The sequence below is a fragment of the Strongylocentrotus purpuratus genome, unplaced genomic scaffold, assembly GCF_000002235.5.
Source record: "Strongylocentrotus purpuratus isolate Spur 01 unplaced genomic scaffold, Spur_5.0 spur5_contig_861, whole genome shotgun sequence".
Lineage (NCBI taxonomy): Eukaryota > Metazoa > Echinodermata > Echinoidea > Camarodonta > Strongylocentrotidae > Strongylocentrotus > Strongylocentrotus purpuratus.
The window spans coordinates 2,424,039-2,496,127 of NW_022145570.1; the positions used below are offsets into that span (position 1 = coordinate 2,424,039).

At 37.7% G+C, this 72,089-nt stretch overlaps 1 protein-coding gene across 1 annotated transcript; it reads right to left on the bottom strand.

Annotated features, from left to right (window-relative positions):
• Positions 1-2,852: 2,852 nt before the first annotated feature.
• On the bottom strand, positions 2,853-55,145 carry LOC579672 (receptor-type tyrosine-protein phosphatase beta). Its single transcript, XM_030999187.1, has 40 exons — positions 54,830-55,145; positions 51,887-52,147; positions 47,787-48,077; positions 45,315-45,608; positions 43,952-44,212; positions 43,389-43,679; positions 40,905-41,198; positions 39,542-39,802; positions 38,972-39,262; positions 37,664-37,957; positions 36,291-36,551; positions 35,726-36,016; positions 34,618-34,911; positions 33,177-33,425; positions 32,663-32,953; positions 31,399-31,692; positions 29,825-30,073; positions 29,318-29,608; positions 28,077-28,367; positions 26,892-27,176; positions 25,413-25,553; positions 24,597-24,746; positions 23,216-23,500; positions 22,687-22,832; positions 22,122-22,251; positions 21,081-21,229; positions 20,453-20,618; positions 19,857-20,003; positions 15,382-15,604; positions 14,256-14,326; positions 13,699-13,792; positions 12,381-12,626; positions 11,644-11,725; positions 10,291-10,381; positions 9,414-9,481; positions 8,555-8,689; positions 7,767-7,889; positions 7,324-7,481; positions 5,647-5,791; positions 2,853-4,942 (listed from the first exon to the last, which is right to left on the bottom strand). The coding sequence occupies exons 1-40, from the start codon at positions 55,107-55,109 to the stop codon at positions 4,892-4,894; spliced, it is 8,415 nt and encodes a 2,804-aa protein (XP_030855047.1). The 5' UTR covers positions 55,110-55,145; the 3' UTR covers positions 2,853-4,891.
• Positions 55,146-72,089: the final 16,944 nt, after the last annotated feature.

Below are 72,089 nucleotides of genomic sequence, written 5' to 3' on the forward strand. Positions count from 1 at the left end.
ACCCTCATCTCACATTTTTAGTAGCGGTCCTTATGCTTTTATCAAAAGAGACCCCGTTTCCGTTGTATGAATAGCGGTCTTTACACTAGCGAGGTTACACCTTGAATCTGCCTGTGTTAATTAGCATTGCATTGCAGCAAAAAGAATATCCCATAAATATGAATCTAAAAAGATTATGAAAAAAGATGAGTATAAATGACATTCAAATTATACATTAACTACGTCTAATATCAATATGCAACGTGGTCCCGAGAATATATTTTGAAAGAAGTAGTAAGTTATAATGCACTGTAAGAGCAACGAAGTGATATACTGGTATCACACATATATTTGGTGTTATCGAAGCATCAAACCTATCTAAAGTTCCCTTTTACACGTATTGAAAAGAGGAGGAGCGTCAGAAATGTATGTGAAAGCATTATAAGACCTTACCAACAAAAAACATACAGATATACTTCATTAAAACTAAGGCATTAAGTACTTCTAATATCAATATGCAATGTGATCCAGAGTATATATTTTGAAAGAAGTAGTAAACGAAGTGATAAACTGGTATCACACATGTATTTGATGTTATCGAAGCATCAAACCCATCTAAAGTTCCATTTTACACATATTGAAAAGGCGAAAAGCGTCATCAGAAATGTATGTGAAAGCATTACAAGACATTACCAAAAACTAAACTTACTGATACACTTTGTTAAAACTAAAGCATTGGTTGGTCATCACAATATAAGTAAATAAATGAGTTGAAATTCATCATGTATATTATCCAAAAAGGATACAAAAAGATAGTTTATACCAAAACATGTCATTCTATTTGATAAGATATATTTTATCATTTACAGAAAAACTAAACATACATGTACGTATAATGTGACAAAACATTTTTGCTACAACTGAATGACATTGGAACTTAACACATACATGAAGCTAAAGATATTTCCTTCAATATTGAAAACTTGAAAATCGCACTACCCCTTGAATCTGCCCTGTTACTTATCATTGCATTACAGCAAAATCAACATCCTATAAATATGAATATACAAATATTGTGAAAAAAGAATCAGTATAAATGACGTTCAAATTATACATTAAGTACTTCTAATATCAATATGCAATGTGATCCCGAGTATATATTTTGAAAGAAGTAGTAAACGAAGTGATAAACTGGTATCACACATGTATTTGATGTTATCGAAGCATCAAACCCATCTAAAGTTCCATTTTACACATATTGAAAAGGCGAAAAGTGTCATCAGAAATGTATGTGAAAGCATTATAATGCATTACCAACTAGATGGAACTTCAACTGCGCGCAGTCGAAATGATGCCTCCGTCATAGAGCAATTTTACAAACAAAAACAGAAGAAATTTTTCAAATTCAAGTTCAATTGTAATCCATTAACAGTTTCTCAGAATATCGTGATTACAAGCAATTTCTCATATACATATATGACCCTTTGATCTTTGACCTCATGACCCTAACATCTACTCAGTTCATTGGCTCTACAAGATGTCCCGAGTTAAATAGTAATCCATTTGTCAGTTCTAATGAGAATGCGTTCACGAGCTATTTTTGCATACATAATGAGCCGCATGACCTTTGACCTTGACCTTATGACCCCAAAATCTAATCAGTTCATCGGCTCTGCAAGTAACATACATGACCTAATTTTGGCAGGAATCCATCAATCGGTTCTTCAGATAACGCGATCACGAGCTGTTTTTGCATACATAATGAGCCCTGTGACCTTTGACCTTTGAACTCGTGACCCCAAAATCTAATCAGTTCATCGGCTCTGCAAGATACATACATGACCAAAGTTTGGCAGGAATCCATCAATCGGTTCTTCAGATAACGCGATCACGAGAACGGGACGTACGGACGGACGGACGGACAACCCGAAAACATAATGCCTCCGGCTACTTCGTAACGGAGGCATAAAAACTAATCATACATATCAACTTCATAAAAACTAAAGCATTAGTTGGTCATCACAATATAAGTAAATAAATGAGTTGAAATTCATCATGTATACTATACAAAAAGGATATAAAAAGATAGTTTATAGGAAAAACATGTCATTCTATTTGATAAGATGTATTTAATCATTTACAGAAAGACTAACCATACATGTACGTATATGCAATAGAACATTGTTGCTACAAATGAATGACATTGGGATTTAACACATACATGTAGCTTAACATATTTGCTTCAATATTGAAAAATAAAAAATAGTACTACCCCTTAAATATGCCCCTGTAACTTATCATTGCATTACAGCACAAAAAGAATCTCCCGTGACTATGTATATAAAAAGATTATGAAAATAGACGAGTATAAATGACATTCAAATTATACATTTAAGTACTTATAATTCCAATATGCAATGTTGTCCCGAGAATATATTTTGAAAGAAGTAGCAAGTTATAAGGCACTTTAAGAGCATAATATATCTCCCAACGAACTGATATACTGGTTTAAACACATCTATTTGGTGTTATTAAAGCGTCAAGCCTATCTCAAGTTCCCCTTTTATTTACACATATTGAAAAAGCGAAAAGTGTCATCAGAAATGTATGTGAAAGCATTATAAGGCATTACCAAAAACTAAACATACATATCAACTTCATTAAAACTAAAGCATTGGTCGGTCATCACAATATAAGAACAGAAATAAGCTAAAATTCATCATGTATTTAATACAAAAGGATATAAAAAAGATAGTTTATAGGAAAAACATGTCATTCTATTTGATAACATGTATTTAATCATTTACAGAAAGACTAACCATACATGAACGTATATGTAATAGAAAATGCTTGCTACAAATTAATGACAATGGGACTTAACACTTACATGTAACTTGACATATTTGCTTCAATGTGGAAAAATAAAAAATAGTACTACCCCTTAAATCTGCCCCTGTAACTTATCATTGCATTACAGCAAAAAAGAATCTCTCGTAAAAAGATTATGAAAATAGCCGAGTATAAATGACATTCAAATATTATTTTAAGTACTTCTAATATCAATATGCAATGTGGTCCCGAGAATATAGTAAGTTATAATGCACTTTAAGAGCATAATATATCTCCCAACGAAGTGATATACTGATATTACACATCTATTTTTTTAATTTTTTTTTTTCTTCAAATGATTTTATTTATTATGCAAAAAATAGTACAAGAATAATTATATCACAACAAATGTGCAATGAAACGAAAAATATGATAGAAAAAGCACAAGAAAAGAGGAACTAACATGAAGCAGAGCTTGTTGAAGTGTTTGTTCCTCAGATACTCAATACGAGTAAAAGGGAACTTGAGATAGGTTTGATGTTTTGATAACACCAAATATATGTGTAATTAAAGCGTCAAGCCTATCTCAAGTTCCCTTTTTATTTACACATATTACAATTCGAAAAGTGTCATTAGAAATGTATGTGAAAACATAAAAGACATTACCAAAAACTAAACATACAGATATAATTCATTACAACTTAGGCATTGGTTGGTCATCACAATATAAGAAAAGAAATAAGCTAAAATTTATCATGTATATTATACAAAAAGATATTTTATACAAAAAACATGTTATTCTCTTTGATATGATATGTTATATAACCCATAACCTTATAACTTTTTATCACTACAGAAAATCATATATAATAATAATAATAATCCGTTTTTTTATATAGCGCTCAATACACCGATCCAACGATGTGCCTAAGCGCTTTACAGATATATGATACAGGTATCACCCTTCACCAGTTGATATTACATGTGACATATTACACGTGATACTTAAAATAGAGACTTATAACATACATAATATGAACAATTACAAGTGGATAAATGATGATGATAAGTTCAAAAAAATAATAACTTTCATTGCATTTTGTAGGTGTACAAAATAAGAAATCATTAAGGACTTGGAAAAATATAGTACTATGTACTAGTAACAAAGGAAAATGATGCAAGTATGCAACGTCTCCTCAATGAATACATTAGAACTGATAAACACATTATTCTTAACGTAATCTCTGATATATAGAAGCCCTTGAATATAAAGGTTTTATGTTTTAGCAAGTACAATAAACATTAATAAGAACACTTATCAATATATGGATAAACAATGATTAATGTATAAATGTACATGCAAAATCAAGATTTTTTGTTTGCATATTCAAACTGGAAGACTAATTATTTATGAAAGACATGAACCAATTTCTAATAGCAAATGAATCAATGAGATATACATGTTTAACTCATATGCGATATGTAGCTTGCTGAGTATATTTGCTATTTTTTTTGCTTTTTTTTAAAATCATATAAAATATATTGATTCAGTCTCGCGAGTAAAATATTCTCCATTCAATAAAAATCTTACACGATTCCCTGAACAGTGATAAATGTTATGTTACAAGTTTTCTTGTTCGCACGTCACATAATAAGCTAGGAGGTTTGCCTGAGAGACCTAAACAGTTTCATACAAGGCCTCGTCCTAAGAAGAGTTGCGATTGATCCAAATTAATCGCAAGTCCTCCAATCAATCGTAGGCCTTTGCAGCCCTGTATCTCTTATGTGCATATTTTTTCTTCTCTCAAATCTAATACATATTGTACAAATCTTTCATACTAAGCAAAATTAACACATTTTTTTTTTTTAAACTAAAGCCCTATTCAGATATGCACTGTGGTACCGTCTCCTTAAAAAAAAAAAATTAAGTTACATGTAAGTAAATATAGAGGACCTTTGTTGCGTGCAGTTGACATTGGTTTATAAGTAAGGAAACCGCAGCAGTTTATACGAGGTGGTATACCGCGTCATATGTGGATCTTATCTGTGTGTAGAAGAAACCCATTCTGGAATATGATCCTTATCACTCCTCGATCAAGGAAAGCATGATACGATGAAGATAAATGTATTGGTACTGCAACGAGAATATAAAAACAGGAAAATAGTTACGTCATGTATCAGCGAGAGGCTAAGAAAGAGAGAGAGAGAGAGAGAGATGGGAAGAGAGAGAGAGGGGAAGAGTAAGAGAAAGAAAATCATAGAGAGAGAGAGAGAGGGAGATAGAGAGAGAAAATTTACACATAAGGGCCACGGTATTGCTTTAATGTGTGGATTGAGAATCATGTATAAGTATTTACATGTGTATGGTTCATACTAATAATAATAACAGTGTCAACTTATAGAGCGCACACACCGTCCAGGGATGATCATGGCGTCATAGATCAATAGATGTTCATTGTATATATGGACAGAAGAAGATTCTTTTCTCCAAGATGAAATAACGTTAAAAATGTAGTGATTTACTCCAAATAAAATATCTAATTATTTTCTGTGAAAAAACGCATCATTCGGAAAAATAGGAGAAACATCATTTTTCGTCACATGACCATATGTGGCGAACCTAGATTAAAGTCTGACTAAAGGAATGTATGCACTTTAGGTGCCGGACAGGGGCTCGAACCTACCACCTTAGCATATCAAGCTAAGTGATTAAATCTCTCAACTACGAGAAATCTATTATATTCTTCAATTTCATCATGTACTTCTCCATGTCTAAAAGTGGAATTTCGTTTTGATACCAAATTAAGACAGGAGAGAACAAAATTACTTGTCCCTTACCAGTGTTTGAACTAGGCTGGTTCTCTGCTCTCTGAGCTTCGCTACAGTACCAGCGATGTCGATGTAGTCTGTAGCAGTGGATCGTTGTATGGCATTCATTAACATATCAGCAGCGATGAATGTTCCTGTCCTTCCGATACCAGCACTGCAAAAAAAAATATATAAGACGTGTAGTCGAAAAGTCTCCTGATGACGGATAGTCAACCTGTTCGAAACGTCGAGCCTCTCATCCTCTCCAAGCGCTATAGTTCTCCTTAGAACTATAAGCTAAAAAAGATAACAAACAGTCCTTTTCAGGACTACACACCCCCAAGAAAGATTACCGAGTCAGAGTCCTTTTCAAGACTCCTCAATCCTCTCTCTCTCTCTCACATGGTGCACCCGCAAGCCTACTGTAAAAGTCAACCTGTTTTGAAAGTCGAGCTTTGCTTGCTCTCTCATAACCTTATTCAATACCTGGTTCACCAGTCCTTTTCACAACAAGCTCTGCTTTTCTATCGGCTCTGCCACTTTATCTCTCAAAGGAATAGTTGAGTTCTTGTTCAGACAGCAAATGCCTTCTAAGTGCATTGTTATTGCTCGTATTCTTATTTATGACATTTCTAGTGCTCTGATAGGACCTAAAAATGCTATGAAGGTAATTTTAGACCCTCAAAAGTGTGAAATGTAGATCATACAATTCAGCTCCACCTTAACAAAATATGGTGACCGTTAGTTCAATAACAATACATGGGACGGCTGTATTATAGCCAACACGAAAAAGCCAACACAAAGTCAACATCGACATTGGCTGTAATAAAATATGAGGCGCTATCTTGTTCTTTCAACGGCTGGTTCAAATTATCGAATATTTGTGGGGCCGCAGATACTATAAAACGTTATATTTATGTATTATTCAGCCGTCTCTGAACCGATTTTGATCAAACAAAGATTATTTTGTCATTTTAATTCTATGTACTTTCAAATTTGACACTCGGTTTTGTATTATCTCACAACAAATTAGTTCGTGTAGCGCCCTCTGCAACATAACTCAACTATCCATTTTAATTGATATGAAGGTCAATTTTAGGAATAGTGTGTACCGTTATTGTATTGTATGTACATGTATATTATAATCATTTTTCAATATGCTGTTACACTCTTTGTAAAATGAGATATTGTAAAAACCAATAACAAATATAAACAATCCTTTCGAGACTCCAGTCATGAAAGACCTCTTACCGAATAATATCATGAACTATGAACTACAAGAGACTGCGGGAGACTACTCTTGGTAAATGAATGTAAATATATTAATGTAGACCCACCGCACACGATCTGCTTTCGATAGGGAACACATATACCCTCAAGATAAACTGCTCACTGGTTGAGTTCTAACATGTACCAAATTCCCAACTTCTATTTGTTATCGGTTGCACAGCATCTGGTCCTGCATCAACTGGTCTGCAATGGTATTCCTCTACTTACAGACCTCAACCAAGGACCAAACACAATACGTATCTGTAATCCTAACCCTCAAAGATCACATTAATCCCAAAATGCAACATCGCGCGACCCTAGTCCAGAGCAAATCGTCTGTAGGGCATTAACTCATAAGTACATGTACTTGAACACAGAATAAATATCATTTTGCCTTCAAACAGACTAAATGTTGGATCAACATTTGTTGTTACCTACCTGCAGTGAACGATGATTGGACCGGTCAGTGCCCCATCTTCCTGGCTAGTCATCTTGACCTGATAGAGTAGCGCGACGAGAGGGGCAGTGGACGCGGGCACGCCATGGTCGGTCCAGGCGAGGTATTGGTAGTGGGTCACGGTGAGTTCTGTACCCTTCTGTTTGGGATGGGAAAGGAATCCATTTTTAGTGTATCTCATTAACAGTCAAGCTTTATGATGATTGTGATGTTTGGGCATAGGAAAAAACATTGCAGACTGACAACTTTCTCGGGGGCTATTTTCCCTAATTTCCCCCCGATTTAAGTGACTTTCCTAAAAAAAAAAAAAAAATTAAATTCTTAACTGGAAAGAAAATGGGTACTTGTTTTGGGGGGGTTTTCACTTATTTCGAGGATATTTTGGAACCCTGTAAATGTGACGCTTATACAAGGCCTTATATACCTTTCCTATGAGTAGAGTGCGCTGAATGAAGTGCTCGGTCTGCTTACTACCAACAAGGGTGACCGTCACGTTGCCATGCAGATGGGGCTTTTGTCCAGTTGGCCAGTAGTGCTCGCATTTGGTCTGCAAGAGGGAAAGCATTTCATTTGGAATTAATGTCTAGCTTTGATAGTTTGCAGATTCATCTTATATATTGTGTTGATATCAATATCGTCATAAATGAAATCAATATAATAGTGATGGTGCTAATTTATGAATTGCCAACATCGTCATCATCCTCATTTCCGTTATGTTCACCACCACTATCATAATCACCATCATCCTCATAATAATCATCTCCACCATCACTAAATCACCGTCATCACCACACCACCAATACCACCACCACCATCATCATCATCACCATCACCTTTAACATCACTATCAACATATGACCACCGGAATTATCATTATCATCATCATCATCATCATCATCATCATCATCACTATCCTAACTTTTTCTTGTATAACTAAAACAAATAATATCATCATCATCATCCTCATCCTACCTACCATTAGTATCACTACCATCACCATCACCATAAACATCATAATATCATCACCCCATACTCCCTCTACAAACTAAAGCAACATCATCATCAATATGATCACTGTAATAACAATAATTGAGAAATGTATAATGCGTACTATATCCACGCTGATGGTACTCACAGCGCTTACAATCAAATAATCAACCTCATCCTCATCATCATCAACCCCCTCATTACCAACATCATCTTCCCCCTTACCTTTCCTCCTTCCACCAATGCAGTCATCATCACAATGGTACTGGCCTTGGTCTCCCAAACCATCTCCCAGAAGTGGTCAATGGTGTTTGGCAAGGGTCCTTGGGTCGCAATGTACTTCCTGTTTCCTTGATCATCCTAACATTAAAAAGAGACAAGGTCAGATATAAATATATGGGGAGAGTCGATAGCTCAGTCGGTAGAGCAGTGGTCTCATAATCCGGTGACCCGGGTTCGAAACCAAGGCGATGCACCAGTGCCCTTGGTAAGGCATTAATCCTCATTACCAGGTCCCTCGGAGAGGACCTAAAGCCGTCGGCCATCTGGTTGCTTACTTACAAGCATTTATGCTTTCTTAGCAGTCAGGTAAAATAACCACACCACCACATCCTCTGTCAGATACAATGAACGATTCAGCGAAACGGTCATGACATTTCTTCTAATTTAAGATGATATGCTTTACATTTCTGTATATTATAATCCAGAGCTTTAATAGTGAATAAGCACAGGACCTTTGTTATGTGGAGTTACCATCCATTTACACATTTATATCATCAAATACAGACATACATAGACATCACGGCCCGTTATATTTTGTGCTCTTTCTTTCCTAGCTTCTGTTCATTCTTTGGTCTGATTTCTGCTTTTTGTTCATTATTATGATTTCAATCGTAAATTCACGTTATCTTTTGTGTGCTTTGAACCTTTGTTCCTTTAGCTTCCATTTAAATTGTCTGATTCTGGCTTTCTGTTCATTCTTACGTTTTACTCTGATGAATACAAGACAAAAAGCTACAGTATGCCTGTATCCGTTACTTGTTTTGATAGTGTAAACAATTGTTTGTTATGGCAAGGCATTTACCGCAATGTAACTTGCATTGATGTAATCGTTACCGGCTTCTCCTTTCAGTTGGACTCTGTTGTAGTCATCTGCAGGAAAGAAATACAATCAAAGCTATACATATTGTTGATGTTTTTGATCAGAGTTTTACATTAAGCCTAAAGGCGACAAAATATAACCATAATGTTTTTAATGTGTATAAGAAAAGAAGAGGGGTAAACACTTTTAAAAACTTCATGTATATATGATTACAAGAAAATAGTGGACAAACGTTGACCTATTACACTGCATTAATAACTGCATTTACATATAACAATTAAATCATTGACACCCTTATCATTTTAGTAATTTGTCTAAGTATTTAAAAAATAGATGTTTGTATCGATTAATATTTCTTGAGAATGTGACATATTAAAGGCACACCGTCCTACTTGCAGCTACTTGCTCCCTCTATATAGAAAACTTCCCCAATCGGTGCCTGTTGGTCCCCCATGATTCTCTTTTTCTTATGTTAGTTGAGAGCTGAGTTAATGAGATAGCCACCTGTCAGTGACCTCGCTGTGTGGTCTAATCCCTTCTGGCTCAGTAGTGTTGACGGTCTTTAAAGCTTAAATCTAAGAATACTCAACAAAGCCCTTAATTAAATCAGTCCACCTATCATTCAAAAACCGACAAATTTAGGAGTATGAATAATTAAGTTATTACATGTCATGTAAGGCTTGTATGTCAAAACTATAAAAATGCATGTATCCTCTGGTTTCCTCATAAGTCAAATTTCCCTTTGTTATTGGAACTAAATACATATTTATACTTGCAACATATCTTTAGATAAATATTATTGAAAACTGAAACTTTGAATATAAAGCACCGAAAAGAACAGAAGGTCTGAATTACTTACAAGGCAAGATGTTCCTGAATCTATTCTTATCATCATTTCTGGCATTTCGAGCCACAGTCACCGCTCGAATCTTTTCCATTGCTGGCAAACTCTGAAAGAAAGAAACGAAATATCCACATCCATAAGTCAAACAATCTATTAGAAGGGAAAACGTCTGAATTTATTAATTTGACAATTCTTTTTAATTTATGTGCAGTTTATTCAAACACAAAGAACAGCAGGATTATGACCTTATTCACTTTGCCAAATAGACTCGGTCATGTAAGCCGACTTAAACCAAAAAAGTTTAAAGAGAAGGTTTAGTTATGGGAAGAGATGAACTATCATTTGTAAGCGTTATCATTGTTATTATGCAAGTGTGGAAGAACATCAGATAAAAGATTTTCTTCGGTGTACAGTGCTTGTAACTTTACAAAGACTGAGCCAAATTTCTTATCACGTTGATGATTCCAGAACCTTGCAGTATACACCGATACTTATATGCTATATGATCAACCTTTTCTGATCGATTTCACACCGTTTTTTCACAGTGCAATTGCATGACCAGAATTCAACTTTATTTTTGCTTCATCGGTGGTCTTGTCTCTTAGGTCTGTAGTTGGTCTAGTGTCTGTCTTGTTGGTATAAGTGAGGTATTAGGGATGCAAGAGGGTTCTAGGTTACATGCTGGGTTTTAGTTTACACACGTGGTTTTGTGTTACATGTAAGGTTTTAGGTTACATGTAGGGTTTAGGTTACATGTAGGGTTTTTAATTACGTATAGGATTTGACATTACATGTAGGGTTTTAGATTACAAATACCGTTTTGTGTTACATATAGGGTTTTAGGTTAGATACTGGGTTTTAGGCTACATATAGGTACATTTAGGGTTTGGGGTTACTTACAGGGTTGTGTGTTACATATAGGGTTTTAGGTTACATCTTAGCGTTTAGGTTACATAAAGGGTTTGTGGTACCTAGAGATTAGGTCACATCTAAGGTTTTAGGTTACAGGGTATAATGTTACGGTCAATCAGTATGTTATTTTGAACAGGGAGCAATTGTTGCCAGAGCATATGTCATTTGACCTATGGTAGGTAGACTTCTTTTAAAGGTGAAAATGAATCATCTTGTGTAATTATCAGAATTGAACAATTTAAAATTAAATAAACACAGATGAATGCATGAAAATATTAAAATAAATATATATAAATACTTATGAAAATGAATGAGAAAATAAAAAAACTAAATAAATGACTAAATAACTGAATAAACATAAATGAGTATATGGATAGAGAAACAAATGAATAAACAAATTAATGAATGAATAAATATACAATAAATGAATCAATAAACAAAATTGTAAATACTTACGTTGTATTCATCACTGAAGCCATCATTGTTGCGAGCAGACATCTTTGCAACATGTTGGGCAAACATAATCTTCTTGCTAGGACTGAATTTAAATATAGCATGAAGCAGAAGCAAAATAAAAAAAAAATGACAGTTTTAAATTCAATCCATTTGATTCTAATCTGTAGAAAAATGAAAAATGAAATAACTAATTAACTGAAATCATAACTTGTACGAATCCGACATGATTTATCATGCATATACGCTTTGTCAGTAGAAAGATTATGTCACAAATAGACATTACGCTATTGTGCCTTCTGGTTAATACAGTACAGAAATGACGAGGTAAAATATCCTTAGAAATATGTTGCAAAATGTAATGTGTATATACATGGGAAATGGGAAAAAAAAACATCCACAAACGACGATTGCCTGTTCCCATACACTTTCTCCCTGATCTGTGAAACATGATACAGATATGGGATGAGCCCTGTGCTCATTCAGTTTAATTTCCCCACACCGATATGTTTACAAGGATTATAATGCCGTAGATGTAAATGTATGTTCAAATGGACTTTACCGGAGCCTGATTATGTACAAGCTCTGCTTTTATTTACACTATTCAGAATTTACATTGTTTTGTTATTGTCTCTTGCATCTATAATTATTTACCATGCTTACACTGTACTTGAGTTAAGTGAACTACCTGTACTGTTTTGCTACTACTATGCTTGTATGAAGCTAGCGAGGTAGCTTACCGTGAATGTGTGGTCGCAGGTTGGTGGACTTGGGCTGAGGTCCCCTCGTTAGGTGGTATCGTGGAGTAATCCGGTATGTTCGTGAACGAGTGCTCCATCATTCGCGGCTGCCTGTATGCGTACGTCGTATTTACTCCATCGCTGATCAGCACCCTCTTCATAATGCCGTTGCCATTACTATACATGTAGCCAATGGGATATACATTATTGTCGTCAGAGTGCATACCACCATTTGGTTTTCCGCAGCTGTTATTGAAAGATGCAAAAATGAAATTATTCTTAGAATAGTTCTGAATGAAATAATTGGGCATTAGGACACACCTTTTTCAGACCTATATTCACTAGAAGGTAAAAAAAATGGTCATATCATGGCAATTCGACTATCCATTATAAACTGGACATTAGAACACACAGGCACGTACGCAGGGGGGGTGTTTGGGGGGTTAAACCCCCCTTTGGTATTTTTATGTGTGTAAACCCCCCTAAAAAATCCCTAAAACCCCCCCCCCCCCCCCCTTTGGATTTTTTTTTTTTTTTAATTATTAAAAAAAAAAAAAAAAAAAAAAAAAAATTACCCCCATGGCTGACCTAAGAAAGGAGACCTTACCCCCCCCCCCCCAACGGAGCGAAATGTCAAATTTTCAAATTTCGAGACCAAAAAAAAAGAAAAAAAAGTGTCCTCTTACCCCCCCCCACTGAGCGACTTTTCAGCTGACTGAGTCGTTGCGATTTTTTTTGGACTCCCAAAAAAAAAAAAAAAAAAGTGTCCGCCTACCCCCCCCCCCCCCCCCCCCCCCCCCCCCCCCCCCACGAGCGACTCTTCGGCTGGCTGAGTCGTTGCGATTTTTTTTGGACTCCCAAAAAAAAAAAAAAAAAAAAAAGTGTCTGCTTACCCCCCCCCACTGAGCGACTTTTTGGCAGGCGCGATTTTCAAATTTTCCTGAGTCGTTGCGAAATTTTGGACCCGATTTTAAAACCCCCCCCCTTGAAAAAATCCTGCGTACGCCACTGAGAACACAGACTGTTGTCATCAAAGTATATGACATTCACTGGTTTTCCACATTGTGGTTAATTGAAACAAGAAAGAGAGTTACATGTACATGTATGCGTTTCATGAGTTCGTTTGTCGATGCATTTTTTTTTTTGCTGCTGATCCAAAAATGGATGTGGTAATGCACAGCAATTAGTTTGTGTATGTATATTATTTAGCTTAATTCTTTATGATATTACAAGATTCTTGCATTAACCCACACACACACACCCTCCCACATACCCACACACCTCCCCCCACAGATGTATTCTAACAGTAGTGACTCACCATCCGAATCCCATGGCCATGAAGATGGCGAGGATGGTGAATACGATGATGACTAGGACAGTTGCCGGGATGACAAATATTTCTCTGTCAGGATCTGAAATCAATAGTGGATAGAGATAATTCTTAACAGCAGAAAAAAATTTGAAACAGACATGTCAAAAACAGTCTCATATTATGCCTGATAATATATTGTGCCATTAGTTCTTTCCAACAATATGCATTTCGAATTAAACATCTTACATGAATTCAAAATCGAGGCCATTTATCCACTCTGGCAATGTCTAAGCAAACAGCACAGAAGAAAAAAAAACACACAGGAACGTGCTGGTGTTGCAAAACTGATTGTACCAACAAAGTGTTTACTATTATTAATATCTAAATCATTTTCACCTCCCATTTGTACAATATGACCGACACATAACAAAATCCAAACTAGCGAGGCACGCTTATGTATCGTTTATCTTGTACATGTATATGTATCTTGCTAAGTTATATATATTTTTGCTACACATTTTAGAACAAACATTGTGTACAAAAGATTTAAAGGGTGTACATACCTGTTCTAAATAGCGAGCTAAATTCAGTATCCACATACTTGCCGTCAACACCATACGCTCTAATAGCAAATCTGGTTAAAAAAGAACACAGATAAGAAAATTGTTCGATTTAAAAGTCATGAATATACCATATGACTTTACTTGATTTTGTTGAAATGCTGAGGCTTCAGCCTCGGTTACAAATACCATTACAAGCTGCTACGAACGCCGTACAAACAATTTCAGACCACTTCGTAAGATCTTCTTATGAAGGCCACACGAAACCAGCTTTTCGTAGGCCGTTCTGAGGCCGTTCTGAGACCGTTCGTAATTTCGCAGATTGGTCGATGGTCTAAGCCAAGATTTGTTAAATCCCAGACAAATTACTCCTCTCTTCGTAAGGTGCCCGTAAGAACGTTGTAAAAACAATGTAGGGACCTCGCAAGATATCCATACATTTTGTAGGGTCGGGAGACAATTCTAGAGGCCTCAAATTCTTACGATGTTCGTAAGAACGTCCTAAGTTGTTCATAAAGGGCTCTTTTGGCGTTCCTATGGCGCTCGTAAGGTGAACGTACACAATTTGTGCATGTTATGCAGCGCTTCTTTTGCAACCTGACAACATATACATATAAATCGTAAGATATTTTTACGAATGACTTGAGAATGCCATCAGTTACACGTTCGACCATCTTGCGAGAACAGAAACTTGTAAGATGGCTGTAAGTCTGACGTATGAGCTCAAGGCATTCTTACAGGAAAAAAGGGAAACATCAAGGGCGTTCTAACAAACTCTGTAAGAATGACGTAAGAAACTGTGCCCCATCTAAGATTTCTCTATGAACTTTGGAATTTGTACAAGCAGGGGAATTCGTACGAACCTTTGCCACCGTAGAAAAATTCAAGGGCGTTCTAACGAACTCCGTAAGAATGACGTAAGAAACTGTGCCCCATCTACAAATCTCCATAAACTTTGGAATTCGTACGAGCCTTTGCCACCGTAGCTTTAATGTGATATATATTTTATAAACTATCGTAAAACCAGAGCAGCACACACAAACTTGATGACCAATTAAGTTTGCATGTCACAAAATTTAGGAATTGTGCCCTCCGAGAATCCTGAATATGCCACTAATGTATACTCTACCTGTAATAAGTGGCAGGGTAGAGAGCCCCGTTGCAATAGACAGTGAGGTCGTCAGGATCACAATTCTCCGACCCAACTCTGAAGGTGGCTACAGGTGCTCCATCAGCAAAGGGGTTATAGTCGTTAGGCGTGGGCTGGTAGACGGGAACAGGGCGTGTTCTTCTGGCTTCGGCCCAGGTAAGCTCAAATGTGTTCTGACGTTTGGCTGTGTTGACAATTGTACCTGCAGAAGAAGAAGATGGATGATGAGAATTTGGGGATTTCATATGTTGTATCTGGACCCTTACCACGCAACTAAGTTAACACGTAGTGATCAAATTGTACTTTTATCACTCAACTCTCCCATTTTAGTTAAATCTGAGCAAGTAATATATCTCCTTATAATTTAGGAATAGAAAGTCTAATTATTCCTAGTCCAGGAATTGCTCTCTTTCAACACACTTCCACTGAGCTCTCTTAAGCCATGGCCACCAACTGTAATGAAATGTTGCAAAATCATGGCACATAATTCCAAGACAGTTCTAAAAACATGTGCATATATGTACTATGCCCAAGTAAGCACAGTATAATTTGACTACATGCAGAAGACACTGACGTCACGTCTTTCTCCACATCATGCTTCATAAGGGGGTTAGTAAGGTTTGAAATATGAGATCACTACATCCATGCGCATCTCAAATTGGCAATTTGGCGATTTTGACCACATGTGTCATTGGGCAACTCTCCCGTATATAAAATCATGTATTAAGGATAGCATAACATCATAGATCCTCTAAACAGGAAAGACCCTCCTAAATCATACATTTTGAAGAAAAATAACAATTCATTTGTTTGTGTTGAAACAAATGGGAAAGTAGTCCAGCACTTCGTCACAATGACATTACCGATTCAGCCAATTTGAAGTGACATATACGTATAGTAATTTCAACTTTTAAAAATGTATAACTTTCTTATTTTTTGTCCGGTTTAATTCAAACTTTCACCTTCTGCTTCTCCAATTTTTTGCTAAGCTTGGGTTCCACGTTCAGTCTAGACAAAAAATAAACCATATGTAGTCAACAGGTAGCGGAATTTTGTTGTTTGAGAGCACTATCTTAAGAGCACCATCTGAAGCTAAACAATATACATGTATGTCTTCGATCAGAATTTCTATCACATCGTCAACCAATTTGTGCTTGATTGATCGCACCTTAAAAACATATACAGCTTTCTTATTTTCAATCGGATTTTGCTCAGACTGTCACTGACTTGTTTCTCTCAATGTCCTGCTTCTGTTAAATCCAACTTAATACCAGAGTGGACTTCCCCTTTAACGCATAGCCTACCATGAGGGTGCATGCACACTATCGTTATAGTGCTTTGTACATGCGAGCAAGCTATTGCTACGCTGCCATGTGCGTGCACAATTTCTTAGTAGCAGTTATTGTTCATGCTCAATTGACTGTGCTATGTGTTTTGCACTCGCTATTCATAGAACTATCACGTTAATTAGATTATCTCAATATAAACTTGGCACTCCGTGATTTGGGGCTTGGCACAATGGGGATTAGCCCTGTGGGTAACCCGACACATGCTCCGCCGACGATTGCTCCGCCGACATTTACTCCGCAAAACGCGACAATTGCTCCGCGACATTTGCTCCGCGACATTTGCTCCGACGTCAAATGCTCCGCCGACAGTTGCTCCGCCGACAGTTGCTCCGCCGACAGTTGCTCCGCCGACAATTGCTCCGCCGACAGATGCTCCGCCGACAATTGCTCCGCCGACAATTGCTCCGCCGACAATTGCTCCGCCGTCAATTGCTCCGCAAAACGCGACAATTGCTCCGCCGACATTTGCTCCACCGACATTTGCTCCGCCTGAAGCGACACTTGCTCCGCCGACATTTGCTCCGCCGACAATTGCTCCGCCGACAATTGCTCCGCCGACAATTGCTCCGCCGACAATTGCTCCGTCGACAATTGCTCCGCCGACAATTGCTCCGCCGACAATTGCTCCGCCGACAATTGCTCCGCCGTCAATTGCTCCGCAAAACGCGACAATTGCTCCGCCGACATTTGCTCCACCGACATTTGCTCCGCCTGAAGCGACACTTGCTCCGCCGACATTTGCTCCGCCGACAATTGCTCCGCTGACAATTGCTCCGCCGACAATTGCTCCGCCGACAATTGCTCCGTCGACAATTGCTCCGCCGACAATTGCTCCGCCGACAATTGCTCCGCCTGAAGCGACAATTGCTCCGCCGACATTTGCTCCGCCGACAATTGCTCCGCCGACAATTGCTCCGCCTGAAGTGACAATTGCTCCGCCGACATTTTCTCCGACGACATTTGCTCCGCCCAAAAAGTGTCCCATAAACTACAAATGCTACTAGTACTACGACAAATGCTTCGCCGACAATATTTTCTTTACACCTATTTTTTTCGTTTCTTTTTTCTTCTTCATTTTCTGAATGCATTTCTTGAAATAATGTAGATGAAATTAAATGAATGAATGTTGATGAAGTGGGAGGAAAAAAGGAGTTACCTAAAAGTCATTTCGAATATACTGAAATAACTTTCCATCTATCACTGTACGTCCCACATAATGTACACTAAACACTCATTACATGTCATGGGAAGTTTTTTTTTTAAGTAGAGCAGCAAGCCACATTCCCCAATACGCGCATACCTCCTAGTTAATTTCAAACAGCTCATCAATATGTAAGACCTGAAATTACCTCAATGAAAGAAGACTAATAACATGAGAGGAAAGAAAAGAGCAAAGAAGACAACCGTTTTTTGCTATTCCCCATAATGTTTGATTTAAAAAAATAAAAAATAAAGTTATAGCTCCTTACGCAAGTTCTCCGGCGAAAGATATTACTCCGCTCAAAATCTGTTTCATGTATTACTCATTAGCTGATCCAAAGCTCAAGGCTATCTCTCTCTCTCTCTCTTTCTCTCTCTCCCATGCTCCTCCTTTTCCTGTTTACACCGTTTTCTTGTCTTCTTTGCTCTTTTCTTTCCTCTCATGCTATTAGTCTTCTTTCATTTCCATCACTTCTTCTCTGCTCCCCCTCTCGAGTTCTATTTCTCTCGTGAAATTGAAACGTAAAGTAATACAATCATGTAGTACATTCTTGTTTAGAATAATATTTTCAATAATATCCAGTCCATTTTCTAAAGGTTTCTTTCCTTTAGTTAAGTGTATGTAGCTTTAATATATATATATTATGTTAGTGTGTAAAACACTCCGTTTCATTCGAGTACTTTGTTTTCACTGAATAATTTAAGGGACTCACGAAGCCACCGGAAGAAGAGCAATTGGCTTATCACGAAGAACTAACATCAAACTGCAACAAAATGATTTGTAAATGTGAATAAGCAGAAAGGCTGCCATCTCATTTTCCCGTCTGAATGGGTTCTCTTCCTTACGTATATAAGTGCCCTTATTTTCTAAACTTCCATGATGACCTAGTACACTGTATAATGCTTTACCTAGTAAGATGCATTGATCGAGGTAATTTCAGGTATTACATATTGATGAGCTACTTGAAATTAACTAGGAGGTATGCGCGTATTGGGGAATGTGGCTTGCTGCTCTACTTTTTTTTAAAAACTTCCCACGACATGTAATGAGTGTTTAGTATACATTATATGGGACGTACATGTACAGTGATAGATGGAAAGTTATTTCAGTATATTCGAAATGACTTTTAGGTAACTCCTTTTTTCCTCCCACTTCATCAACATTCATTCATTTAATTTCATCTACATTATTTCAAGAAATGCATTCAGAAAATGAAGAAAATGAAGAAGAAAAAAAGAAACGAAAAAAATAGGTGTAAAGAAAATATTGTCGGCGAAGCATTTGTCGTAGTACTAGTAGCATTTGTAGTTTATGGGACACTTTTTGGGCGGAGCAAATGTCGTCGGAGAAAATGTCGGCGGAGCAATTGTCACTTCAGGCGGAGCAATTGTCGGCGGAGCAATTGTCGGCGGAGCAATTGTCGGCGGAGCAATTGTCGGCGGAGCAATTGTCGACGGAACAATTGTCGGCGGAGCAATTGTCGGCGGAGCAAATGTCACCGGAGCAATTGTCGCTTCAGGCGGAGCAAATATCGGCGGAGCAAATGTCGGCGGAGCAATTGTCGCGTTTTGCGGAGCAATTGACGGCGGAGCAATTGTCGGCGGAGCAATTGTCGGCGGAGCAATTGTCGGCGGAGCATCTGTCGGCGGAGCAATTGTCGGCGGAGCAACTGTCGGCGGAGCAACTGTCGGCGGAGCACCTGTCGGCGGAGCATTTGACGTCGGAGCAAATGTCGCGGAGCAAATGTCGCGGAGCAATTGTCGCGTTTTGCGGAGTAAATGTCGGCGGAGCAATCGTCGGCGGAGCATGTGTCATGGAACCGCCCTGTGGCATGATAACAGTTAAAAAATAGGAGTTAGCGTCCTTCTGTTATCTCAGCAGATGCCATTATCATTGATACTTACCGCCATCCACTCGTTCCTGCCCGATGATTGCTAAGCGCACGATGCGTCCAAAACTCGTATCAAAAAGGTTGTAAAAAGTGATGGTGATAGTGGTGATGCCTCGAGAGACCAACAACGGAGTTGCTCCACGAGGTGGAGCTGGTGGAGCTGAACAAACCGAAAATAATGAAAATAAATGAAACTAATTGATTGACCCCTATTTGTATAATGATATCTGAGTCCTACATGTATCTTACTAAAATGAGCTTAAAAGCTGGCTCCAAACCTTCATTGTAGACCCTCTTGTTTTCACAAGCTTTTAACTGTATATACACTGTAAATTGGTTGTGTGCCCATAATGAACAAGCATTTTGATTGATATTATTGTTTTACCTAAATTAATTTTTGATATTTATTAAGTAATTGCGTTGTATACATTCTTCTAATTGTTTTTTCCATCAATTCGTTCCTGTTTTCACGAAGTGACGGTAGTGAGGAAAATCCGCACGCAAATTCTATGCGATTTTCATTCACTACCGTCACTTCGTGACAACAGGGACGAATTTTATCATTATCATAGTTATTATGATTACCACCGTTAGTACTACTACTCATACCTGTTTCAGCAAACAGGGTTCTCGTGGTCGACCTTCGATTGCTTGATGCGACCTGGTTGGTAGCGTACACCGAGAAAACGTAGTACTGCCCTACAGCCAAGCCAATGACATCCTGTGAGTAATCTGTCTGCCCATTCACAGCCCTAATGGTGGCAATTTCCCTGTACTGTGTTCAAAAATAAAAGATTTGGATTCCCTCTTCATGAATAAAGGCACGATGGCTCAGCATTAGAGCAGTGGTCTTGGAACCGGGAGGTCCTAGGTTCAAAACCAAGTCGATGTGCTGGTGCCCTTTGGTGAGGCACTTAATCTTCACTACAAAGTCCCTTGGCGAGGACTTAAAGCCGTCAGTCTCCTGGTTACCTTATTTAACAAACATGCACATGCTATTTCAAGTATTTTAAGTTGGTTAAAAAAAACATCACACAATCTTTTTCAACCCCCCAAAATACGTGCTGTGGCTAGATTGTGATCCCCTGGCCCTCTGACGAAGAGTCTAACACACAATCAATTAGACCAGGCCACTTTTACATATAGTATAAACATTTGAAGCTACATTTGAATTCTTAGCAGTCACGTATAAACAAAAATCTAACAATTGAAAAATCGAATGTGTGAATAAACTTACTGGAGAGAGGGTACCATCGTCAAGTGAGATGTGAATGGCCAGGGTGTAGTTGGCAATGACGCCATTTGGAAGCAGAGGAGAAGACCAGCTGACCTGAGCATCGAGGATTCCAGTCTGGGTGATGGTCAGTCCACTGACCTCACTAGGCACTGGATAGATTCAAAAGGCAAGAAGTATTGGTTAAAGATAGTAATGATAATAGCAACAACAGAAACACCAACAACAAAAATAATAATAGTGGATATTTTGTGTAACGCTAAAATCTCTTTCAGATATATCACTGCCGTCACTCCACAATATTCATAATAACAATTGAAGTAATAACAATATACACATGTAGTCAAACCTGTCTATTTAGACCGCCCTCGGGAACCAGAAAAAGTGGCCACTGTATACAGCTAACAGTGGCCTTTCTACACAGGTTTTACAACACACATTTCCATCTTCAGGGAGACAAAATGCATGGCTACTATCAGGGCGGATCCAGGGGGCCTAGTGGGCCTTGCCCCCCTCCCCCTGCCTGGCCGAGAACAAAAAAGACAGGCAAAAAAATAAAATAAAATTCTAACCAGAAATGTACCATTTTTGTTTACTTAAGGGCTAGGGTAGGATTTTCAAAATTCCGGGGAAAAAAAAGAAAACAAAATTAATGCTCACTGGCATTAGACAAACTGGGAGTTTGACTAACTTTTTATTAGACTAAACAAAAATAATAGACCAAATGGGAAGTAGATTAATTGGGTAGTAAACAAACTGGTTGTAGACTATACAGCACTCCACTGTCCAGAGAACTTGTCACAGGAGCAAACGACCTGTTACTGCCAGGTCCTAAGGTAGGGTGGTCTTACAGGTACAGAAAATATTAATCATGACATGAGAATAAACTGCCAATTCTTGAAGGTGTTATACACGTGAAGTTTAACTTCTTGGATATCCCATTGAAATAAACGTTTTTATAGAGTTATCGTGCATATCTTTGGGATGTCTACTAACTTAATTCTTCGCCGGTTTTGGGAAACTGGCCCCAAACTTCTAACTTACTGGATGGCAGTGTTGTTACTGGGAGTGCACTGACAGGATCGCTAGGGACATTGACGTAGACAGCCTGGAGAACAGCGAAATAAGCTGTGTATGAGATCAGATTCTCCTCGGTATGACTCAGGCTTTGTACCTTTATCAGGATAGTATAACATTGATACATGTATTATATATACAAACCATACTGATCATGATAATCGTGATGATGACACTAACAAAAATAATAACAATACTAATAACAATGGTAATAATAATAATAATAATAATAATAACAAGAGTAATAATCATAACAATGTAATTAACAACAACAATGATAATAATTACAATAATAATGATGATGACAATTACAAATATAATAACAATAATTGTAAAAACAATAACATCACTAATACAAATAATGGTATTAATAATGATAACAAACAACAAATATAATAATGATATTATATAAAACGTCTATAATGAAAATGATAGTAACAACAATAATGAAAATAATGGGCTACATTTACACATTTTTTTGCAACCATGATACACTTATTAAAGGAGAGACAGAAAAGTTAATATAACTTACCCGAAGCGTGTTGATGGTAGTGCCCGTGTTTTCTTTGATTGAGATTACAAAATTCGTAACGGTAACACTCGCAAATGGCAAGCTCCATATCCATGTAATAGAAGTAGCGGTAGCCTTGCTTCCGGTGAAATATGGGCTGTATTGCTCTGAAAGAATTGTAATCAAAGAGACCCGTCGATAACAGGGAATTAAGAGCCAGAAATTTTAACTAATTTACAGCCATTTTGCAACATTAAACTTCTTTGACTTGCACAAATTTAACTTTGGAATCCAACTGTTTTCAGCATGGAATGTTCTAAAATCTTGACCATCCACAAAATTTGCATGAATGTCTCTGGTTTTAAGGTAACATTCTTGAGGGTCATTCAGTATAAAGTGACATACAGCAATGTCAGGTAAAAAGCCGTATTAGGAATGTAAGTCCTTACTAAAATTAGATCAAATTAATCCAAACTGCATGAGAATCCAGTTTGAGATTTTGACTGGATTTGGGTGTAATATGCCTTAAATAAAAAAGCCACACACTTACTTGTGACGATATCAACTGTTACGACATCACTGGACCTTGTTTCACTTCCGTCCGTCTGATCGCTTTCTGCCCACAGGCGGAACTCGTAGCGCGTGCTGGGTATCAGGTTGGACAGCTGGATGAAGGTGTTGGTCGGTGTGGTGGTTTCGTTGGCCAGGACCGCGGAACCCGAAATGCCGTAGGTGTACCAATATCTTGCAACTACTCCCACGCTTGGCTGCCACGTTACCGTGACTCGTGTCAACTCCTTGTTGGTTTCAGAGATGTCGGATGGTAATGCAGGTTCTGAATGCATACAGGATGTGAAGAGGCAGAAGGATAAATGTCTGCCGAAGTCTACTTTACCAAAACAAAATAACATGTTAAAAATGTTTGAATCACGCCAAAAATCTTGCTCTATATGTTAAAGATTACAATTTACTAAATTTAAAATACGGATCAAGTGAAGAACCTACCATAGAAATGCAGGGACTTTGTTCCCAAAGTGTGGGGTAACGGACTGACAGGATATGAAACCAGCTTTGTTTCTGGTTTGTAATGTAATAATGCACACCCACTGCAATGTTCATACTCCCAACAAGAACATGAGAGAGATAATGGGGGTTTAAATAGGGGAACAACTTCATAATTGTGAAAAGCAGACAGCTACATTTGTTTGGGCATTAAAGTATCTTTAATAATAGCTTGACAAACACAATTTTGAAAAAAAGAAAATGGTGTGAGAAGGGGGGCAGACCAACTTGGTCATATTTTTCTGATCACATTAAGCAGTGGATCAGAATGTCATTTGATCAGCTAACTAGAACAGCTGAAAACAGAAATCTACAGACAACCTGCATCTCTATCTATGAAACGTAGATATAGAGATGTATCACTAGCTTTTGTTAAATACCTAAAAAGGCCACCTGTCAATAGCGGCCATATTGTTCGTCTCCCTCCATAGAGTTTGTATGTTTTTTTTTAACTTGTTTATAGAGGAAACCTGTCCATAGTGGCCATGTAGTTTGTATGCTATTAGTGAGTTGTTAAATCTGTCTAGAAAGGACATTTGTCTACAGTGACCATTCCTTAGGTGGCCTTACATGTATATAGATAGGGTTTGACTTTACAAACTAAATTTACCACTCACAGGAGACAATAAAAGCAGTCTTGATGGTCCTTATGTACAGGTTCTTAGTTTATTTCAAAGAGTTTAAATAAGTAACTCAATTTAAAAATGTTATGTATAGGCAGTTGGTCTTTTTGTACAGGTTATCGCTAAATCAGGTTCGACTTGATATACAAAATTTACACCGGACACTTCTTTAGTTTGCTTGGGTGGGATCGATATATAGGTTTGACTGTACTACATGAAGATACATACAATCTCAGAAGATCTTACTCATCAGGAAGGGGGAAGACACCTGAGGCTCCCCAATCACCTCTGCCTGGTTCGGTGCATCATCTGGCCGTATCACTGATGCAAGTCGGACAGTATAAGTTTCCCCCGGGACCAGCTTGGACAGCACAATTGTGTTGGTGTCAAGATTCACTTTAAACAAAAATATATATCCAGTTTATTATACCAAAAAATGAATGCTACGGAGGTCCATACCATGAAATATAAGAGCTGATAGATAAACCCTCGAATAGCTTTACATTAAGTTATTAATTTTCTCCTTGTCTGAACGTCATATACAGAAACATCTTAGAGCAACATTCGTTTTGAACAAAAACGTGATAAAAAAATTAGCACCCTGCTCTAGATGAGCGTCGTGTTGTATGACAAATTGTATAACTGGATGGAACTTATTGTGAGGGTGCACTGATGACTGGACAGCTCCTCTCTATACGATGATTCTTAGGCGAGTTTCATATAAATTTGCTAGTATAATAGTCTCAACAGGCTATTAGAAGTTCGTGAGTGATGTTATGTCTCAATGCAGGTCGAGGTCGAAATGTTTTGTCAGAGCGAACATTCTGAATTGAAAGATGAATATATTTATATGCATGCATTTGGTATATGAAAGTGACGGTATTCGTGATCTCATGCTTTGCTTGTTTAGAGTCAGGCCTTTTTAATCATGATAAGGATGCAATGGCATCCGAAGTGTGCATCTTAAACATGTGCCTACGGAGCAATAGGCACAATAAGTAAATTGTTTAAGTACTAATGGATTCAAATAATTTCTATAATATCTCATTGCCCATGACTTACAGGTCACACTCATCGTCGCTGGCATCGTTGTCATGACAACACTGACAATAGGGAAGTTCATTTCATCAGGAGCTGCCCAGGATAACCTTGCTGTGTCTTCCCCGATCTCAGAGAGGATAAGGTTTTGAGGAGGATCAGGTACTTGATATGAAAAGAAAAAAAACGTGTATCAATTCGAAACAAACCCGAGACTACCACAATGCACATAAACCTGTCGATTAATTTTATTCTTGCTTCTTGAAGAAAACGTTTCTGATGACGAATCAAAAGCTTACATGATATAGCAACAACTAATGGTTTTAAAGTGACCTCCATCCATAGAGATTCAATTATGCATAGCAGGTGAATTGGATAGTTCATAAGGTAGGTAAAACTGGGCTTAATAATAATAATAATAATTATCCTTGCTTATATAGCGCCTAACACTTCCTATGCAGTCTCTAAGCGCTCTACAATAATGCAGCTACTTACCCTGGCTTTAGCAGTGCAGTTGTTACGCTTAGTTAGGTTTATGAATATTGGCCCTATACATGCATTAATTGAAACACATCAGTAAACAGGTCTTACAAAATATACATTAAGTATTATACATTTTAAATTTCATTCCTGTAGGGAGTGGGAGTGGCTCATGTCTCATTGAGACTTTTACATCATGCGAGTATTCAAAAACAGTTAAAAGGGCAACAAATTCACTGGTGATAAGAAAATATGCGGGTAGGAAATTTGATAGCTGCAGCCGGGATAGATTTAATGTCAATTTGTAAAATTGCCATGTTTTTAGAACTTGTTTTTAGAGTGTTGAAGTGTGACGGCATCAACAAATATTTTTTTTTGGAATTTCTCTTTTGGAAAATGAAGAAAAAAATTGAGAAATTCTAAAAATAGATTTTTATGATGTCACAGCTTCGGTACTCTTGTTGATGATTATGCAATAAGCATGGTTCTGGACCATAGTTCTAATTTTTTTCCTGATTGATGACTGAATTGCTAAGTCTGTCTTGCCACTTTCAAAAGATCCCTTAACCCTAAAAAGGACGGGCTATTTGAGGCCTTAGTACGGCCTGGGGGGGGGGGCATTATGCCCCCCACCCCCCCCCCCCCCAAAAAAAAAAAATCTGGGCCGTGAAGCGGCCGATCTCCGCGAAGTTTTGCACGCATGTCAAGTGAAGTGTATAAAATACTACGATAGTTTCAATTTTTTGAAAAATTCACTCATTTGCATATTTATGGTAGTTTATGCAAATAAGGTCCAAAAAAAATCTTTCAAAAGTTGCGCAAGACTCGAAAGAAAAAAGTCAGCAAGCGGCGGGGCGCCATCCATATGCGTTCCGGAACAATCAGAAAAATTGTGGAGGGGGGGGGGCATGATGGCCCCCCGGCCTTATTAGTGTTAATATACATAGTATTACTTCTTTACTCATTAGTGTTTTTAGCGCTCCTAAATAATCGATTTTCTCTTAGTATAATTATTATACCCACATGTGTAAAATAGGAGGGTTGTGTCTTCGCTTCTTTTGTCTCCACTGATAGCAATAATTCCAACTGTATAGCCATGGCCAGCTGCCAAGTTCTGGATTTTGGCACTGGTCATGTCGCCAGTAATGTTGACAAGAAGCTCATCCCCATCCACACTGCCCTCGTCTGCGGGGTCAAGGGTCACTTTGTAGAGTCCACGGATACCCTCGGGTTGGTCCCATTCCAGCGTCACAGCGCGAGGACCGAGGGAGCCGCCAATGATGCGGATCTCTGCGATGGCGGCTGGATCTGTGGAGGCAAGGCAGCATAATATTTTTGACTGACTGCTGATGGTAGTGCAAAAGCAAAGACTCTATAACACTGTCAGACAAAACTGTAGGTCATCACATTATATTCTTCAAACTGGCAACATTAATGGGTTTTGTTTATTGCTAGATTGTTTATATACAAGTTATGTTTCTGTAAAAAATATGTATTGGTAATAAACAATGTCGATTTTGCTTGGTTTTGTTTTAATTCCTGTTTAAAATACATGGCGTCAACTTTGTGGTGGTCATACCCTATTTGTTCATGCATCTGATTACAATTTGTAGGGCTCTGCATCAAAAGTTACTGAGCCAAACCGCATAGTATAGACTGAGTTTCAGCCATTCCATTACATTGTGATTAAAACTTGAAATGATTGTGAGGGGCTAGTTATTTAATAGAGGTTAGTTATTCTTTGAAATGATTACAATTCATAATAATCGATTCAATATTCCTGAAAATCACATGCACTGCATACATAAATAGGTATATGGTAATGGGAATATACACAAGCTTCACGGCAGTTTGGTCCAACTTTTCAGCTACTTCTGGGCCCCTCTGCATAAATCTTACTAACGATTGAAACTTTGGCCGTCAATATTATCTACCGTGGCAACTTCAATCACCATCAATGCAAATCAAAGTTTCCATGGAAGTTATCATCAGTGGCAAAGTTACCATCAATGCTCAGTTTTATTCAACAGGACCCTCGTCATTTTTTAATGTATTAGGACAGATTCTGAAGAGCGATCATTTCCAAGGAACGTTTTGAATCACTTAAACTGAAACATTTAAATTAGGGCTTTATTTGACGAAATATTGGAATCAATGCTACCGCTGCAGAGAAAATGAATGGATTAAACTGACACGAGAGTCCCTCACCTAATCTGAACGAAATGCTTTCATTTAGATAGCTCGTTTCCTGCGAGTATGAGGAGCAGCTTGTGACATAAACTGTGTACATCTGGCCCGGATCTAGACCATAGAACCGGGCAGATCGGTAGTTCCGCTTTACAGGAAACCTCTCCTGCTGTCTGTTTGCCCTCGCCTCGTATGGTTCATACCTGACGCAGTACTGGTTAAAGGCATCGGTGCCCAGGTCTTGCCAGGTCACGGTGAATTCGGTGTTGCCTTTAGAGGTTACGGCCAGACTGAGAATCTGGGCAAATGAAGCTGGGATAAGGAAGGAATGAAAATGACAAATCAGTCGCATTTCATTTTGTTAATTATCATCATAATCAATATAACTTTTATTGTTATTCTCCTTGTTTTTCGTCTTCTTCATATTATTATTATAATTATTATTAGTAGTAGTAGCACTGATAGTAGTAGGCCTGGATCACCTGGGCCTTGGAGGCAGCGCATAATACAAGAATTAAAATGCATGGGAATCGGGTACGTCATTTGCCTCGAAATCGGTTGACTTGATCCTTGCATCTGCTTCTAGAGAATCACAACTGTAATTTCCAAAATGACTTGAGAAGCCGCTGCTGTTTACTGTATCACCGTGGTTCTCTTTGATGTGAAAATGAACGGCAAGTGGGGATGAACAAAAAAAAGTATCACAAGACAAAGGTCTTATGCGTAATTATACATAATTATCTGAAGAAAAGGGAGAATTAAGAATGTAAGAACATACAACAAGTTTTCCTGATTTCATGAAGATATGCTCAAAATATAATTAAGATGGCGCCTAAATATAAAACATGAACTATTCCAGAAAAGTGTGTGTTCTGCTGTCACTTCTACTCACATAGGCTAGCCATGGCTCCATACGCTACGAAGAAATCCATTACGAGGCTACGAACGGACTTCGAGGTACTTGCAGATAAAATAGCTTCAATAGCTCGATATGACAAACCTGGGGGTTTCTAGGACACTTACCCATTACTTAAACCTAGGATGACTACCCTCCGGGACAACTACCCCGGACAACTATCCCCATACAAATACCCCCTAGGACAACTATCACTTAGGACAACGACCCCAGAAAACTACCCCCGGACAACTACCAAACATTCAGTTTCTTAAAGTTCGGAAAGGACCCTAAAAATCACCATTGGTTTTGTACAGTTACATGCTTGCTTTAGCAATTTCTCACGATTTAACGATCATCAGCCTACCTGTGTATGCCGAAATCAATTCCCCGTCGCTGAAAGTCTGAGCATTTCCTTCGCCCACGACCGTAGATACATCGATTAGATACTCTGTGCTCAGCATTAGTCCTTCAAGTAAAACCGAGGTCGTGTTCGGAAGGAAGTACCCCACCTCCGTAAAGTTACCAAGCTCATTCGCTCTCTCGAAGGCGACGTAGTACCAGTCAAACATGGTTTCGTTGCCTGGGTCAGACCAGTCGATTAAGAGGGAGGTCAGTTGTCTGTTGGTAGTCTGTATGTTGACTGGTGGTAACGGACCTGAAGGATAATCATATGAGGAATCGTTCACACATGATTACATTCATAAATTTAAAGAACTCCCCCCCCCCCCCCGAAAAAAAATAACCTGTTTTATGGCAGTTTTTATTCAAACAATTAGGGGGGAAAAGCTTTCGCAAATCTGTACAATTATCTCAGGAAATTTGCTGACATTTTATATATTAACACATTTTTAGTCTTAATTTTCTCGCTTACGTGTGTACTGCTGAAGGGTTTCACACACACCATCCTGATCAATGAAGACGTTGTATTTCTGACCAGATTGAAGGTCTGTGAAGTAAACATACTCGCGGTCGTTGAAAAGACCATAGAGGGTTTCGTTCCCACAAGCGCAACCCAGGCTAAATTCTATGTAAACGTAATCCTGCGTGCTCTTGTCCCATCCGACCTGAAAAGAATCTGCAGACAGTGCAGTAACTGCTACAATGCCATTTGCAGGAGATTCTAGAACAAAGAAGGAAAGGGAAAGATGATTGAAAGTCATATTTCAGCATTTCAAACGACACTTGTGCATTTACTACTCAGGCAAGTTCAAGTGATTTTGTTTCATACGTTACCGACATAATTTGTTAAAGGCAAACCCATCAGTGTATAAAGACCACATGTTTTGCTTCCCATTGAAACATGTATTAAAAGAACCTGTAAGTAAAGACCATCTGCTCAAGGGTGCCTTTTTCTTGTCTTTCCTGAGAGATCTTTCTGCAGTTAAACATGCTGTCTAGAAAGATTACCTGTCCATAAGGACCACATTTTTAATTTCCCTTGAATATAGGTTCTCATTGAAATCTGTACCAAAGGAACCTATACATAAAGAACAACTGTTCATAGAGGTCACTTTTCTTGTCTTCCTTCATTATAAAGGCTTCACCCTACATGTTATAAAACGCTGTGTTTTGATAACCCTGTGAAAGCTTAGATCAGACCTTATATGAAATAAAAAGATTAATGTGTTCGCACCTCCTCAGTAATTGGCAACTTATTGGGACACTAACTGATCAAATACCCTGGACTTGTCCTTATACTGCTCAGATGATAACCATAATGCAAATACATCTAAAGCTGTGAAAGTTAAAAAAGTAATGAACAAAAATTACATTAAAAAGAACTTAGCAGTAAATTGAAACCTGTTTATAAAGACCGATAAAGGGAGACAAGGTAAGTGTTCCTGATATGCTGGTGGTCTAGGGGAAACACGGATCGTGACCTTTTTCATTGAATACAGGTGGTCATGGCAGAACAAAATAATTTATTTTGATTCAGATATATCCACCTAAACAAATTGACTACATATTGAATAAATATCCACATTATCTGCCTGAAAGAGAACAGTTCCAAAAAATAAATTCAACCTATTTTACAATTTCCTGGGTATTGAAATTGCAAAAATGTTATCTAAAGGTAGATTCAAATGTTGCACTGACATATTGGTAGGTGGTCTGCTTTTACCAGACTGATACAAAAGCAGTACTATGCTTATGACTAAGGCTAAGCAATCAGGGGACCAATGGCTTCAGGTTTTCTCCGAGGGAAAATTGGTGCATCACATTTTCAAGATTGCTGCGCTCATGTCATGTTCAAATGCATAACATAATTTAATACTAAGAATATCTTTAATTATAGATCTCTTGTACACTTTCGTAAGGATTTGTTTTTACATCTAATGGCAAGAATACATCTCATTTTTCAGAATACTTTGACTTATTCTGTGGGGTGAGGTTTCCAGTAAGTCTATTCTGAATGAACAATTTATTAGCTACTATCATACTAACCTGTTCTAAAATCGATCTTCCTTGGCTCACTCCTCACATCGATGGCCCCAAAGACCGTGACCACTGTGACATTGTAATCGGTGTCCGGCAGAATACCGATGAAGGGAAATTCAACCCTGGTTTGGTTCTTGATGATGTCACTCCGGTAGATGTGGGCTGGAGAGTCGGTGAAGCCATGGTCCGGACTGTAGGTCACTTCAAAGAAGTCGTAATCGCCTTCAGGGATATTCCAGGCCACTTGACCAGCACAAGAGGAGATTCTACCCAAAGACAGATTGGCAGGGCTAAAGGGTACTAGATAGGTGGAGCCAGGTAAAAATGTCATAAGTAGAAAGTCAGAGGTGAAAATTTCAAATGTAAACATTTTAGAGGTAAAACTTAAGAGGTAAAAATGTCAGAGTTCAAAATGTCAGAGGTAAACATTTTTGAGGTAATAATAACAGAGGTACAACAAATTTATGATTAAGTTTTGTTGTGCATCTTATAATGTATCAGTTGAGGCAAGATAAGCCTGATTTCATTGTGCAGGACATTGACTTATGTGTCCCAACTGTACCTAATGTTTGCAAGTTTGAGATATGATGAATGGTGCTTAACTCAGCATTCTACTTAATGAAGTAGGTACTAATTTAATCATTCGTTGCTAATTGAGACCATGTTCTCTTTGTTTGTCCGGTTTCGTTCGAAAATTTCACCAGAACGAGTCACAAGTTTTTTCTGCATTTCTTCAGGGTAACTTGCTTTAATGATTGGATTCCTCTTAATGCATCCAAGTAGGCAAACCATCAGAGTGGAGTTTGGTAAAGGGTACACATTTTTATCTTTTTCAGCAAAAGAAAACCCATAAAACTTGTCAAAGATCACTATGTACTTAATTAAGAAAGCGTTAGAACCATCGACGTCATATGGCAAAAAAACGTATTGATGTAACAGATCATTTAAACAAAACACGTTACTTGAAGATTTACGAGGAAACAATCACTCGGACAACCGTTACCGAGGATGATGTAAATGAATCAAATCAGCTTTGTTACAGAATTAATGATTTTGTTTGAGATGAAGTATGTTAGCTACGCTCTACATCCATGTAGTATTGGCGCCCTGCCAAAAGTTCATTTCAAATCTTACGGTCGAAACAAAAATTTTGCGAAACTCCCTTTTTCAATTCCTAAAGCTCGGTGGAGACCCTAAAAATCATCATTGGTTTTGTACAGTTTCATGATTGCTTTAGCAATTTCTCACGATGAAAGGAACATCAGCCTACCTGTGTATGCAGAAAACAATTCCCCGTCGCTGAAAGTCTGGGCATTTCCCTCGCCCACGACCGTAGACACATTGATTAGATACTCTGTGCTCGGCATCAGTCCTTGAAGGAAGACCGATGTCATGTTTGGATAGAGGTACCCCACCTCCATAAAGTTACCAAGCTCATTCGCTCTCTCAAAGGCGACGTAGTACCAGTCAAATATGGTTTCGTTGCCTGGGTCGGACCAGTCGATTACGAGGGAGGTCAGTTGTCTGTCGGCAGTCTTTATGTTGACTGGTGGTAACGGACCTGAAGGATAATCATATGAGGAATCGTTCACACCTCATTACATTCATAAATTTAAAGAACTCCCCCCCCCCCCCCCCCCCCGGAAAAAAAAAAAATCTGTTTTATGGCAGTTTTTATTCAAACAATAAGGGGGGAAAACTTTTGCAAATCTGTACACTTATCTCAGGAAATTTGCTGACATTTTATATATTGATACATTTTTAGTCTTAATTTTCACGCTTACGTGTGTACTGCTGAATGGTTTCACACACACCATCCTGATCAATGAAGACGTTGTATTTCTGACCAGATTGGAGGTCTGTGAAGTTAACATACTCGCTGTCGTTGAAAAGACCATAGAGGGTTTCGTTCCCGCAACCGCAACCCAGGCTAAATTCTATGTAAACGTAATCCTGCGTGCTCTTGTCCCATCCGACCTGAAAAGAATCTGCAGACAGTGCAGTAACTGCTACATTGCCATTTGCAGGAGATTCTAGAACAGAGAATGAAAGGGAAAGATGATGGAAAGTCATATGACAGCATTTCAAACGACACTTTTGCATTTACTACTCGTGCAAGTTCAAGTAATTTTGTCTGATACGTTACTGACATAAATTGTTATAGGCAAACCCACCAGTGTATAAGGATTACACGTTTGGCTTCCGAATGAAATCTGGACCAATGCAACCTATACCTAACGATGACCTTTTCCTAGAGGTCACTTTTCTTGTCTTCCTTCATTATATAGGCTTCACCCTACATCTTATAAAACGCTGTGTTTTGATAACCCTGTGATAGCTTAGATCAGACCTAATATGAAATAAAAAGAGTAATGTGTTCTAACCTCCTCAATACTTGGTAACACATTGGGACACTAACTGATCAAATACCCTGGACTTGTCCTTATACTGCTCAGATGATAACCATAATGCAAATACATCTAAAGCTGTGAAAGTTACAAAGTTCTGGTAAAAATTACATTCAAAAGTACTTAGCAGTAAATTGAAACCTGTATATTGAAACCTGTATATAGAGACCGATAAAGGGAGACAATGTTAGTGTTCTCTAAATGCGGGCGGTCTAAGGGAAACACGGATCGTGATCTTCCTGTTCATGTGGTTTTCTTTGAATACAAGCGGTCATGGCAGAACAAAAAAAAAAAAAAATTGATTCAGATACATCCACCTAAACAAATTGACTACATATTGAATAATTATCCCACATCATCTGCCTGAAAGAGAACAGTTCCAAAAAATAAATTCAACATATTTTACAATTTCCTGGGTATTGAAATTGCAAAAATGTTATCTAAAGGTAGATTCAAATGTGGCACTGACATATTGGTAGGTGGTCTGCTTTTGCCAGACTGATACAAAAGCAGAACTATGCTTATGACTAAGGCTAAGCAATCAGGGGACCAATGGCTTCAGGTTTTCTCCGAGGGAAAATTGGTGCATCACATTTTCAAGATTGCTGCGCCCATGTCATGTTCAAATGCATAACATAATTTAATGCTAAGAATATCTTTAATTATAGATCTCTTGTACACTTTCGTAAGGATTTGTTTTTACATCTAATGGCAAGAATACATCTAATTTTTCAGAATACTTTGACTTATTCTGTGGGGTGAGGTTTCCAGTAAGTCTATTCTGAATGAACAATTTATTTGCTACTATCATACTAACCTGTTCTGAAATCGATCTTCCTTGGCTCACTCCTCACATCGAGGGCCCCAAAGACCGTGACCACTGTGACATTGTAATCGGTGTCCGGCAGAATACCGATGAAGGGAAATTCAACCCTGGTTTGGTTCTTGATGATGTCACTCCGGTAGATGTGGGCTGGAGAGTCGGTGAAGCCATGGTCCGGACTGTAGGTCACTTCAAAGAAGTCGTAATCGCCTTCAGGGATATTCCAGGCCACTTGACCAGCACAAGAGGAGATTCTACCCAAAGACAGATTGGCAGGGCTAAAGGGTACTAGATAGGTGGAGCCAGGTTAAAATGTCATAAGTAGATAGTCAGAGGTGAAAATTTCAAATGTAAACATTTTAGAGGTAAAACCTAGGAGGTAAAAATGTCAGAGTTCAAAATGTCAGAGGTAAACATTTTTGAGGTAATAATAACAGAGGTACAACAAATTTATGATTAAGTTTTGTTGTGCATCTTATAATGTATCAGTTGAGGCAAGATTAGCCTGATTTCATTGTGCAGGATATTGACTTGTGAGTCCCAACTGTATCTAATGTTTTTAAGTTTGAGATATGATGAATGGTGCTTAACTCAGAATTCCAATAAACGAAGTAGGTACTAATTTAATCATTCGTTGCTAATGAAGACCATGTTCTCATTGTTTTCATGGTTTCGTTCTAAAATTTCACCAGAACGAGTCACAAGTTTTTTTCTGCATTTCTTCAGGGTAACTTGCTTTAATGATTGGATTCCTCTTAATGCATCCAAGTAGGCAAACCATCAGAGTGGAGTTTGGTAGAGGGTCCGCATTTTATTATTTTTTCAGCAAAAGAAAACCCATAAAACTTGTCAAAGATAATCGCTTTTGTTACAGAATTAATGATTTTGTTTGAGATGAAGTATGTTAGCTACGCCCTACATCATTGTAGGATTGGCGGCCTGCCAAAAGTTCATTTCAAATCTTACGGTCGAAACAAAATTCGCAAAACTTCATTTTTTATAATTCCGAAAGTTCGGGGGAGACCCTAAAAATCATCATTGGTTTTGTACAGTTACATGCTTGCTTTAGCAATTTCTCACGATTAAACGAACATCAGCCTACCTGTGTATGCAGAAAACAGTTCCCCGTCGCTGAAAGTCTGGGCATTTCCCTCGCCCACGACCGTAGACACATCGATTAGATACTCTGTGCTCGGCATCAGTCCTTCAAGTAAAACCGATGTCATGTTTGGATAGAGGTACCCCACCTCCGTAAAGTTACCAAGCTCATTCGCTCTCTCAAAGGTGACGTAGTACCAGTCAAACATGGTTTCGTTGCCTGGGTCAGACCAGTCGATTAAGAGGGAGGTCAGTTGTCTGTTGGTAGTCTGTATGTTGACTGGTGGTAACGGACCTGAAGGATAATCATATGAGGAATCGTTCACACATGATTACATTCATGAATTTAAAGAATCCCCCCTATAAAATATATATATATATATATATATAATAACAAATGAATAAATAAATAAATACATACGTAAATACAATCTTAAAATATCTGTATTATGGCAGTTTCTTTTTTTAATTAAGGGAAATATAACTTTTGCTAATCAGATTAATTATCTCATGAAATTTGCTGACATTTTATATGCACAGCACTTTCTAGTCGAAATCTTATCTCTTACGTGTGTACTGCTGAAGGGTTTCGCACAGACCATCCTGATCAATGAATACGTTGTATTTCTGACCAGATTGGAGGTCTGTGATATTAGAAATCTCGCTGCCGTTGCCAAGAGCAAAAAGGGTTTCATTCTCGCACGCAGTCTTGCTCTCGTCATCCACGTTGAATCGTATGTAATTGTAATCCTGCGTGCTGTGGTACCATCCGAACTGAAAAGAATCTGCAGATAGTGCAGTAACTGCAACATTGCCATTTGCAGGAGATTCTAAAACGAAGAAGCAAAAGGAAAAATGATGGAAAGTCATACGTTACTGACATAATTTGTTATAGGCAAACCCACCAGTGTATAAGGATTACACGTTTGGCTTCCCATTGAAATCTGGACCAATGGAACCTGTACCTAAAGACCACCTGTTCATAGAGGTCACTTTTCTTGTCTTCCTTCATTATATAGGCTTCACCCTACATCTTATAAAACGCTGTGTTTTGTTTATAACCTGGTGAAAGCTTAGATAAGACCTAATATGAATTAAAAAGAATAATGTGTTCGCACCTCCTCAGTAATTGGCAACTTATTGGGACACTAACTGATCAAATACACTGGACTCGTCCTTATACTGGACAAGTGATAACCTTTAATCAAATACATCTAAAGCTGTGAAAGCTACAATGTACTGGACAAAAATTACATTCAAAAGTACTTAGCAGTAAATTGAAACCTGTATATAGAGACCGATAAAGGGAGACAATGTTAGTGTTCTTTAAATGCGGGCGGTCTAAGGGAAACACGGATCGTGATCTTCCTGTTCATGTGGTTTTCTTTAAATACAGATGGTCATGGCAGAACAAAATAATTTATTTTGATTCAGATATAACCACCTAAACAAATTGACTACATATTGATTAAGTATCCAACATATTCTGCCTGACAAAGAACAGTTCAAACAAATATATTCCACATATTTTACAATTTCCCGGGGATTCAAATTGCAAAATTGTAATCTAAAGGTAGATTTAGATGTTGCACTTACATATTGGTAGGTGGTCTGTTTATACCAGACTGATAAGAAAGAAGTAGTATGCTTTTAACTAAGGCTTAGCAATCGGGGGACCAATGGCTTCAGGTTTTCTCCGAGGGAAAATTGGTGCGTCACTTTTTCAAGCATGCTTCGCCCATCATGCTAAAAGGCATAACACAATTTAATGAAAAGAATATCTGAATGTATAGATCTCTTGTACACTTCCGTAAGGATTTGTTTTTACATCTAATGGCAAGAATACATCTCATTTTTCAGAATACTTTGACTTATTCTGTGGGGTGAGGTTTCCCGTAAGTCTTCTCTGAAGGACCAATTTATTAGCTACTATCATACTAACCTGTTCTGAAATCGATGTTCCTCGGCTCACTCCTCACATCGAGGGCCCCAAAGACCGTGATCACTGTGACGTGGTAACGGGTGTCCGGATAAATGCCGATGAAGGAAAATTCAACCCTGGTTTGGTTCTTGGTGATGTCGCTCCGGTAGATGTGGGCTGGAGAGTCGGTGAAGCCATGGTCCGGACTGTAGGTCACTTCAAAGAAATCGTAATTTCCTTCAGGGATATCCCAGGTCACTTGACCAGCGCAAGAGGAGATACTACCCAAAGACAGATTGGCAGGGCTAAAGGGTACTAGATTGGTGGTGCAAGGTAAAAATATCAGAGGTGAAAATTTCAGATGTAAACATTTTAGAGGCAAAAATGTCAGAAGTAAACATATCTGACGTAAAATCTCAAAGGTAAAAATGTCAGAGCTCAAAATGTCAGAGGTTAAAATGTCAGAGGTAAAAATATCTGCGGAAATAATTTCCGAGATAATAATAGCAGAGGTACAACAAATTTATGATTAAGTTTTGTTGCGCAAATATTAATGTTTCAGTTGAGGCAAGATTGGCCCAATTTCATTTTGCAGGACATTGACTTGTGTGTCCCAACCGCACCACATGTCAGTTTTCAAGTTTGAGATATGATGAATGGTGATTTACTCAGCATTCCAATAAAAGAAGTAAGTACTGATTCAATCATTCGTTGCTTATTACGACCATGTTTTCATTGTTTGTATGGTTTCGTTTGAAAATTTCACCAGAACGGATCCCAGGTTTTTTTTTGCATTTCTTCAGGGTAACTTGCTAAAACGATTGGTTTCCCCTTAATGCACCCAAGTAGGCAAACCATCAGAATAGGGTATGATAGAGGGTCCGCTTTTTATTATTTTTTCAGCAAAAGAAAACCCATAAAACTTGTCAAAGATCGCCTTATACTTAATTAAGAAAGCGTAAGAACCATTTATGTCATACGTCCCAAGATGGAACAAAATTATTTAAACACAATACGTTACTTAAAGTTTTAAGAGGACACAATCACTCGGACGACCTTTACCAAGGATGATGTAAATGAAAAAAAAATCAGTTCAGTTACAGTATTAATGAGTTTGTTGGAGAAGAAGTATGTCAGCTACGCCCTACATTCCTGTAGTATTGGCAGCCTGCCAAGAGTTCATATCAAATCTTACGGTCGAAAAAAAAATCGCGATACTTAATTTTTAAGTTCCTAAAGTTCGGGGGAAACCCTAAAAACTATCATTGGTTTTGTACAGTTACATGCTTGCTTTAGCAATTTATCATGATTGAACGAACATCAGCCTACCTGTGTATGCAGAAAACAGTTCCCCGTCGCTGAAAGTCTGGGCATTTCCCTCGCCCACGACCGTAGACACATCTATTAGATACTCTGTGCTCGGCATCAGTCCTTCAAGGAAGACCGATGTCATGTTTGGATAGAGGTACCCCACCTCCGTAAAGTTACCAAGCTCATTCGCTCTCTCAAAGGCGACGTAGTACCAGTCAAACATGGTTTCGTTGCCTGGGTCGTACCAGTCGATTACGAGGGAGGTCAGTTGTCTGTTGGTAGTCTTTATGTTGACTGGTGGTAACGGACCTGAAGGATAATCATATGAGGAATCGTTCACGCATGATTACATTCATAAATTTAAAGAATCCCCCCTATAAAAAAAATATATATATATATATATATAATAACAAATAAATAAATAAATAAATGCATATGTAAATACAATCTTAAAATATCTGTATTATAACAGTTTTTGTTTTAATTATATTGGGGGAATATTACTTTAGCTTATCAGATTAATTATCTCATGAAATTTGCTGACATTTTATATGCACAACACTTTCTAGTCTAAATCTTATCTCTTACGTGTGTACTGCTGAAGGGTTTCGCACACACCATCCTGATCAATGAAGACGTTGTATTTCTGACCAGATTGGAGGTCTGTGATGTTAGAAATCTCGCTGCCGTTGCCAAGAGCAAAGAGGGTTTCATTCTCGCACGCAGTCTTGCTCTCGTCATCCAGGTTGAATCGTATGTAATTGTAATCCTGCGTGCTGTGGTACCATCCGAACTGAAAAGAATCCGCAGATAGTGCAGTAACTGCAACATTGCCATTTGCAGGAGATTCTAGAACGAAGAAGCAAAAGGAAAAATGATGGAAAGTCATACGTTACTGACATAATTTGTTATAGGCAAACCCACCAGTGTATAAGGATTACACGTTTGGCTTCCCATTGAAATCTGGACCAATGGAACCTGTACCTAAAGACCACCTGTTCATAGAGGTCACTTTTCTTGTCTTCCTTCATTATATAGGCTTCACCCTACATCTTATAAAACGCTGTGTTTTGTTTATAACCTGGTGAAAGCTTAGATAAGACCTAATATGAATTAAAAAGAATAATGTGTTCGCACCTCCTCAGTAATTGGCAACTTATTGGGACACTAACTGATCAAATACACTGGACTCGTCCTTATACTGGACAAGTGATAACCCTTAATCAAATACATCTAAAGCTGTGAAAGCTACAAAGTACTGGACAAAAATTACATTCAAAAGTACTTAGCAGTAAATTGAAACCTGTATACAGAGACCGATAAAGGGAGACAATGTTAGTGTTCTTTAAATGCGGGCGGTCTAAGGGAAACACGGATCGTGATCTTCCTGTTCATGTGGTTTTCTTTAAATACAGATGGTCATGGCAGAACAAAATAATTTATTTTGATTCAGATATAACCACCTAAACAAATTGACTACATATTGAATAAGTATCCAACATATTCTGCCTGACAAAGAACAGTTCAAACAAATATATTCCACATATTTTACAATTTCCCGGGGATTCAAATTGCAAAATTGTAATCTAAAGGTAGATTTAGATGTTGCACTTACATATTGGTAGGTGGTCTGTTTATACCAGACTGATAAGAAAGAAGTAGTATGCTTTTAACTAAGGCTTAGCAATCGGGGGACCAATGGCTTCAGGTTTTCTCCGAGGGAAAATTGGTGCGTCACTTTTTCAAGATTGCTTCGCCCATGTCATGCTAAAAGGCATAACACAATTTAATGAAAAGAATATCTGTATGTATAGATCTCTTGTACACTTCCGTAAGGATTTGTTTTTACATCTAATGGCATGAATACTTCTCATTTTTCAGAATACTTTGACTTATTCTGTGGGGTGAGGTTTCCCGTAAGGACCAATTTATTAGCTATTATCATACTAACCTGTTCTGAAATCGATGTTCCTCGGCTCACTCCTCACATCGAGGGCCCCAAAGACCGTGATCACTGTGACGTGGTAACGGGTGTCCGGATAAATGCCGATGAAGGAAAATTCAACCCTGGTTTGGTTCTTGGTGATGTCGCTCCGGTAGATGTGGGCTGGAGAGTCGGTGAAGCCATGGTCCGGACTGTAGGTCACTTCAAAGAAATCGTAATTTCCTTCAGGGATATCCCAGGTCACTTGACCAGCGCAAGAGGAGATGCTACCCAAAGAAAGATTGGCAGGGCTAAAGGGTACTAGATTGGTGGTGCAAGGTAAAAATATCAGAGGTGAAAATTTCAGATGTAAACATTTTAGAGGTAAAAATGTCAGAAGTAAACATATCTGACGAAAAATCTCAAAGGTAAAAATGTCAGAGCTCAAAATGTCAGAGGTTAAAATGTCAGAGGTAAAAATATCTGCGGAAATAATTTCCGAGGTTATAATAGCAGAGGTACAACAAATTTATGATTAAGTTTTGTTGCGCAAATATTAATGTTTCAGTTGAGGCAAGATTGGCCCAATTTCATTTTGCAGGACATTGACTTGTGTGTCCCAACCGCACCAAATGTCAGTTTTCAAGTTTGAGATATGATGAATGGTGATTTACTCAGCATTCCAATAAAAGAAGTAAGTACTGATTCAATCATTCGTTGCTTATTACGACCATGTTTTCATTGTTTGTATGGTTTCGTTTGAAAATTTCACCAGAACGGATCCCAGGTTTTTTTTTGCATTTCTTCAGGGTAACTTGCTAAAACGATTGGTTTCCCCTTAATGCACCCAAGTAGGCAAACCATCAGAATAGGGTATGGTAGAGGGTCCGCTTTTTATTATTTTTTCAGCAAAAGAAAACCCATAAAACTTGTCAAAGATCGCCTTATACTTAATTAAGAAAGCTTAAGAACCATTTATGTCATACGTCCCAAGATGTAACAAAATTATTTAAACACAATACGTTACTTAAAGTTTTAAGAGGACACAATCACTCGGACGACCTTTACCAAGGATGATGTAAATGAAAAAAAAATCAGTTCAGTTACAGTATTAATGAGTTTGTTGGAGAAGAAGTATGTCAGCTACGCCCTACATCCCTGTAGTATTGGCAGCCTGCCAAGAGTTCATATCAAATCTTACGGTCAAAAAAAAAATTGCGATACTTAATTTTTAAGTTCCTAAAGTTCGGGGGAAACCCTAAAAACTATCATTGATTTTGTACAGTTACATGCTTGCTTTAGCAATTCATCATGATTGAACGAACATCCCGGCCCCCCCCCCCCACTCAGTGTTATTTAGGGTACGCGTATGCTTGTACCCTCTTTTTGAAAAGACCCCCTATCTGAGCACTGCCAACATTTCCGAACCCCCCCTTTCGCGGGCTTTTCACGGGCTTTTCCTGCCTTGGAGACCCCCCTAAATCCGGAACGCTGCTCAATGTACCCCCCCTATCTCAGGACATGCAGACACCCCCCCCCCCCCCCCCTCTCATCTCAGATAAGCTGTCATTACTGGTTTGCACTTCTTCAAGTTCAAGTTCTTCTTCTTGATCATTTTGAAGCACAATTTTGTTTAGGGCTTCAATATTACACCATATCCGACAGACACTGATAACATGAAGGGCCTTGCATCTCAGATTTAACATTGTTAAACGATCCCTTTAATACACAGCCAGGAATACTAATGCAGCTGTGTGTGAATTAGGGTAGCCTACACTACAGTACAAAACTACATACTACTAGGTCTAGATTTAAGTCCCACATATTCATTTTCATGGCTGTAGGAAAATGAGTTTGAAAGTGTTATTATTGCGATCAAACTATAGGGCAAACTACTCACCTGAATGTGCCACCCTGTGAGCCACATGTAGACAGCCACAATATCCACAACGAGGAGACTGTGGGTCCTGCTCAAAGACGTCCCAATCTTGACAATTTTGGCAGGGCCCACGCCTAATAGCCCATCTTGATGCCCCGGCTTGATGCCGAGCCTAGCCCGATATGCATGATGAGCGCGCCGTACAGACTGTACGTTCTGTTGTTATCTCTCTCTCTCTCTCACACAGATTTTGAGAAGTCCGTACTGCCCCTGTACTGGGACGGGAGTGCATGGGACTCAATGTTTTTACTTTTCATAATGAAATAATCCTGAATGAGCTTTCAAAACTAGCAGGAATTTCTGAAATCTGATCGCGGGATTTCATCAATTTTTCTATGTTCAACTTCAAGATTTTTTATAACCCCCTTTTTTAATTACAAAGAGATGAGAGAAAAACACCCCTTTTTTAAAGAAATCTCCGGGTGAAAGTCAAATACACCCCCTTTTTTTACATTTCTCGGGCCGGACTTTGTCGCACGAAAAGTACCCCTTTACCGGACATTTTGGCAACACGCATGCGGTCATTTCCAAACCTGAGTGGGGGGGGGGGGCCGGGACGAACATCAGCCTACCTGTGTATGCAGAAAACAGTTCCCCGTCGCTGAAAGTCTGGGCATTTCCCTCGCCCACGACCGTAGACACATCGATTAGGTACTCTGTGCTCGGCATCAGTCCTTCAAGGAAGACCGAGGTCATGTTCGAATAGAGGTACCCCACCTCCGTAAAGTTACCAAGTTCATTCGCTCTCTCAAAGGCGACGTAGTACCAGTCAAACATGGTTTCGTTGCCTGGGTCGTACCAGTCGATTACGAGGGAGGTCAGTTGTCTGTTGGTAGTCTTTATGTTGACTGGTGGTAACGGACCTGAAGGATAATCATATGAGGAATCGTTCACGCATGATTACATTCATAAATTTAAAGAATCCCCCCTATAAAAAAATATATATATATATAATAACAAATAAATAAATAAATAAATGCATATGTAAATACAATCTTAAAATATCTGTGTTATGGCAGTTTTTGTTTTAATTATATTGGGGGAATATTACTTTAGCTTATCAGATTAATTATCTCATGAAATTTGCTGACATTTTATATGCACAACACTTTCTTGTCTAAATCTTATCTCTTACGTGTGTACTGCTGAAGGGTTTCGCACACACCATCCTGATCAATGAAGACGTTGTATTTCTGACCAGATTGGAGGTCTGTGATGTTAGAAATCTCGCTGCCGTTGCCAAGAGCAAAGAGGGTTTCATTCTCGCACGCAGTCTTGTTCTCGTCATCCAGGTTGAATCGTATGTAATTGTAATCCTGCGTGCTGTGGTACCATCCGAACTGAAAAGAATCTGCAGATAGTGCAGTAACTGCAACATTGCCATTTGCAGGAGATTCTAGAACGAAGAAGCAAAAGGAAAAATGATGGAAAGTCATACGTTACTGACATAATTTGTTATAGGCAAACCCACCAGTGTATAAGGATTACACGTTTGGCTTCCCATTGAAATCTGGACCAATGGAACCTGTACCTAAAGACCACCTGTTCATAGAGGTCACTTTTCTTGTCTTCCTTCATTATATAGGCTTCACCCTACATCTTATAAAACGCTGTGTTTTGTTTATAACCTGGTGAAAGCTTAGATAAGACCTAATATGAATTAAAAAGAATAATGTGTTCGCACCTCCTCAGTAATTGGCAACTTATTGGGACACTAACTGATCAAATACACTGGACTCGTCCTTATACTGGACAAGTGATAACCCTTAATCAAATACATCTAAAGCTGTGAAAGCTACAAAGTACTGGACAAAAATTACATTCAAAAGTACTTAGCAGTAAATTGAAACCTGTATACAGAGACCGATAAAGGGAGACAATGTTAGTGTTCTTTAAATGCGGGCGGTCTAAGGGAAACACGGATCGTGATCTTCCTGTTCATGTGGTTTTCTTTAAATACAGATGGTCATGGCAGAACAAAATAATTTATTTTGATTCAGATATAACCACCTAAACAAATTGACTACATATTGATTAAGTATCCAACATATTCTGCCTGACAAAGAACAGTTCAAACAAATAAATTCCACATATTTTACAATTTCCCGGGGATTCAAATTGCAAAATTGTAATCTAAAGGAAGATTTAGATGTTGCACTTACATATTGGTAGGTGGTCTGTTTATACCAGACTGATAAGAAAGAAGTAGTATGCTTTTAACTAAGGCTTAGCAATCGGGGGACCAATGGCTTCAGGTTTTCTCCGAGGGAAAATTGGTGCGTCACTTTTTCAAGATTGCTTCGCCCATGTCATGCTAAAAGGCATAACACAATTTAATGAAAAGAATATCTGTATGTATAGATCTCTTGTACACTTCCGTAAGGATTTGTTTTTACATCTAATGGCATGAATACTTCTCATTTTTCAGAATACTTTGACTTATTCTGTGGGGTGAGGTTTCCCGTAAGGACCAATTTATTAGCTATTATCATACTAACCTGTTCTGAAATCGATGTTCCTCGGCTCACTCCTCACATCAAGGGCCCCAAAGACCGTGATCACTGTGACGTGGTAACGGGTGTCCGGATAAATGCCGATGAAGGAAAATTCAACCCTGGTTTGGTTCTTGGTGATGTCGCTCCGGTAGATGTGGGCTGGAGAGTCGGTGAAGCCATGGTCCGGACTGTAGGTCACTTCAAAGAAATCGTAATTTCCTTCAGGGATATCCCAGGTCACTTGACCAGCGCAAGAGGAGATGCTACCCAAAGACAGATTGGCAGGGCTAAAGGGTACTAGATTGGTGGTGCAAGGTAAAAATATCAGAGGTGAAAATTTCAGATGTAAACATTTTAGAGGTAAAAATGTCAGAAGTAAACATATCTGACGAAAAATCTCAAAGGTAAAAATGTCAGAGCTCAAAATGTCAGAGGTTAAAATGTCAGAGGTAAAAATATCTGCGGAAATAATTTCCGAGGTTATAATAGCAGAGGTACAACAAATTTATGATTAAGTTTTGTTGCGCAAATATTAATGTTTCAGTTGAGGCAAGATTGGCCCAATTTCATTTTGCAGGACATTGACTTGTGTGTCCCAACCGCACCAAATGTCAGTTTTCAAGTTTGAGATATGATGAATGGTGATTTACTCAGCATTCCAATAAAAGAAGTAAGTACTGATTCAATCATTCGTTGCTTATTACGACCATGTTTTCATTGTTTGTATGGTTTCGTTTGAAAATTTCACCAGAACGGATCCCAGGTTTTTTTTTGCATTTCTTCAGGGTAACTTGCTAAAACGATTGGTTTCCCCTTAATGCACCCAAGTAGGCAAACCATCAGAATAGGGTATGGTAGAGGGTCCGCTTTTTATTATTTTTTCAGCAAAAGAAAACCCATAAAACTTGTCAAAGATCGCCTTATATAATTAAGAAAGCTTAAGAACCATTTATGTCATACGTCCCAAGATGTAACAAAATTATTTAAACACAATACGTTACTTAAAGTTTTAAGAGGACACAATCACTCGGACGACCTTTACCAAGGATGATGTAAATGAAAAAAAAATCAGTTCAGTTACAGTATTAATGAGTTTGTTGGAGAAGAAGTATGTCAGCTACGCCCTACATCCCTGTAGTATTGGCAGCCTGCCAAGAGTTCATATCAAATCTTACGGTCAAAAAAAAAATTGCGATATTTAATTTTTAAGTTCCTAAAGTTCGGGGGAAACCCTAAAAACTATCATTGATTTTGTACAGTTACATGCTTGCTTTAGCAATTTATCATGATTGAACGAACATCCCGGCCCCCCCCCCCCCCACTCAGTGTTATTTAGGGTACGCGTATGCTTGTACCCTCTTTTTGAAAAGCACTGCCAACATTTCCGAACCCCCCCTTTCGCGGGCTTTTCACGGGCTTTTCCTGCCTTGGAGACCCCCCTAAATCCGGAACGCTGCTCAATGTACCCCCCCTATCTCAGGACATGCAGACACCCCCCCCCCCCCCCCCCCCTCTCATCTCAGATAAGCTGTCATTACTGGTTTGCACTTCTTCAAGTTCAAGTTCTTCTTCTTGATCATTTTGAAGCACAATTTTGTTTAGGGCTTCAATATTACACCATATCACAGACACTGATAACATGAAGGGCCTTGCATCTCAGATTTAACATTGTTAAATGATCCCTTTAATACACAGCCAGGAATACTAATGCAGCTGTGTGTGAATTAGGGTAGCCTACACTACAGTACAAAACTACATACTACTAGGTCTAGATTTAAGTCCCACATATTCATTTTCATGGCTGTAGGAAAATGAGTTTGAAAGTGTTATTATTGCGATCAAACTATAGGGCAAACTACTCACCTGAATGTGCCACCCTGTGAGCCACATGTAGACAGCCACAATATCCACAACGAGGAGACTGTGGGTCCTGCTCAAAGACGTCCCAATCTTGACAATTTTGGCAGGGCCCACGCCTAATAGCCCATCTTGATGCCCCGGCTTGATGCCGAGCCTAGCCCGATATGCATGATGAGCGCGCCGTACAGACTGTACGTTCTGTTGTTATCTCTCTCTCTCTCTCTCTCTCACACAGATTTTGAGAAGTCCGTACTGCCCCTGTACTGGGACGGGAGTGCATGGGACTCAATGTTTTTACTTTTCATAATGAAATAATCCTGAATGAGCTTTCAAAACTAGCAGGAATTTCTGAAATCTGATCGCGGGATTTCATCAATTTTTCTATGTTCAACTTCAAGATTTTTTATAACCCCCTTTTTTAATTACAAAGAGATGAGAGAAAAACACCCCTTTTTTAAAGAAATCTCCGGGTGAAAGTCAAATACACCCCCTTTTTTTACATTTCTCGGGCCGGACTTTGTCGCACGAAAAGTACCCCTTTACCGGACATTTTGGCAACACGCATGCGGTCATTTCCAAACCTGAGTGGGGGGGCCGGGACGAACATCAGCCTACCTGTGTATGCAGAAAACAATTCCCCGTCGCTGAAAGTCTGAGCATTTCCCTCGCCCACGACCGTAGACACATCGATTAGGTACTCTGTGCTCGGCATCAGTCCTTCAAGGAAGACCGAGGTCATGTTCGAATAGAGGTACCCCACCTCCGTAAAGTTACCAAGTTCATTCGCTCTCTCAAAGGCGACGTAGTACCAGTCAAACATGGTTTCGTGGCCTGGGTCGTACCAGTCGATTACGAGGGAGGTCAGTTGTCTGTTGGTAGTCTTTATGTTGACTGGTGGTAACGGACCTGAAGGATAATCATATGAGGAATCGTTCACGCATGATTACATTCATAAATTTAAAGAATCCCCCCTATAAAAAAAAATCATTAGGAAAACATCTCATTTGAGCTCTGCTCACCAGTTCACCACTTTTCCTGGTGCTACCATAATCTGATAGGAGCACTGACCACTGATAAAGGGATTACCAGTAGGGTCCTTGGGGAGAGAGACAGCGGTCAATCATAGCCTAGTTACTGATAAAGGGATTACCAGCTGGTATCTGATATCCAGTCCAGATTCATAGTCTTCTCATCGCAGACCCTACACCTATATTTATAATAGGCCTGGATTCAGTGTGTCTAAAGTCTCACTTCATATTGTTGTTTTTTAGCAAGTACTAGCTATTTAAAGGTAAAGACCAGTATTGGAAACGCCCCAATTTCAAAAAAGCTCTCATTACCAATCATGTGAAAGAATATGTTTTGACTAATACATGATGATAAAAAATTTGCAGTGAAACCGCCTACTAATTCATATATTTGGTAAATTTGTTTCTCTCATGGTCGTGTGAGAGATATAGGGTAGTCCCATAAACGTCTTTCTGTGTATAGTGCTTGTAACTTTACGGAGAATGGGCCAAATTTCTTATCATTTTGATGATTCCAGAACATTGCAGATGCTAGATGCTAGATGATCAACCTTTTCTGATCGATTCCACAACGTTTCTTTCACAATGCAATCGCATGACCATAACTGGTCTTTACCTTTAAGTTTCTTTTACGTATAGAAGAGAACATTGATGTGCTTGGCAATGGAAAAATGCAGAAGGAAAATATAAAAGGAGGATAAAATAGGGAAAGACGGGTGATAATAAGGAAAGATGGAAATGGAGGGAAAGAAGGAAGATAAAATAAAGAATAGCATAAGGAAAGATGGAAAAGGAAGATAAAAAGTTTAAAAAGAAATACATAAGGAAAGATGGAAACAGAAGATAAAGAAGGTTAGAAAAAAAAGAAATACATAGAGAGAATAAAACAAGGTGAAAATAGAGGAATACATAAGGAAAGATGAAAAAGATAAAATTAGGAGAAATAAAGAATAACATAAGGAAAGATGGAAACAGAAGATAATGAAGGTTAGAAATAAAGAAATACATGAGAAAAGATAGAGAGAATAAAACAAGGTGAAAATAGAGGAATACATAAGGAAAGATGAAAATTAGAAAGACGGAGAAAATAAAGAAGGGCATAAGGAAAGATGGCTAAAGAAGAGAAAATTAGGAGAAAATAAAGAAATATATAATGAAAATTAGAAAAGAGATGTTGAAAGAAGGAGAAAAATAAAGAATAATATCAGCCGAAAGGTATATAGAACAAAGGTGATAATAGTGAAAAACATGAGGAAAGATGGAAAGGAAAGATGGAAAGGAAACATTGAGAAGATAAAGAAGTTAATTGGACAAATAAACTTTTAAAAAACCACCAACCAACTTTGATTGGTCATGTTGCTGCATAATAACCTAAAAAGGGCGACTTGAAATAATCGCACTGTCACAAGTATTTTAGTTTTTCTGCATAAATATAATCATTACCTTAAAACATAAAGGTTAGATGTTTTATGTATTGAACCAAATCATTAATAGGCAAGCTTGCCCAGTACCTCTTTGATCAAACGACACGGCAAATTTTTAAGAACACTAAAAGAAAATACACTGAAAAACGGCCGCTCAGAGTGCCGGGCGTATTCACGATACTGCATGTGGCAAGCTGTTCCGAATTGGGTGGTGGAGTAACGCCTTTAACAGAGGCTATATTTGTCGACCTTGCCCGACTTTCAAATGGAGAATCTCACTTTTCGGTGAACGGGGACCGAAATACCCCACTTGCGTGTCTGGTATTACAGACCGCTTTCTTTCCCGATATCTTCGCGTACACCAAGCTTCGTGAGAATGAGCAATCTCAGAATCTGGATGAATGTTGTCCTTGTAGTGTGAGGTTCATGAGTAATTATTGTTATAAACTCCGACATATAGTATGGATGATAATGTTTGTCAAGTTTATTGCGGACTATGTCATCCTCATAAAAGTATTAGATCAAGTAAAAAGGCTTCAATTAAAATAGTTAAAGATGACCAGAAATCATTTCGATGTTATGATATTTTTGACGCACTTCTCGTCATGATATTGAATTTATAACATACAACGAAATGAGGACATCATAATCATAAAGACGTTCGTTGTGCAGATATGTATTTGCTTATTAATACATACAGTGACAAAAAGAATAATGCACTATAATCATGAGCAAAAAACCAAGAGGTTTCGGAGAATGGTAAAAAATCATTCGAGCAGTCAATTAAATTCAACAATTCAACAATCTTAAGTATCAAAAAGTGAAAAGGTTTAACTGTCATGATAAAAATGAGCTTTTCATAGAGATTTATTATACAAATGAGCATTGAAATGTTTCTTTAACGAACTGCTATAAAATTTTGAAACCAAATACTCTTGTGCTGAAATTTCATATCCTCAGTATCGAGAAGCATAATGTTCCATTATGGTTGCATCAACTATTGTAAAATAGATTAAGTCCTTCGATGTCTTGTAATGCCTTAATTACTCAGCTAATTATTATCTTTCTAAAGGATTGTAGATTTGAGAGTTTCTGTTTCTTTCGTGTTACATGCAATGGACATTCAATCATCACGGCTTGATGTATTGTGGGGAAATAAATATTGTATCCTATACAACATGGCAAATTTTTAAGAACACTAAAAGAAAATACACTGAAAAACGGCCGCTCAGAGTGCCGGGCGCATTCACGATACTGCATGTGGCAAGCTGTTCCGAATTGGGTGGTGGAGTAACGCCTTTAACAGAGGCTATATTTGTCGACCTTACCCGACTTTCAAATGGAGAATCTCACTTTTCGGTGAACGGGGACCGAAATACCCCACTTGCGTGTCTGGTATTACAGACCGCTTTCTTTCCCGATATCTTCGCGTACACCAAGCTTCGTGAGAATGAGCAATCTCAGAATCTGGATGAATGTTGTCCTTGTAGTGTGAGGTTCATGAGTAATTATTGTTATAAACTACGACATATAGTATGGATGATAATGTTTGTCAAGTTTATTGCGGACTATGTCATCCTCATAAAAGTATTAGATCAAGTAAAAAGGCTTCAATTAAAATAGTTAAACATGACCAGAAATCATTTTGATGTTAAGATATTTTTGACAATTTTAGACAATATCATATTTAATTGTGTCCATGTACTATATCGAACTAGACAATTATGATGAAACTTGAAAGGAACATAATTATAACCAGGAAGTTCCTGATATAACTATGCTTATAAAGTGAAGCAAGGAAGATGAAACTGGCATCTCCCATGTATACCGGTAGCTATGAGAATGGACATAATCCGAACCTATATGAGACTGCGAATAAGACTAGAACATCATGGAGGAGTTCCAAGCAGTACTCATCAAGGTTGGGCTGGTGATGTCCTGGCAAAGTTTGTTTACACTGCAGATTAGGGACTCTAACTCTCTCTTGCTCTGTGGTGAGCTTACCACCAAAATGCACCCCACTTTCGGGTCCAAAGTGGGGTGAAGTTTAAATGGACTGTTTTCGTCATGATATATATATAATAACAAATAAATAAATAAATAAATGCATATGTAAATACAATCTTAAAATATCTGTGTTATGGCAGTTTTTGTTTTAATTATATTGGGGGAATATTACTTTAGCTTATCAGATTAATTATCTCATGAAATTTGCTGACATTTTATATGCACAACACTTTCTAGTCTAAATCTTATCTCTTACGTGTGTACTGCTGAAGGGTTTCGCACACACCATCCTGATCAATGAAGACGTTGTATTTCTGACCAGATTGGAGGTCTGTGATGTTAGAAATCTCGCTGCCGTTGCCAAGAGCAAAGAGGGTTTCATTCTCGCACGCAGTCTTGTTCTCGTCATCCAGGTTGAATCGTATGTAATTGTAATCCTGCGTGCTGTGGTACCATCCGAACTGAAAAGAATCTGCAGATAGTGCAGTAACTGCAACATTGCCATTTGCAGGAGATTCTAGAACGAAGAAGCAAAAGGAAAAATGATGGAAAGTCATACGTTACCGACATAATTTGTTACTAGACCAACCCCACCAGTGTATAAAGACCACATGTTTTGCTTCCCATTGAAACATGAATTAAAGGAACTTGTGAGTAAAGGCCATCTGATCAAAGAAGCCCCTTTTTCTTGTCTTCCCTCAGGGGTCTTTCTTCAGTCAAACATGCTGTCTAGAAAGATTACCTGTCCATAAAACACTACATTTTTAATTTCCCATGAATATAGGTTCTCATTGAAATCTTTACCAAAGAAACCTGTTCACAAAGACCACCTGTTCATAGAGGTCACTTTTCTTGTCTCCCTTCATTATTTTAGTTTCACCCTACATGTTACCAAACGCCGAATTTTGATAATAACCTGGTGAAATCTTAGATCAGACCTAATTAATGTGTGCACAGAAAGAAAAAAAAATGCTTTATTTTGATTCAGACATATCCACCTAAACAAATTACATATTAATTTAGTGTTTCTTTCTGCATTATCTGCCTGGGAGAGAACAGTTTTACAAATAATTTCCACATATTTTAAAATTTCCCGGGTATTGAAATTGCAAAATTGTGATCTAAAGGTACTTTTAGATGTTGTACTGACATATTGGTAGATGTTCTGTTTTTACCAGACTGGTAAGAAAGCAGGAGTACAAAGAGATTTGACACTTTGAAATTGTTATCTGTTGGTTTGCATCATTATTGCCGCGATTATAGTTTCGTGAATAGATTTACGAAACCTGAGCTTAGAATTAGTAAAAGTATTACTAATGTCTACGTTTTTAAACGACTGTCTGATTTTCTTGTGAAAATTTTACTTTGAAAAATGATTATCGAAATTCATGGTCAGAAATAATCACAATCTAGGGTCTATTATGTTCTCGCATCAAATCAATGCCTGAAAACTGAGTTATTGAACTAGAATTTTTTTTATTTTTTTTAAATAGGCAATTATGAAGTAGGAATTAAGCCTGAAACCTTAGCCTACTAAACAAATCTGAACAAAGTGTAGGCCTATCCTTTTATGAATTAATGAAAAAGTAGCCCCAGAAAAAAGAGCCCTGAAAGTTGAAAAAGTAGCCCCCGAAAATTTCCCAAAAGTTTGAAATGGAGCCCCCGAAATGAAAAACTTAATTTTTTGCCTGCACCCCCCTCTAGAATCCCTTGGATTTCCGCGGTCCTGAGTTGAGTGTATATATAATATAGGCGTGGGGTCCACGGGTTTCAAGGGGCCATAAACCTCCAAAAGCTCGGGGGTTACGTTCTTCAAATTGGGGGGGGGGGGGAGAGATCAGATCGCAGCGAGTTGAGTGTATCGGGGGGTTTAGGCGTTTAATTAGGGTCAGATGAGCATATTTTTAATACTTTATTTGTGACACTTGCGGGTTACTAATTGACATGGGGTCAATACGTAGAGTTGCGTAGTGTTGCGTACCAACTACGCTGGCCTACGTTACTATATGCTGAGGGACGGAAAGGGGTACGCAAGATGAACGAAAACAATTCAACATGTGTAATATTTTTTGCTTACTTTCGGCGTAGAAACTTGACGCAGAAAGTATGCCTTTTTACGCAACACTACGCTACATGCCTACGCAACAGTACGCTACCCTACGCCAGATCGACAAAGCAGTAAAAGCTTTCCACACAGTAAGCAACCATAAGCAAACCTGTACGCCAGCCTACGCATAACCTACGCAGGGACTATTTTCCCATTAATACGCAGCCTAATTTCTGCGTAGCCGGTACACCACACTACGAAACTCAACGCAGTTCCAGTGGCTTAAAGAATAACTACCGGTACAGTTGTATCGTTTTTTGTTTTTTTATATAAGGCCAAATTTAAAAAAAAACATGTTTAGCGTCCTGCTTTTTCGAAAAATGAGAAGGAGGAGGCCCTTTTTTTTTTTTTTCTTTCAAAATGGCCGCTCCGTACGTTTTCCCTGACATTCGGGCTATTTTTCAAGATGGCGGCCGACATTTAAAATTTTTTTTTTTTTAAAATCAGAAAATAAATTTTAGCAGTGCTTTTCATGTTTGTTTTCTTTCAAAAAATTTCAAAAAATTTCAACAAAAAAAAAATGGGAGGCAGCCCCCAAAAAGGAAGCGGGCGGGGACGCTGTTTTTTTCCCTTTCGAAAAAAAAAAAAAAATTAAACAAATTTAAAAAAAAAAAAAAATTGGGGGGCGGCCCCCAAAAAGGAAGCGGGCGGGGACGTTAAACATGTAAATTTTTTTTAATGGCCTGAATGGCAAATAAAGTTCTTAGTGGTTTTAATTTAGACAGTCTCTATATATCTATTTACACCCCCCGCCCCCCTCTATAATCCCGCGGATTTCCGCGGGTCCTGCTAGTGCTTGTATATAAGCCTTATATTAATCAGGTTTTAGGTCTTCTTCGAGGGACAAATGGTGCATCACATTTTCAAGATGGCTGCGCCCATATTTCTTGCTAAAAGGCATAAAATCATGCAAAGAATATCTATATATATATATGTATATATATATATATATATATACATCTAAGGGCAAGAATACATCTAAGGGCAAGAATACATCTCATTTTTTTCAGAATACTTCCACTTATTCTGTGAGGTGAGGTTTCCTTTAAGTCTTACCTGAAGGAACAATTCATTAGCTACTATCGTACCAACCTGTTTTAAAAGAGATGTGCGAGGGGTTACTCCTTGAATGGAGCGACGAATTAAGGACCGTGACCACTGTGACGTTGTAAAACGTGTCCGGCAGAATGCCGATGAAGGTAAATTCAACCGGCCTCGTGTGGTTCGTGGTGGTTGGGTAGATGTGAGTTGGAGAGCTGGTGAAGCCATGGTCCGGACTGTAGGTCACTTCAACGAATTCGAAACTTGAGACATAAGGGATATAGATCACTTGACCAGCACACGAGGAGATGCTGCCCAAAGACAGTCTCATGGGCTCTAGATTGGTGGTGCCGGGTGAAAATGTCAGAGGTAAAAATGTCAGAGGTTAAAATGTCAGAGGTAAAAATATCAGAGGTAAAAATGTCAGAGGCAAAAATAAGTGAAACAAAATAATGTCAGTGGTAATAATTTCAAAGGTACAACAAAAAAGTCAGAGGTAAAATAATATGTCGGGGTAAAAATCAGTGCATGCCGTCATAATAGCACTTTTTCACACAAAATGTCAAGACGTAATTTACTGGGCTTGTCTATCATATTTCCTTCTTCCATGGCTTCCATATCATAATGTATATTTCGTAAATTACTGTGTACTGTACTTCGTACATGTCCTGCATAATACAATGTGAACACAAACATTGAAACTTATATTTTGTAATCAGGTTTGCATTTATACGTGATTTTCTAATATTTTCGATATTTTAAATTTGTTGAGGTTTTAATGTTTTTTTAGGTTTGAGGAAGAATTGGCTGCCGACCTATTTTGAACTCGCCGCCCAATGACCGACTGATCTCCCAGGGCCGAACGGGCGGCGACAGCTCGATCGACAGCCTTTGACCTAGCGGCGATTTTTGATCTAGATCGCTCGACGGCGACCGCTCGATTAGGTCGGTGCCTGGGCGGCGAGTGAAAAGTGAGCAGGCGCCGCCGAATTTTAACTCTGCTCTAAAACTTCAGCGGCGACCGAGCGATATGCCCTTAAAACAAGCGGTGCCCGGGCGCCGAAGAGGCTACTTTTTGGGGTTGTGACCATAGCTTTTAACAAGTGTAAGCCCTACAAAGCAGTATGAAATCCAATTATGATGATCTTTTGTGCATCTAATAATGTTTTAGGTGGGGCAAGCTTGGCCCGATTTCATATTGCAGGACATTGACTTGTGTGTCCCAACTGCAATAAATATGTTTCAGTTTCCGATTTGATGAATGATGCTTAACTCGATCAGCATTCTAATAAATAAAGTATGTACTCATGTAATCATTCGTTGCTTTGCCCAAAATTTTAGATTCAAAATCCGTTGCGATGTAAAGCTAACACAAGCAGAATCATTTTTTATTGAAATTGACAACTCGAATCTCAAAAATGTAATTAGCTATTATCGCCCCTTTTCTTTACTCCCAAGTATATCAAAAGTCTGAGAAAAAATGTTTATACTAGGCTATATAAATTTATCAACAAACACAATATACTTAATTCAAATCAATATGACATAGCATTAATTCAAATTTATGAAAAAATTACAAGCGCGAATACTAACAAAGACCATGTTATTGGTATATTCTGTGACCTGAGTAAAGCGTTTGATACGCTCAATCACGTTATCCTTCTTTCCAAACTCAGTAATTATGGGATTCGAAGTCAATCAATCTCATGGTTCAGTAGAGGTGTCATGGTCGAGTAAATACGTAACCAGACTGTCGATTACAAGGTCCGCGGTTCGAGTCCCGCCATGGCACTATACTGTCCTTTTGGCAAGACATTGATCTCAGTGCAATTGCCACACTCAACCCAGGTGAGGTAAATGGGTACCTGGTAGGATTATTCCTTGAAATGCACTGTGCACTGATAATACTGCCGGAGCTAAAGCTAGGCCAATTTCCAAAGCTCTTTGGAAGCGCATAGAGATGTTATTTCCTGACGTAATATGCGCTATACAAGAACTGAGCTATCATCATTATTATTATGATTTAAAGATTATTTATCAAACAGAAGACAATATGTTGCATTCAATGGATATAATTCTGATTCCTTATGGTGTCTCTCAATGCTCCACTCTGGGCCCCCTTTTATTTCTGCTCTATGCCAATATCAATACATCCACCCTTCTTTCTTTTTGTGCTATTTGCTGACGACACAAATATCCTTTGTTCTCTTAAAGACCTTAACTCATTAAACGATATCTTAAATCATGAAATTGATAAAGTATCAGACTGGTTTAAGTCCAATAAAGTTTCTCTTAATATTAAAAAAAAAGACTCATTTCGTGTATTTCAAACATCATTCTCACAATAGGGACCCATCGGTATATATTGAGATCGATGATATGACAATAGAGATGAAGACTAAGTCTAAGTTTTTGGGTGTAATTATAGATGAAGCTTTGACATGGAATGACCATCTGCACCACGTATACACTGAGCATTTCGAAAAGCATTGGGATAATTTCCAGGTTAAACGTTTTTTCTACACCATGCAACCGTATGCTTATTATATAATACGCTAGTAGTCCCATACATAACATATTGCAACATCGTATGGGCTAATTGCTGTTCGACTAAAATCAAATCTATTTTTAAATTACAAAAGAGAGCTATCCGTACAGGATCACATTATTGGGCTCACACTGGCCCATTATTCTCTAAACTTAGAACACTAAAAAAAAAATTATTTGAATACTATTCAAATAGCAGTTATTATGTTCAAGTATATCAATAAACAACTTCCACCATCCTTTGATAACATGTTTAGTTTCGATTGTTCTCAGGCTGTTCATTCCTACCCCACTCGCATATCTAGAAATTTCCACCTAACTAACCCTAAATGAATAATAACGCACAAATCTATTAGACATTTTGGTTCGGATCAGGGGCGTAAATCCGGGGGGGGGGGATGGGGGGCTGCATCCCCCTGGCTTGAAGTAAGGGGGGTGCCCTGTAAAAACATCCCCCCCCTGATATTACAAAAAAAAAAGAGAAAAAAAGGAAGAAGAAGAAGAAAAAAATGTGATTGTTTCAATTTCAGCATAGTGCATGAGAAATTAGTTTTTTTTTAAATGTATGTATAACTGTATAGCCTACACGTATACAGTATGTCACGATCGTTAAGAGTAGTTGCGCGACGTGCGCAAACAAGCACTTCATAAACTTCAGAATAGTTTTTCGTTATTTTGCAAGGTATTATTATAGCCCAGACGTAAAGTGCGCCAGCGCGCGAGCGCTTAAAAAGTGCAATCTTGTACAGTAGATGCCCGGCTCCCCCACTTAGTATTACTTAGGGTACGCGTATGCTCGTTCCCTCCCTTTGAAAGCACCCCCCCCCCCCCCCAACCCTATTTCAGGACTGCCAACATTTCTGAATCCCCCTTTCGACGGCTTTTCGCTGGCTTTTTCTGCCTTGGAGACCCCCCCCCCCTAAATCCGGAACACTGCTAAATGTACCACCCCCCCCCCCCCCCCCCAATTTCAGGTGAGTTCTAGTCGATCGAGGGGGCCTTGGGGCCAATGCTTTTACTTTTCAAAATGAAATAATCCTGAATGAGCTTTCAAAGCTAGCAGGAATTTCAGGAATTTGATCCCGGGATTTGATCAATTTTTCTATGATATTCAAGATATTTTATAACCTCCTTTTTACATTTCTCAGGAGTCCAAAGAGAGAGAGAAAAAAAAAACCATCCCCCTTTTAAAGAAATTAGGAGTCGAGAATGGTACAACGAATCGTCTTCTTTCTCTAATGATTTAATGAAACGTATAGCTTCCGCGCAAAGCGCGGGAGGGGGAGGGGGGAACTGAATTCAGACGAGGATTAAGAGTCGAGAACGGAACAACGAATCGTCTTCTTTCTCTAATGATTTAATGAAACGTAAAAGCTTCCGCGCAAAGCGCGGGAGGGGGGGGGGGGGGACTGAATTCAGACGAGGATTAAGAGTCGAGAACAGTACAATAAATCGTCTTTTTTCTCTAATGATTCTTTGAAACGTAAAAGCTTCCCCGCTTCGCGCGGGCGGGGAAGGGAAAAATTGAATTCAGATGAGGATTAAAAGTCGAGAACGGTACAACGAATCGTCTTCTTTCTCTAATGATTTAATGAAACGTAATAGCTTCCGCGCTTCGCAGAGGAGAGAGGGGGGAGAAAGAGAAAAACTGAATTCAGATGAGGATTAAAAGTCGAGAACGGTACAACGAATCGTCTTCTTTCTCTAATGATTTAATGAAACGTAAAAGCTTCCGCGCTTCGCGCAGGAGGGGGGAAGGGAAAAACTGAATTCAGATGAGGATTAAAAGTCGAGAACGGTACAACGAATCGTCTTCTTTCTCTAATTATTTAATGAAACGCAAAAGCTTCCGCGCTTCGCGCAGGAGGGGGGAAGGGAAAAACTGAATTCAGATGAGTATTAAAAGTCGAGAACGGTACAACGAATCGTCTTCTTTCTCCAATGATTTAATGATACGTAAAAGCTTCCGCGCTTCGCACGGGAGGGGGGGGGGGAAACTAAATTCAGACGAGGATTATTTTCGAGAACGGTACAACGAATCGTCTTCTTTCTCTAATAGTGTTTGTTGTTTGTTCGTTTGTGTGTGTGCGTGTGTGTGTGTGCGTTTGTGTGTGTGTTGTGTGTTTGTGCGTGCGCGATTGCGCGCGCTTGCGTAAATTAGTGTGGGCGTGTGCTCGTGCTAGTATGTGATGGCTATCGCCGATCATCCCCCCCCCCCCCCACTCGGTACGGATTTACGCCCCTGGTTTGGATATTTGGAATAATTTTCCCGACAACATCAAATCTTATTTAACCCTCCATTCCTTGAAAGCCACACTTAAACGAAAAACAATAGAATCATATGAATCTAAATTAGTACAATAGCTTTGTCTGAAACCATAATTTAACATTTCTTTTACTCAACTGCTGTCTGCTGCACCAGCACCAGCTTTCAATGCACCCACTTGATCACTAGGTTTTACCAAGAGAGTTTTGTTGCTAAATCTTGTTTTTCTTTTTTTTCACGAGGCCGCCATCTATTCCCAGCCTAACCACTCAAGATGGCGGTCTCCTGCGTTCTGAAATTTATTTCTTTAGTTAAATGAAAAGTATATACAAATATATGTTATACTTGTTTGTATGCTTTGTATTATGGTTATTGTATAATATTATTAGACATGATTTGCTATGTATGCAATACTTATGTAAAAATGTATAACCTTGTATTCTTATTTGAACGCAGAAATAAAATAAATCAAACAAACAAATTTACGCCCATGTTCTCATTGTTTGTACGGTTTCGTACAAAAATTGCTCCAGAAGGGATTACGGGTTTCTCTGCATTTCTCCAAGGTAACTTGCTATCACGATTGGATTCCCCTTAATGCACCCAAGTAGGCAAACCATCAGAGTTGAGTATTGTAAAGGGTTCGCATTTTGTTATTTGTTCAGGAAAAAAACAAAAAACAAAAAACATAAAATTTGTCAAAGATCACCATATACTTCCTTGTTTGCTAACTTGCTATAAAGGGAGTTGATATTGTTTATCGATTAAGACACTTTCATAGATATATTCTGATATGTTGTATCATGCCTTGATAATTCCAAACATTATTTTTGTTTAATATAACATGGTCAAATGGTTCTGATTATTTTATGACGAAATTATTTGTATTACACAAGAAAGATGTTTCAATAATTTACGATGCCCCGTTTAATGCCCACACTTTGCCACTTTTTCAACAATTAAAGCTTCTAAATGTTTATGATACAAATAATTGTAATATTGCTATTATAATATCTATGTTTATGTGTTCAAAGGGTTTATTACCGAGGTCTGTATCATACATTCAATTATGAAACTCGTTATGCTAGTCATTTTCATTTTCCTAAAGTCCGTACAAATGTCTCAACAAATACCTTTTTTTCCTTTCAAAGGCCAAGTTTTATGGAAAGATATCCCGTTTAATATAAAAAACTCGGATTTAATGAATATTTGTAAACGATTGTATGAATCCCATATTTTATATCATTGTATTCAATCTCAAATTAAATGACATAACGCTTCAGTAAATGCAGTTTTGTAATGTTTTTCCCCTCCCCCTCCCTTACCGTTTCTCTTTCCCTTTTGTTTTCTTTTGTCTCAGGGTTCAGGTTTTCTCTGCCTTTCTTATTCTTTTTTCTTTTCTCAATAATACAGTGTATACTGTTTAAGGGGTTGACGTTTATGAGGCCAATTTCCCCTTTTTGTTAACCCCATATTCCAATAAAAAAAATTTTGCTCCTTCCCTTTGTGTTTTTTTTTGTAGTAGGTCTTTTATCTGTATATCATGCATACCATGTTTGTATGTTTAATGTTTTTTTTTTATGGAGAATGAAATAAATGAAATGAAAAATGAAATGAAATGTTCAATCCCAGGATAAATGAATATTAATAGCATTACTTAGCTAAAAGCAAATATTCCCTTGAAGAGATTTGAAGTTCAGATTTTAGGCAAGATAACTTATGGTTATGCCCAAATTTGAAATTTAAGGTGATATAAAGCCCAAGTCCACTCCAAAAATAATTTACTTTCAATAGAACAGGAAAAATCAAACAAACAAATAAAAAAAGGTTTGAGCAAAATCGGATAACTAATAAGAAAGTTATGAATTTTTAATGACATGAAAAACTTTGAAAATCACTACACAAATTGGCAACTCACTTATGACTCTGTGACGTATGGTCCTCACTATCCACTAATTATTTTCTTTGTATTGATAATATAAATTTCCTATTTCCACCCTAAGAATCTTATTTCTTCACACCAGCATCCAAGTTAGGTTGTTAGTAATATGTTTTTGTGTGGATGCACAAATAAGGAGTAATTTTTGTCCAGTTAAATCATGATAAACTATATAAAAATCAATAATTATGAAATACAATATTTAAAAAAAAGTATAAATTCTTCAAAAGTTTTGGGTCAATGTATGCACGCAATATGATACAAATCATATAATGGGGAAATCAAGTTTTTGGGGATAAAAAGGGATATTAATGGTATTAAACTATATAAAGCAATTGATAAGTTGTGAGGACATGACGTCACAAACTGATAACCATCTTGGCAATTTGTATTGTGATTCTCATTGTTCCATAGTTTTACATACTTTTTCAAAAATTCATAACTTTCTTATTAGTTATCCGATTTTGCTCAAACTTTTGTTGATTGGTTTTACGTTGTGTATGCTTTTATTGAAAGTAAGTTATTTTTGGAGTGGACTTGGCCTTTAAGGTGACTGTATACATGACACTCTATTCTCCTACATACCCATATAACAGCGCCTTGTACCCCCCCCCCCTTCCCGGCTGCTATCGACTCAAGCATTCATGCTTACGATAGTTGGCCTCTGCATTTATCTTGATTATTTTACTTACCTCCATACCTTCAATTATATATATTTATGCATTGTTATGTGTGTTATTTAAGTTGTCTCTCTTTATGTAAATTTGTTCTTATAAACTATTAATGGTATTTGAATGTTTTATATATTTGATTTATCAATAAATGCAGAAACATCTGCTTTAAACAAAAGCGCCTCAAAAATTAAAAATCTTTGAGTGACCGGTTTTTCCATAATGATTTTTCCCATGGACTGTAGTTTTATAAAAACCGTGATGAAAACTGAAAATAGGAATTTCGATTTCCAATCATAAAAATCTTGATAATCAGAAAGGTGATCGGCTTGCAAAAGTCATGGGGTTCCTGACTGACCTAAAGGTTTATAATTATCATTGCAACATGAGCTAAATCCAGGATTTAGTTTCAGAATTTGAGACAAAGATACCCAATCCCTTTAAGTCATAGGGCTGTCCTGAGTGATAAGAACAACAAAAAAAGAAAACTAATTTGCGAGAGCTTACATAATCATATATACAATATACTCAATCGATATTTCATAATAGCACAGGACATCTTTATCCGTACTCTAACTTGGACACTCCGGCATCCTAGTTGTGCGAATATATCAATGAGCTGCCAAGCATCTAAACATATATTCACCTTGTGAAACCATACCTGCTGAAACAACGAATGGCACCAGGAAGCAGAAAATCACTAAAATCACTAAAATCACTCTCATTTCACCCATTTTGGTGTACTGTGCTGATTGTATCTCCTACAAGAGTCCCAAGGTGGGAAATGCGAAAATGGCGTCACACCTTACAATCTGTTATATTCACTTCTTGAAGTCGCAGGGTTAAAAAAATAATGTCTCGTGATGGTTTTATCACGAAAGAGATGCAATGGCAGAAACTTAAGATTAACTTCAAAATCATGTATTTGATAATCCAATTTTTGCCGCTTTTGTCGAGAGAACATTTCAGGTCACTACCAGGCAGTCTGCTGTGGACCCGCGTGAAATATTGATCCCAAAGCGAGATCCACATCAGGCAAATAGTAGGCGTGGTACTTTTCTCAAGTGCACTTGACGATTGGATTAAACTCCTGTCATTTAACGACCGTTGATACTCCAGACCGTACAGGCGAACGATCTAGATGACAAATGTTATGATCCCACGGGGTGTGAAAACTGCCTCTCACTTTTGATCTGCTAAACGTGTATTCTTTGCCTGAGGCCCGAATTCAATTCCAAATTTCCAAAGTTAAATTACACAAGGGTTCGTATCTTTCTACAAAATACACAATACATTAACTTGAGCTACCAATTGTAAGTGAGATGATTGGACTTTCCCTGTATATAAAATGAACCAGTCCAATTTGTACTACGCAGAGTTTACTGTGAACGTGATACCGACGTCACGCGATGATACGTTCGCTGATTGGACGCTACCATTTCGGTAGAGAACTCAAGTCGGAAACAAGGGTTAACATAAGAAATCCAAACCAGATTACTAAAGGCCTCTTGGCTGTAGCCACTCGCTCTGGCGTTAATTCAGTCGGGTTTTCGCGATAAGTTTCTTTTAACCCTAATAAGACCGGGGGGGGGGGGGGGGAGGTGTGTGTGCATCATCCCCCCCCCCCCCTCCATGATTTTTCGAGTCTTCCGCAACTTTAATTTTTTTTTTTTTTTTTTACATCGGACCTATGGTTACAAGGTCACGTGACCTTTTGTCTTTGCATGTCAGCCCGAAAGTCGCTCATTTTCGTGATTTGTGTACAAAACATATGGAAAAGTCATTTTTACTAAAAACAGATCAAACATGGGTTATTGGGTCTTGTTTAAAGTTTAGGTGGTTTTGGGGGGAGTCAAAATAGTTGACTTGTAGTTAGAAATGAAATAAAACAACAAAAACAATATTATACATAAGTTTAAAAAAACAATGAAATACATAAGAAATACATAAAAAAAACAAGGATAACAAAAGGAATAGGCTGGCTCTTCCAAACAAAAGTGTATTATTAATCAGAATGGTCTAATGAATATATGAAGTGACAAATAATGCTTAAATATGAATAATATATATGGGTAAAAATGTGATTGTTATGACCTTATTTGCATAAATTACCATAAATATGCAAATAAGTGATTTTTTTTTTTCTTCAAAAAATTGAAATCATCATACTAATCTATACACTTCACTTGATATGCGTGCAAATTTTCGCGGTGATCGGCCGCTTCACGGCCGAGATCTTATGGGGGGCCATAATGCCCCCCCCCCCCGGCCGAACTATGATCTCAAATAGCCCGGCCTTTTTAGGGTTAAGTCGTTCGGCTTCTATCAGACATGAGGCCTTGTCTAAAGGCTGTTTTAAGAGTTGATAGCACTTGGTTGAGTCCACTGTTCGGAATATTAGCAGAGTGAGATGGAAATTGTCGTTTTTATGGCTTACGACGAAGTAGCATTATTATTCTTATTTTATCACCGCCTTTACAGCTATTTACTAATCTTAGGCTTCCTAGGAAATGCTATCAACTATCCCTTCTCTGTCAGTCATCTTGAATTCCTCATTGTAATGCAGTATATCAACTATTTATTTATTAATCTGCTTATCTCTCTCACTGTTTATAGCTTTGGTACTTTTTTGAGATTTCACGTAAATATGCAATGATCTTCAATGATAATCTATAATGCAGTTCACTTTAATATGCAAACCTATTTATCGTGGATATTCCCTGTTCTTTGATCTTATTTTCACTATCTTATAGTACCTTTATTCTTGTCTTCCCTCTCCCCCTCTCTTCTTCTATTCGTATCTGATTCCTCTCTATTGTTTATAAGATGCATGGTTTTTCTTTTCCTTGAATGTCATTAGTTTTGAATTCGTCATTGTAATGCAGCTACTGTATATCAACTATAATATTGATTTATCTATTTATCTCTCTCACTGTTTATAGCTGTGGTATTTTTTGAGATTACACGTAAATACAATGATCTCCAATGATTATCTTTAATGCAGTTCACTTTAATTTGCAAATCTATTTATCATGGATATTCCCTGTTCTTTGATCTTATTTTATACTCCCTTTTTTCTTGTCTTCCCTCTCCCCCTCTCTTCTTCTTTTCGTATCTGTTTCCTCTCTTTCGTTTATAAGATGCACGATTTCTCTATTCCTTGTAATGTCAGTAGTGTCATCACAATTTTCATTTTTTTCCTTCTTTTTCCCCCTCATAAGCTTATAGTTTTACTGTGTATCACTATGCGTGTACATGCAAGTTTATTGCCTAATTGTGTATTCTCAATTCTTTACTTGTATAATTATGCTCTTTAATACGTTGTTGACATATTGCAACTTTCCTCTAATAACTTTGATTTTATTGTTCTTCAGTGTAATATACTCATATTAGTTTACCTCGTGCAATATCTTTTTGATAATATTATCCTTGTACTTTTAGGTTGTTATATTCCGTGCTTTTTCATGTTACTCATGCTTTGTGTGAAACCCCTTCTCCTTCCTCTTTTTTTTTTTCTCTTCTTTTTTTAAATCTGTTATTTTTACGTTTTAATTCATACTTCAAAATGAGGTGCACTTGGCAGAGATTTTTCTCTTTTTCTATTTTTCTTGTTCTACTCTAGCTGTCCCTCTCTACCCCTCTCCTCAAATCTTTCGTGTATTCCCTGATCAACTTTTCTTTCTTTGTCTTCTTCCTTCTATTCCTCTTTCAAGTTCCGTCTTTCCCTTTCTCTTTCTCTCTCTCTCTCTCTCTCTACATTTTTGATGACACAGAAGGTTTTTAATGATTTTAATATTTGTAATATATTTAAATTTTAACGAATACTTGTAATATATTTAGATTTTGATGTAATATTCGTAATATATTTAGATTTTGATTTAATGTTTGTAATGTATTTAGGTTTTGATGTAATATTTGATTCTCATTTTGTTTCATTATGCATGATTTATAGTCGTCCGTTTTAGTCATTCATATTTTAATCGTTTATTGTGTTGTATATTGACTTTGTAAATTGAATAATTTCGGCTTCCCAGCTGCATGTTCTTTTATTTCAATAAACCGAATCAAATGTTTCATTTGTTGGCACAAATTGAAATTTCAGCACTCGTGTGATAAATTCATTTAACAGTTGATTCCCCTCGGTTGATTCTTTTGTTTGGATTATTTGGCGAAGTGAGATAGAAGGGAATTTTTTTTCAGCGGAACGTTTTATTTATTATTCTTATTTTTTGATCGTCTCTACAATGCTATTTGAGCTATTTGTCGACAATAAACGACCCTATATGGTACTATTTTTCATGTAGCATTATTTTAAAATTACATTGCAAATAAATGATTATCAGCACCTGGTTCTCTCTCCCTCTCTCTCTCTCTTTCTCTCTCTTGGCATTATCCTCCTTTTCCCTATTTACTTCCTTCTTACCACGGAGTATGTAATGTGTATGTGTATGCGTAAATCACAAAGAATATAATCACTATTATCGCCGAAAGGATTCCTCTCCTGTCCCTTCTTGTTCGTCTTCCTCTTCCTAGTAGTAGTAGTAGTAGCAGTAGTAGAAGTAGTAGTAGTAGTAGTAGTAGTAGTAGATGTAGTATTAGTAGTAGTAGTAGTGGTAGAAGTAGTAGTAGTAGTAGTAGTAGCAGTAGTAGATGTAGTAGTAGTACTAGTAGTACTAGTAGAAGTATTAGTTGTAGTAGTTATAGCAGCTTACGTTTTCCGTCTGTTTTAACGACAATATCATCTTTTTCAATCATACTTTTATATACCTTGTTTTTTCAAAGTAATTTTAAGGGAAAAGCAATTTAAGCAACAATTTCTTGAATTTAGCGACGTCGTTCGCCATCATATTGCTAGTCTTTAATACTTTTATGACATGCAATGACAAATTGAAATTACAAGACCCAGGACAAATTAGTTTAACAGTTGGTTTCACTTGGTTGGTTCAATTGTACGGAATAATTAACAGAGAGAGAGAAAGAAATAGTCAATCTCATGGCTAACGATTTTTTTTTCATCGCCTTTACAGCTATTTGATTGAAGAAAAAATTTAATGTTAGGTTTCCTAGATAAAATGTTAGTTGTTGTTACAAAACAGACTGACATTTCATGACCCGTGATAAATTTGTTTAACAGTTGGTTCCTCTCGGTTGATTCTTTTGTTCGGATTATTTTGCGGAGAGGTATAGAATTTTTTTTTCTTCAGCATAACAACTTTTTTGTATTATTCTTATTTTGTCATCGTCTCTACAATACTATTTGAGTTATGTGCCGACAATAAACAACCTCATTGCACTATTATAATGTAGCGTGATATTACAATTACATGGCAAATAAATGATTGAATTGATTGATTGATTGATTTGTATTCGCCAAGCTTCCAACATACAACAATATACAATAATAACAGATCAAATTGAATCAGCCTGAACAGGATACCCACGAAAGCTCGAGAGCTTATTTTCAGTGGGGTCTACTACAGACATGTACACGATTAATAAGTTAAAATAGTAATATTATCAGACAGATGAAAAGAAAAGAGAAGAACAAATTATTAAAGATAATATTAATAATAACATTAAACCGATGATAGAATGATAATAAGTACAAGAAGAAAAAGAAGAAGGAGAAGAAGAAAAGAGGAGGAGGAAGAAGAGGAAAATAATGATGAATTTGCAGAATTTCTATATAACGCATAAAAACAGAGGCATATACAAAATGAAAAAGTATGAACCGGCAGAAGAAAACACATTTCAATCATATAACATGTCATTCGCTTCTCTTCTCTGACTCTCAAGTATTAGGTATTCCTTACGTTTCCTCTTAAAATGAGCATCTATATTTCCTTTATGCCATTGGGAAGAGAATTCCAATGTTTTGTGCCGTTGTCATAAAATGAAATTCCAATACTACCTACTCTTTCTTTTAAGTGAAAGTTGAATCGGCTATGCTTTCCCTATCTCTCTCTCTCTCTCTCTCTGCTGTTATTGTCTTTCCTTTCCTTCGTTTACTTCCTTCTTACCACGGAGTATGTAATGTGTATGTGTATGACTCAATCACAAAGAATATAATCACTATTATCGCTGAAATGATTCCTCTCCTGCCCCCTTTTTCTTCATCTTCCACTTCCTAGTAGTAGTAGTAGTAGTAGTAGTTGTTGTAGTAGTTTTCCGACTTTTTTCACGACAATATCAAGTTTGTCGATCATACTTCTATGTAATAATAATAATAATAATAATCATTATTATTATATGTCTCGTTTACCCAGGGTAGCCTCATCAGTATTCATACTGTTCTCCCTGAGGGCCCTGCAATCAAATTATTACCCTGGTCATCGGATTCAGGCTTACCCGCACACAATGTATGCACATTGTCTACTCCCTGGGGAGCATTCCAGCCAGGCGTCCTTTTTTTTACAAGCGCACACTTGCTAATCTAAGCACATTAGCTTTCGCATCCTACCGGGTACCCAATTTAACACCTGGGTAGAGAGTGGCAAATGTAGATCAATGTCTTGCCAAATGACATTAGTGCCGCGGTGGGACTTGAACCGCGGACCTTGTGATCCACAGTCCGGTGACATATCCACTCGTCCACGACACCTCTGTAGATTGATATCTCATAGTAAATTTTTAGGGAAAAGCAACTTAAAGAAACAATTTCTGAAATTTAGCGATAATCGTTTGCCATTTCTAGTCTTTAATACTTTTATGACATGCAATGACAAATTAATATTACAGGACACGTGACAAATTCGTTTATAAGTTGATTCTTGGTTGATGCCATTGTACGGAATAAATAACAGAGAGAGAGAAAGAAATTGTCATTCTCATGGCTAACGACAATTTTTTTTTTCATCGCCTTTACAGCTATTTGAAGCGAGAAAAAATATAATATTAGGCTTTCTGGGAAAAGTTTAATGGTTAAGAAACAAACTGAAATTTCATGACCCGTGATAAATTTGTTTAACAGTTGGTTCCTCTCGGTTGATTCTTTTGTTCTGATTTTTTTGCGGAGAGGGATCGAAGGGGATTTTCCTCAGCGTAACAACTTGTTTGTATTATTCTTATATTGTCTCTCTATATATGCAATGCTATTTGAGTTATATGCCGCTAATAAACAACCTCATTGTACTATTTTAACGTAGCGTGATATTACAATTACTCGGCAAATAAATGATTTAATTGATTGATTGATTGATTGATTTTTATTCGCCAAGCTTCCAACATACAACAATGTACAATAATAACAGATCAAATTAAATCAGCCTGAACAGGATACCCACGAAAGCTCGAGAGCTTATTTTCAGTGGGGTCTACTACAAACATGTACACGATTAATAAGTTAAAATAGTAATATTATCAGACAAATGAAAAGAAAAGAGAAGAACAAATTATTAAAGATAATATTAATAATAACATTAAACCGATGCTAGAATGATAATAAGTACAAGAAGAAAAAGAAGAAGGAGAAGAAGAAAAGAGGAGGAGGAAGAAAAGGAAAATAATGATGAATTGCAGAATTTCTATAACGTACAAAAACAGAAGCATGTACAAAATGAAAAGTTTGAACCGACAGAAGAATACAAATTTGATCTTGAGAGAGCATGGTATTCTTCCCTTCTTTGACCATGCATTCCATTCTCTTGTAATTTAATGGTGATCCTCTCTTGTCACTTTCTCTGACGACAACATTCAAAAGTCGCTGTAGTCATCATCGATATCAAAATATGTTTATATTCCACAAAATGTTATCTTAAGCTGGTATCTAAGATGCAACAGTTCGCGACTAGTTGGAGACACAGAAATGCGAGAAATTACGCGAATCAGCTATAATAATTAATTTGTTACTAGGAATCACATCGAATTTATAGTAACGATACGACGTATGTCGCAAGAAATCCCAGCAAAATTTGGGCCAATATTCGCATAGCGTTTTCATACATGGGCATTCATGCGACATTCGTAAGAATGTTTATCATTTTTTGCACGCAATTTAAAAGTGTCTTATTAATGTCAAAATGTTTTTATAATTGATTCTCAATAGATTCACAATTTTGTCGCGGTCCCAGAATTTAAGGAATAGAAATTTAAGTCGCTTAAATTCAAATAATCAAACTAGAAACAGATTAAAAATTAAATAAAACTAGTTTTTACGCAGTCTTGCAGATCAGGCGTTTATAAGAATTAAATCAATAAATAACAATAAACACAGTCAAATAATTTACAAATGATTTTAAAATTTAAAATAATGGTGTTTACCTAGTCTTGCATATCAGTCGTTTATTTATTAAAATAACAAAAAAATAATTTCCATTTCTTTCTATGAATGAAATGGCGCGGTTGGAAAATGCATCTTTCTATACCCTGCGACTTAAATAGTACGATCCAGTAAATTAAAACAGTATTAGTAAAATGGCTCTTATTTTAAAATTGCTCATTTATTAAAACCCCAAATTCAGTGATATCAGAAAAATTAATGTTATATTTTTACTAATAGTTACAAAAAATGTATAACGTTGTGAAACTGTAGCATTAATTTACAATAAAATACGCTGATTAGCGATAATGACGTATAACCGTTGCTGTTGTTGTTTTTGTTTTTAGTTTATAGGCGTTTGTCATTCAGAAGTGGATATTTACACCCGTTTTTTTTTTAGCGTGCTTCCGCCTTCAGACGTTGAAGATTATTGGCTAAGCATTTATGTTTTTAAAAAAAATGCAATCGATCAAAACAGGTTTGATACCAGACGAAAGCTAACGATTCGTAATTCATTAGCCGCTCATGGAACGAGTGAGAGCTTGCGAGAGCGGCCGAAGTGTGATTGGAACTTGCTATTTTGCTCTTAAAGAGAAGACATATTGTGCTGGAGTTGTATGTTTTTTCCGACAAAAGTACAGAGAAATTGCTTACCCAATATACCTCCCGGGCACCCCATAGGAAAGAAATGAGCCTGCCGCATACTCCTGCGGCAGACCTGCCGCAGATCTGCAGCAGACCTGCCGCAGACAGTCATCTTTTTCACATGCAAATTAGTTTTGCCGCAGACTTGCCGCATACTCTTTCAGTATGATGAAGAGTCTGCGGCAGGTCTGCCGCAGACTTGCTGCAGACTTGCCGCATACTCTTTCAGTATGATGAAGAGTCTGCGGCAGGTCTGCCGCAGACTTGCCGCATACTCTTTCAGTATGATGAAGAGTCTGCGGCAGGTCTGCCGCAGACTTGCTGCAGACCTGCCGCAGACTCTTCGTCATGAATATTCATATCTCATATAGACCTGCTGCAGACCTGCCGCATACTCTTTCATATCCAGTACGTGGCAATAAAGTATGCATGTAGAAGAACCAGTGATAAACTGATTGATACTTCATAATCGATATTGGCAATATCGATATTACCAATTAGGTAATACCAATATATATATATATATATTACCAATTAGGTATATTCTATTCTCAATTGTATTAACTTCATCACATTGATCATTTGAAGTGTATACAAGAGTAACATTTAAAGTGACACAGGCTCGTACACATATATATACTAAATATGTATATTGTTTCTTGGTTAGTAATCATAGTTTCTTGGTTAGTAATCAATATATCTATTGCTTAAACGTGAATGTAATTGTAACATGATCAGACAAAATAATCTATTGGTTAATAATGGCAAAAGGAAAATAGAAATCACAAAAATGATGTGCATTGTCTTAATTTGCTTAACAAATCATGATAAATGTATTTTTCTGTCACACGTGTAAAGTAATAATGAATATGCATGAGATGATTGGTTTCAATTGGCCCTATTAGACTTTAATAGGATTTCCTGTGGCAGACCTGCCGCAGACTGTTCCTGTGGCGTACTGGTATGCGGCAAGTCTGGAGCAAAGT

Coding starts and splice junctions, on each gene's coding strand:
- LOC579672 (XM_030999187.1), bottom strand. CDS start 55,109: ATGAGACTGTCTTTGGGCAGCATCTCCTCGTGTGCTGGTCAAGTGATC. Junction 34,912..35,725: donor ACTGTTTTCTGCATACACAG/GTAGGCTGATGT, acceptor CCACCTATCTAG/TACCCTTTAGCCCTGCCAAT. Junction 7,482..7,766: donor GCACTCTACTCATAGGAAAG/GTATATAAGGCC, acceptor CATCCCAAACAG/AAGGGTACAGAACTCACCGT.